This window comes from Pelobates fuscus, chromosome 8 (assembly GCF_036172605.1).
Source record: "Pelobates fuscus isolate aPelFus1 chromosome 8, aPelFus1.pri, whole genome shotgun sequence".
NCBI lineage: Eukaryota > Metazoa > Chordata > Amphibia > Anura > Pelobatidae > Pelobates > Pelobates fuscus.
The window spans coordinates 66,506,848-66,567,795 of NC_086324.1; the positions used below are offsets into that span (position 1 = coordinate 66,506,848).

At 44.4% G+C, this 60,948-nt stretch overlaps 1 protein-coding gene across 1 annotated transcript; it reads left to right on the forward strand.

Annotated features, from left to right (window-relative positions):
* The first annotated feature begins 24,985 nt into the window (after positions 1-24,985).
* ATIC (5-aminoimidazole-4-carboxamide ribonucleotide formyltransferase/IMP cyclohydrolase) lies at positions 24,986-51,492 on the forward strand. Its single transcript, XM_063428724.1, has 16 exons — positions 24,986-25,134; positions 29,071-29,197; positions 30,604-30,680; positions 35,430-35,496; positions 37,214-37,302; positions 39,581-39,732; positions 42,077-42,233; positions 42,955-43,080; positions 43,675-43,782; positions 47,086-47,171; positions 47,516-47,605; positions 49,673-49,801; positions 49,915-50,007; positions 50,362-50,544; positions 50,802-50,954; positions 51,305-51,492. Exons 1-16 carry the CDS (start codon positions 25,122-25,124, stop codon positions 51,422-51,424), a joined length of 1,770 nt encoding a protein of 589 aa, XP_063284794.1. The 5' UTR covers positions 24,986-25,121; the 3' UTR covers positions 51,425-51,492.
* Positions 51,493-60,948: the final 9,456 nt, after the last annotated feature.

The window sequence follows — 60,948 nt, forward strand, 5'->3', positions numbered from 1 at the left end:
GCGACGCGCCCATACTTATCAATGGAACGTCGTTGACAACGAATACTATGCACGCGTACTATTCAACAGTCACACCCGTTTCCTCTGGCAACAGCACCACGTGGTACAGTTACCAAGTGAAACGTACACAATAACACAATAAACACTCAGGGAATTCCCGTACACACACAGCTGTTACACCAGTCACTAGATAATCAATATTATGCCCTTTGGCGAAATTATACAGTCACCCACGCTATAATTCTCTATATACGAATTACCCGTCTATAACACACCCCAGTAACATCGTCTTTTACAAATAGCGGTTACAGTACGGTTAGCATAGGTCAAAGCACAAGTTAAGGTCACAATACAATTATTAGTGGTTATGGTGTTAAACATGCAATGGACGACAATGATTAGTACTTATATACAGTGTCAGTAAATATACAGGGTTATGGTACCGTGCACTATAATACAGCAACACACTATTAACACTCTCGCTAGACGGCTGAGCTCGCGCTATCTAACAAGATATACACTTTACTAACAATCTTTATCACATTTACAATTCCCAACTAAACTATTGGCCAGTACCTTGAATGGACTACCAAAAACAATCTACATACGTTTTTGTTAGCCACACTGCCCAAGCACCACATATAGCGAGCTAGAGGACCGAATTTACACAGACGCCTCTTAGTCGATTACTATCAAAAATCTAGTGGGTTCCAAATTTACACGCCTTCCCACTTAGCCAAGATAGGTTGAGAGCTAGCGAACCGAATTTACACAGACGCCGCTTAGTCTCCCGGTCCCTCCGACCTAGCGAACAAAATATACACCCTAGAACGCTAGTCTAGATAAGACACCGGTGTCCGGCTAGGGCTATTTACACCAGATCCCCGCCTGACTAACAAAATCAAACGGTCTGACTAAAGAGCGTTCGATCGAGCGGTGCGCCTTCGCTCCTTCCCTCCGACAGAGGGGGCAGATTCCATACACAATTCAAACCCCTGATGGGCCTACCGCACAATCGGTATACCCCTAGTGGGTCTGCCGTCTAAAACAGCAGTTGTCTTACCTCCTCGTTCCTGAACCTGAGTTCACACTCATCGACGGGGACACCCCAGCACTTCTCACGTAGAGGCCGATGATCTCCTGGACAACAGACCAGTGGCGCCGAGACGAAGGGAGGTCCACGCAGAAGTTCAGGGGTGCAGCCGTAGAGAACGTGGGCAAAGATAGACCGTCTCACGCCTCTGCCTCTCAGCTACCGTTGAACGATGAGCTTCCCGGCCAATGCACCAAATGATACCGGAGAAACTGACGGAAGCGAAGCACAGAGAGATGGACACAGGTTTCTTCAGGAAGGAAGAGATTCTTTATTGGATCACCGATCGGGACTCAGAGGGACTAGCGTCACCAAAATACCACAAGTTCTGAGCCCCGGACAATAGTGCAGGCTCCTTATATAGGCACATAACTCCTCCCATATTAAGCTCCACCCGCACATTCTCTTGACCAATCAATACAAATAAGAATTAACTTCCTGCTTGACCGCATGGCCTGTCCAGCACAATGGAGGAGGGGAATACTACATCCTGTATTCTTGCACATGCTCCGTACACTACTGATCGTATCTTGCCTCGTGCAACCAACTGATCGATACGTCAGCATATGCACGTACACATGCCACGTGGTAATCTCGGCCTACTAAATTTATTTTTACCGAGATTCCACCACAGTAGCAGGGGCTAGGGGCCCTGGAGGAGAACAGAGCAGAGCAGAGTAGGTGGCAGCAGAGGTGGAGCAGAAGGGCTGGGATATGCAGGGCTGGAAACAGCAGGCAAGGCGTGGAACACAGGAGAGCCTGCAGAAATGCTGGGATATGCAGGGCTGGAAACAGCAGGCAAAGCCTAAAACACAGGGGAGCCTGCCCAGAAACCAGTAGGTGACAATTTTCAATTAGAATAGTTTATCACCTAAAATGGCCACTATATATATTACCCCTAAGCCCCCATTGACTAGCTGACAAGACTAAAATTTTCCTATGCCTGCCTCCTAGCTAGCACTGTCATGCCGATCTTACCTTTCTTTAATCAATTGCTTTTCTCTTCCTCTGTCAGGACCTGTTCTTCATTTCTTCCTATCTGCTCTAGTTTTCTTTAAAACATAAGACAAAGTAGGGACTACTGTTAGGACGCAATTCGGGACATTGTTCTGATCGAAATTTCATTTGAAGGAAGGAAACTCTGATCCGATTCGTGCCACGGCTGCATCTTGCAGCCGCTTAGTAGATAATTCCTTAATTACCACGGTATCAGGGAGCTATCTACCAAAAGGCTGAAAGACCTAAATTGGTCTTTCAACCAACTTCACTAATACTAAGTAAAAATTACTTAGTATTAGTAAATTCTGTCCCTACTCGCTATATTGCGAGTAAGGGCATGTCTAGTAAACAGTGAGTAGACTGTGGCTGCTCACCGTTAAAACAACAAGCAAAAAAACCCATAGTATACCCCTCCCGAGCCCCTCCCAAGTGGGGGCTCTTAAACTGAACGGGGAACCCATTGCCCCCCGGTCCCCACCCCTAAGCGGTGGGTGAGGACCCTAAATGACAATGAGGAGGAATTATCTTCCTCTCCCCCCCGGTCCCCATCCCTGAGCAGCGGGTGGGGGCCCTTAATAAAAAGGGGGCGGGACCTATTGTCCTTCCCCCCGGCCTCCACCCATAAGCGGCAGATGGGGGCCCTAAATTATAATAAGGGGAACCTATTGTCCTCCTGCCCGGTGGCGGGTGGGGGCCCTAAATGAAAATGTGGGGGGAGGACCTAATGTCCTCCCCCTCCCGGCCCCCACCCCTGAGCGGCGGATGGGGGCCCTAAATAACAATAAGGGGGGACCTAATGTCCTCCCCCCCAGCCACCAACCCTGAGCAGCGGATGGGGGCCCTAAATAACAAAAAGGGGGTGACCTATTGTCCTCCCCGCTGGCCCCCACACATGAGCGGTGGGTGGCAGCCCTAAATGAAAAGGAGTGGACCTAGTGTCCCCCCTCTGGCAGCCACCCATGAGCGGCGGGTGAGGGCCCTAAATAACAATGACGGGGGGTGGACCTAGTGTCCTCTCCCCGGCCCCCACCCATGAGCGGCGGGTGGGGGCCCTAAATGAAAATTTGGGGGACCTATTGTCCCTCCCCCTGCCGCCACCCATGGAGACGGGTGGGGGCAAAGTGTAAATACCCCCCCCCAGGTGACTAGGGGTCCCACCCAAAAAATTTTTATAAAGACCTACCTCTCTCACCCTAAAAATAGTGAGGGGGGGGACAATAAAACTAAATCCCTGTGAATAAAAAAAAACACCATTTGATGTCTCCTTTTTTCTAAAATCCATAATACCCATCGAACTTTGAAAATAAAATAAAAATCGAGCGCCAAAAAAAATTAGAAGAAAAAAAAACAACGCTAAAAAAGTAATCCATCTTCACCCAACGAGTGCACTGCACAGACTGAGCTCTGCAGGGCGGGGAGAGGCTTATAAAGCCTTCCCATGCCCTGTGTGGTGGAACCAACCTCGCCACTGGCCACTGGCCACTGGAGGAGCCTGGTCGCCCGCCTCCTGCCACTGGACTATAGCCCCATGTTTAACACTGTTCTTTTTCCCTGCAGAAAGGCTGGTTCGTGCCTTTCTGCGGACTGTTATAGCCATGCTACCCCAGATAGCTATGCCATGGAGCCCAGACGTATACTAAATGACTGTATAAAAGACTTTGTCTCCATGGCGATTGAACTGTATGTATTTGACCTGAGCGCCATCCGGTAATAATGTGCGCTCAGATCTAAGCTATCTAGGGATAGGTAGAATGTGTATGTTCTATGTGATAAATGTAACAGTATGTATTTTTATGTCTTTTATTGTCCTTTGTCTGCCATGTGGTAAATGGAGTTTTGCCTCTGTCCTTGGAGATAATTGGATTACTTCCCAATTATCTCCAGGATAGAGAGGAGGGATTGTGATGCATTGTGGGATTGTATACATAGAGAGGAGAGTGGCCAAATAATAGGTCCCGAAGGACAGACCAGGGGGTAACCCTACGTAGTTTGGAGAAAAACAGGAAGAGAGCGGAGTCTGTCCTATAGTATATGGAGAAATACACCATATGTTCATGAAAAAACAGTTAAAAAGTCATATCTTTATTAAGTAACATAAACTGATTTATGTACACGGGGGAAGGGGGGGAGATGGGAGAGAATGAGGTGCTAAGCACCTAAATAACATAAAATAATAAGGTAACAATTGAGTAAACACTACCCAACCCTGAGTCTATGTGCCGTAAATACTCAGTGCAATACAGAACCACTGCTTTCTCTAAATACTGGCAGTAGCCGCCTGTATGGAGAAATAATTATTGGTCGTGATTAAGATGAGGGCACGCCAGGTCTTGGTCAACCCGTGAGCCACCGCTTGTCAGAGTCAGTAATTAGTAACAGAGTTCGTACGTGCAGAGCTATATGTAGTACTCTAACCCGCAGTCTTGTGGTCAGCTGGGACTGTCAGTCTTGAACTGTCAGGGGTGTTGCTAACCAGTAACACTTGTTGCAAAACGGGGTCAGTTAGTCTTAAGGCAGATAATAAGTGCACGGCTACAGTGACGAGAAGGTGTTGCTGATAGAATCGGTGCGTAATGAGCACTGTCCAAGGTGCAAACACGTTCCCGTATAAGGTTTAGTTGTGCTGCTAAAGAGAAAGATCCCCACGATGGATAGAGTGATAATCGTGGAGTAAATATTGGCCCCTGCTAAGGTGTAGCAGGTTAGGGAGTACTGTAATCACCTCGGGGCTAAAGTGTTTGTATCAGGGGGTGTTACTAATAGGATCAGTGTAGTGATCACTGTCCTAAGATGCAACCCAATTCCCGTATACACATTAACAAAGCTCTTGGAGAAATATCCCCCTAGTGAGAGCCTAAAGTGGGGAGAATGTTGCAGTACTCGCCTGCCGATGCCAACTGTTGCAAAACGTGACGGAGTCCGTCTGTAGCAGACCCAATGCTTTGTGCCCGTCTATAGTGACGAGATGGTATTGCTAGTGGAGTCAGTGTGAAGCACTGTCCAGAATGCAAAAGGTTCCCGTATGGTATTAAGCTATGCTGCTGTATGGTATTAAGCTATGCTGCTGGAGATAAAAATCCCCAGGATGCGTAGAAGGGTTGCCCCAGAGATAATAATCCAGGTCCCTTGCAATAAAACAGGTATAAGAGTGACCAGGTTCCCTCCTCCTAGGGAAAGGTACAGCGGTATGTGGATAGTATAATGCAGTATATTGTGGCCCCCAGTCTATGCCTGTACAAGTGTCTAGGGTTAGATATCCCGGCCCGTGTAAATGAGCCAAGTAGAGGGTGAAAAGGAATGGTGCCTTCGTGGGTACCGGGTATAGAAAAGAAAGATATAAGGAGGGTTAGGAGAGGGTACAGTGCTGAATATAGTTGTAACCTGTTCGAGTGATGAGTGCACTAAGTATTATAGAAGTCTGACGGGAAGTCACAAAAAGGGGTCATCGATATGGATGTTAGGTAGTGAAAGCCCAGCTGTACGGTCCAGTGGGACGGGTGAAGGTCTCACCCGGAGTAAGTGCTAGGTCGACTTGGATGTCGACAAAGTAGGTATGGTCTCCCAGTAGTCTTAGCCCGACGCGCGTTTCGCCTGAGTGTCACAGGCTCGTCAGGGGAAAAAAGACTTCCCGGGTTGAGAAGTCTTAAATATCCCTCTCCGAGGCCTCATTGGTTATACGAGGCCTAAGGGGGAGGGGTTAGGGAACGGTGGCCGGAAAGGCTCAAAGTTAATTGCCGGAGCCCATTCGAAAGTTACAGAACGAGGTTTGAATACAATGATATTAAATCAGGAAAAGAGGCTCCACTCCAAGAGTGGGGTGGAGGGGATACAGAAGACATCGGGTACATATGTCTGCCCGATGCCAATATCCATGTTTGGAAAGAAAAACAATTCCAATATAGAGGGGGCATATTAGTGAAAATACTCCTCATGACATCAATGCTAGTAGCCTATAGTAGTGACCTGTGGTGATGTCATCCATTGGGGATTAGGAGTAACAGTAAGTCACTAAATTGGGGTGAGTGTCTGGCTCATAGGTGGTTAGGTCATTTAATTAGACAGAAAATAATAATAATAATGTAGGGGTATCATAATGAGAGGGGTACCCTAGTGGGAAGGGTGCAAGTGGGTGCATACGTTAATAGAAGTCTCAGAGGATAAGAGACGTTCAGATCTGTGTGGGCACCAATATTGCACACAGGGTGCCAGGTGCAGGGTACTGTCATCGAGGAAGGTTCCCCTCAGGAAGATTAATAAGTGTCTGATGGCTAGCTCAAATGGTTCTTCAATGGATAAAAGGGGTATAGTTGAATTCTTCGTTCAAGCCCAGTGGGGATAGGGTCTTGAACGAGAAGATCCATTGCGATTCTTTGCGTAGCAATACTTTGTTAAAATCTCCTTTTCTCGGATTCGGAAGTAATTTCTCGATGGCTTGGAAAGTTAGATTCTCCGGATTGCCTCCATGAAACTTCTGGATGTGTCGCGCTACAGGGGTGGGTGTGATCGTATTCTTAACTGACGTAATATGTTGAAGAATTCTACGTTTAAATTGTTGGAACGTCTTTCCTATGTACTGTGTCCCACAACTGCAGGTGATCAAATAAATAATTCTTGTAGTGCTGCAGTTCACCAGTGCATTAGTCTCAACAGAGATATGGGTTTGTGTAGATGTAGCGTGTTTAGATGGTCGGATGTAGCGGCAGGCTTTACAGTGTCCGCACCTGTATGTCCCTTTTGTCCCTGTTAGCCAATTGGTGGCAGATGGGGTGGTTGCCAGATAACTGCGGACCAGTTGGTCTTGGAGATTCCTGGGCCTCCGAGCTGTCAATGGTGGGTAATCAGGTAGTACCTTAGAGAGTACTGGATTGTGTAAAAGAATCGGCCAATTGTTTTTAAGTATCTTTGACATGGGTGACCAGCCTTGGTCAAATGTGGCTATACAGCGAGGGGCCTTTTGTTCTTGTAATGGACTGTGGGATAGCAATGTGGATTTCCTGTCCAATAGGCACACACGATGGAAGGCATTCTTCAAAACTCTATTTGGGTATCCAAGTTCCTTGAAGCGTAATCTTAGCGTCTGACATTCATCAAGGAAACTCTGGTCCACCGAGCAGTTCCGTCTAGCGCGTAGGTACTGACCGTACGGGATGGAGGCTTTTAAATTGAACGGATGATGGCTGTCCCAGTGAAGTAAGTTGTTCATTGAGGTAGACTTTCTGAATAGCTCTGTTTGTATTGTGCCATCTAATAATAACAGGATTTTAAGGTCTAGAAAGACCAGTTCATGTTCGTCAATTACGTACGTCAGTTTCAAGTTTATGTCATTGTCATTAAGTAGCTCAACAAACTCCTGGAACCGGGGGACGGATCCTGACCACATTAGTAGCATGTCATCAATATACCTATGCCAACTGATAATATAATCATGGAAGTGGCGGAACTGTGGTGTCATGACAACACACTGCTCCCACCACCCCAAGAATAGGTTGGCATAGGTAGGTGCACAGGCCGTCCCCATCGCAGTTCCAGAGACCTGTAGGAAGAATTGCCCGTTGAAGATGAAATAATTATGAGTTAGGACGAATTCGAGGATATTAATGATAAAGTTGATCTGCCGGTCAGTGTATGCCGTGTTCTCCAAAAAATGCCTACAAGCCCTTAGGCCTTTGTCGTGAGGGATATTAGTGTATAGTGCCACAACATCTAGGCTTGCTAACTGTGTATAGGGTGGGACTGTTAGATCCTGAAGTTTCAACAGAGTGGATTTAGTGTCCTGTAGGTAAGATGGTAGTGTTACCACTAACGGATGGAGAATCTTTTCAATGAACCTGCTGGGTGATTCTGTCAAGCAATTGTTGCCAGAGACAATTGGTCTGCCTGGGGGGGGGGGCGAATGCCCTTGTGGATCTTTGGCAGGCAGTAAAAGGTTGCAATGGTTGGGTTTCTGTGTGGTAAAAGGAAACGAAACTCATCTTTAGTTATTATTTGGTCATTCAAGGCGTCATTCAAGAGTTTGTCCAGCTCCTTTGTAAAAGTCTTAGTGGGGTCAGAAGGTAGGGCCCTATAGTGGAGTGAGTCGTCAAGGTGTGCCATACACATCTCAACGTACTCTGGTCTGTTCATGAGGACTATGTTGCCCCCTTTGTCTGCGGGTTTAATAACCACCGTGGTGAGTTGTTTGAGGTCTTTTAATGCTTTACGTTCCATGAAGTTCAGGTTATAGAGAGCTGGAGCTTGGTGTGGTGTAGCTTCTAATTCTTTTAATGACATTTGGATGAACAGATCCACGTGGGGTGTATCCCCGAAATTGGGGGTGAAATAACTTGAGGGTTTGAAGTCCGTCAGGGGTCTTGAAAGATCATTCTCAACTAGGAGAGAGTCTAAAGTTTTTGAGAGTTCGAAATCCTCCAGGGTGAGGCCCATTTCATTGGCCAGCATTTGATCCTTTTTAGCATGGAGGATGTTAAGAGCTAATTTGCGACCAAATAAATTCACATCCTTTGACCAGTTAAATTTATCGCAGCTAGGGGTGGGTACAAAAGACAGCCCTCTATTGAGTAGTGTGAGGTGATGTTGTTCAAGGTGGAAGTCAGATAGATTAATTACTTTATTAGGCATTACTGTCTTTGGGACCGATTCTGGTTCTTGTATCCCCACCGATCCCTGTCTCTCAGGCGGCCCCGTTGTTGGCGGTACTGATCCTGATCTAAAAAAGGATTGAGTGAGGGGTTCGTAGCTGTCTGAGGGTTGCTAGTGTCTGTAGATATGGGGATATCCAGAAAGGACACCAACTTGTCTGTAGTCTTGAGGATACTTTTATTAGTGGGGTTCTTGTGAGCACTTGTATCTCTGGGACGGTCCGTATTCCAATTAAACGGAGACTTCCGTCTTTGTTGAGGTTGCTGGTCCTGGTCGGACCAGTCAGTTTCACCTGAGGAGGAACCGCGTTGATTATATTGGCGTCTCTGATACTTTGTGGACTGTCTAAAAATTCTGCCGTTCTTAAAGTCCTTGAAATCCCTCTGGAATGTATTGTGTTTTTTCACTTTCAGGTGGTGTCGAAAGTTATTGATATTCTGTTGTAACTTATTTTCCATCTGAGTGTATAGATTGTCAGTCTTGTAGTTTTTGATTACTACAATGTCATTTTTAAGTTTGGAATTAATTGTTTCGAAATTTATGGATTCAAGTCTAACCAGAAAGTCCATCAATCTGGAGGAACAGTCAAGTAAAATGGAATTCCATTCACTCAACTGTTCCTCCGTCTGGATCTTATCAGGTCGTAGAATCTCAGGGCGAAGACCTCTGGGAACCAGTTTCTGTTCCAGATATTGTTTTAGACTGGTAATTTCCCAGAGGCTTCTAATCTGATCCTGATATGTTTTTTGGATACTGAAAAATGCAGTATTAATGTTGTCGCTGGTGACCTCATTGGATGTTAATGGGTTAGTTGAGAAGACATTAGTGATCTCTTCATGACCTAGGTTATGGTCACCTAATTGGTCCAAGAGGTCAGTCATTCAGGAATGTGTGGCAACACCGTAATGTCAGTAGATGTTGATAAACTGTTGAAAAGTTGGAATGGTATCCGGGAAGTTAGTAGTGGCCAAATGGTATTAAAACCTTGAGATAATATACATAGAGAGGAGAGTGGCCAAATAATAGGTCCCGAAGGACAGACCAGGGGGTAACCCTACGTAGTTTGGAGAAAAACAGGAAGAGAGCGGAGTCTGTCCTATAGTATATGGAGAAATACACCATATGTTCATGAAAAAACAGTTAAAAAGTCATATCTTTATTAAGTAACATAAACTGATTTATGTACACGGGGGAAGGGGGGGAGATGGGAGAGAATGAGGTGCTAAGCACCTAAATAACATAAAATAATAAGGTAACAATTGAGTAAACACTACCCAACCCTGAGTCTATGTGCCGTAAATACTCAGTGCAATACAGAACCACTGCTTTCTCTAAATACTGGCAGTAGCCGCCTGTATGGAGAAATAATTATTGGTCGTGATTAAGATGAGGGCACGCCAGGTCTTGGTCAACCCGTGAGCCACCGCTTGTCAGAGTCAGTAATTAGTAACAGAGTTCGTACGTGCAGAGCTATATGTAGTACTCTAACCCGCAGTCTTGTGGTCAGCTGGGACTGTCAGTCTTGAACTGTCAGGGGTGTTGCTAACCAGTAACACTTGTTGCAAAACGGGGTCAGTTAGTCTTAAGGCAGATAATAAGTGCACGGCTACAGTGACGAGAAGGTGTTGCTGATAGAATCGGTGCGTAATGAGCACTGTCCAAGGTGCAAACACGTTCCCGTATAAGGTTTAGCTGTGCTGCTAAAGAGAAAGATCCCCACGATGGATAGAGTGATAATCGTGGAGTAAATATTGGCCCCTGCTAAGGTGTAGCAGGTTAGGGAGTACTGTAATCACCTCGGGGCTAAAGTGTTTGTATCAGGGGGTGTTACTAATAGGATCAGTGTAGTGATCACTGTCCTAAGATGCAACCCAATTCCCGTATACACATTAACAAAGCTCTTGGAGAAATATCCCCCTAGTGAGAGCCTAAAGTGGGGAGAATGTTGCAGTACTCGCCTGCCGATGCCAACTGTTGCAAAACGTGACGGAGTCCGTCTGTAGCAGACCCAATGCTTTGTGCCCGTCTATAGTGACGAGATGGTATTGCTAGTGGAGTCAGTGTGAAGCACTGTCCAGAATGCAAAAGGTTCCCGTATGGTATTAAGCTATGCTGCTGTATGGTATTAAGCTATGCTGCTGGAGATAAAAATCCCCAGGATGCGTAGAAGGGTTGCCCCAGAGATAATAATCCAGGTCCCTTGCAATAAAACAGGTATAAGAGTGACCAGGTTCCCTCCTCCTAGGGAAAGGTACAGCGGTATGTGGATAGTATAATGCAGTATATTGTGGCCCCCAGTCTATGCCTGTACAAGTGTCTAGGGTTAGATATCCCGGCCCGTGTAAATGAGCCAAGTAGAGGGTGAAAAGGAATGGTGCCTTCGTGGGTACCGGGTATAGAAAAGAAAGATATAAGGAGGGTTAGGAGAGGGTACAGTGCTGAATATAGTTGTAACCTGTTCGAGTGATGAGTGCACTAAGTATTATAGAAGTCTGACGGGAAGTCACAAAAAGGGGTCATCGATATGGATGTTAGGTAGTGAAAGCCCAGCTGTACGGTCCAGTGGGACGGGTGAAGGTCTCACCCGGAGTAAGTGCTAGGTCGACTTGGATGTCGACAAAGTAGGTATGGTCTCCCAGTAGTCTTAGCCCGACGCGCGTTTCGCCTGAGTGTCACAGGCTCGTCAGGGGAAAAAAGACTTCCCGGGTTGAGAAGTCTTAAATATCCCTCTCCGAGGCCTCATTGGTTATACGAGGCCTAAGGGGGAGGGGTTAGGGAACGGTGGCCGGAAAGGCTCAAAGTTAATTGCCGGAGCCCATTCGAAAGTTACAGAACGAGGTTTGAATACAATGATATTAAATCAGGAAAAGAGGCTCCACTCCAAGAGTGGGGTGGAGGGGATACAGAAGACATCGGGTACATATGTCTGCCCGATGCCAATATCCATGTTTGGAAAGAAAAACAATTCCAATATAGAGGGGGCATATTAGTGAAAATACTCCTCATGACATCAATGCTAGTAGCCTATAGTAGTGACCTGTGGTGATGTTATCCATTGGGGATTAGGAGTAACAGTAAGTCACTAAATTGGGGTGAGTGTCTGGCTCATAGGTGGTTAGGTCATTTAATTAGACAGAAAATAATAATAATAATGTAGGGGTATCATAATGAGAGGGGTACCCTAGTGGGAAGGGTGCAAGTGGGTGCATACGTTAATAGAAGTCTCAGAGGATAAGAGACGTTCAGATCTGTGTGGGCACCAATATTGCACACAGGGTGCCAGGTGCAGGGTACTGTCATCGAGGAAGGTTCCCCTCAGGAAGATTAATAAGTGTCTGATGGCTAGCTCAAATGGTTCTTCAATGGATAAAAGGGGTATAGTTGAATTCTTCGTTCAAGCCCAGTGGGGATAGGGTCTTGAACGAGAAGATCCATTGCGATTCTTTGCGTAGCAATACTTTGTTAAAATCTCCTTTTCTCGGATTCGGAAGTAATTTCTCGATGGCTTGGAAAGTTAGATTCTCCGGATTGCCTCCATGAAACTTCTGGATGTGTCGCGCTACAGGGGTGGGTGTGATCGTATTCTTAACTGACGTAATATGTTGAAGAATTCTACGTTTAAATTGTTGGAACGTCTTTCCTATGTACTGTGTCCCACAACTGCAGGTGATCAAATAAATAATTCTTGTAGTGCTGCAGTTCACCAGTGCATTAGTCTCAACAGAGATATGGGTTTGTGTAGATGTAGCGTGTATAGATGGTCGGATGTAGCGGCAGGCTTTACAGTGTCCGCACCTGTATGTCCCTTTTGTCCCTGTTAGCCAATTGGTGGCAGATGGGGTGGTTGCCAGATAACTGCGGACCAGTTGGTCTTGGAGATTCCTGGGCCTCCGAGCTGTCAATGGTGGGTAATCAGGTAGTACCTTAGAGAGTACTGGATTGTGTAAAAGAATCGGCCAATTGTTTTTAAGTATCTTTGACATGGGTGACCAGCCTTGGTCAAATGTGGCTATACAGCGAGGGGCCTTTTGTTCTTGTAATGGACTGTGGGATAGCAATGTGGATTTCCTGTCCAATAGGCACACACGATGGAAGGCATTCTTCAAAACTCTATTTGGGTATCCAAGTTCCCTGAAGCGTAATCTTAGCGTCTGACATTCATCAAGGAAACTCTGGTCCACCGAGCAGTTCCGTCTAGCGCGTAGGTACTGACCGTACGGGATGGAGGCTTTTAAATTGAACGGATGATGGCTGTCCCAGTGAAGTAAGTTGTTCGTTGAGGTAGACTTTCTGAATAGCTCTGTTTGTATTGTGCCATCTAATAATAACAGGATTTTAAGGTCTAGAAAGACCAGTTCATGTTCGTCAATTACGTACGTCAGTTTCAAGTTTATGTCATTGTCATTAAGTAGCTCAACAAACTCCTGGAACCGGGGGACGGATCCTGACCACATTAGTAGCATGTCATCAATATACCTATGCCAACTGATAATATAATCATGGAAGTGGCGGAACTGTGGTGTCATGACAACACACTGCTCCCACCACCCCAAGAATAGGTTGGCATAGGTAGGTGCACAGGCCGTCCCCATCGCAGTTCCAGAGACCTGTAGGAAGAATTGCCCGTTGAAGATGAAATAATTATGAGTTAGGACGAATTCGAGGATATTAATGATAAAGTTGATCTGCCGGTCAGTGTATGCCGTGTTCTCCAAAAAATGCCTACAGGCCCTTAGGCCTTTGTCGTGAGGGATATTAGTGTATAGTGCCACAACATCTAGGCTTGCTAACTGTGTATAGGGTGGGACTGTTAGATCCTGAAGTTTCAACAGAGTGGATTTAGTGTCCTGTAGGTAAGATGGTAGTGTTACCACTAACGGATGGAGAATCTTTTCAATGAACCTGCTGGGTGATTCTGTCAAGCAATTGTTGCCAGAGACAATTGGTCTGCCTGGGGGGGGGCGAATGCCCTTGTGGATCTTTGGCAGACAGTAAAAGGTTGCAATGGTTGGGTTTCTGTGTGGTAAAAGGAAACGAAACTCATCTTTAGTTATTATTTGGTCATTCAAGGCGTCATTCAAGAGTTTGTCCAGCTCCTTTGTAAAAGTCTTAGTGGGGTCAGAAGGTAGGGCCCTATAGTGGAGTGAGTCGTCAAGGTGTGCCATACACATCTCAACGTACTCTGGTCTGTTCATGAGGACTATGTTGCCCCCTTTGTCTGCGGGTTTAATAACCACCGTGGTGAGTTGTTTGAGGTCTTTTAATGCTTTACGTTCCATGAAGTTCAGGTTATAGAGAGCTGGAGCTTGGTGTGGTGTAGCTTCTAATTCTTTTAATGACATTTGGATGAACAGATCCACGTGGGGTGTATCCCCGAAATTGGGGGTGAAATAACTTGAGGGTTTGAAGTCCGTCAGGGGTCTTGAAAGATCATTCTCAACTAGGAGAGAGTCTAAAGTTTTTGAGAGTTCGAAATCCTCCAGGGTGAGGCCCATTTCATTGGCCAGCATTTGATCCTTTTTAGCATGGAGGATGTTAAGAGCTAATTTGCGACCAAATAAATTCACATCCTTTGACCAGTTAAATTTATCGCAGCTAGGGGTGGGTACAAAAGACAGCCCTCTATTGAGTAGTGTGAGGTGATGTTGTTCAAGGTGGAAGTCAGATAGATTAATTACTTTATTAGGCATTACTGTCTTTGGGACCGATTCTGGTTCTTGTATCCCCACCGATCCCTGTCTCTCAGGCGGCCCCGTTGTTGGCGGTACTGATCCTGATCTAAAAAAGGATTGAGTGAGGGGTTCGTAGCTGTCTGAGGGTTGCTAGTGTCTGTAGATATGGGGATATCCAGAAAGGACACCAACTTGTCTGTAGTCTTGAGGATACTTTTATTAGTGGGGTTCTTGTGAGCACTTGTATCTCTGGGACGGTCCGTATTCCGATTAAACGGAGACTTCCGTCTTTGTTGAGGTTGCTGGTCCTGGTCGGACCAGTCAGTTTCACCTGAGGAGGAACCGCGTTGATTATATTGGCGTCTCTGATACTTTGTGGACTGTCTAAAAATTCTGCCGTTCTTAAAGTCCTTGAAATCCCTCTGGAATGTATTGTGTTTTTTCACTTTCAGGTGGTGTCGAAAGTTATTGATATTCTGTTGTAACGTATTTTCCATCTGAGTGTATAGATTGTCAGTCTTGTAGTTTTTGATTACTACAATGTCATTTTTAAGTTTGGAATTAATTGTTTCGAAATTTATGGATTCAAGTCTAACCAGAAAGTCCATCAATCTGGAGGAACAGTCAAGTAAAATGGAATTCCATTCACTCAACTGTTCCTCCGTCTGGATCTTATCAGGTAGTAGAATCTCAGGGCGAAGACCTCTGGGAACCAGTTTCTGTTCCAGATATTGTTTTAGACTGGTAATTTCCCAGAGGCTTCTAATCTGATCCTGATATGTTTTTTGGATACTGAAAAATGCAGTATTAATGTTGTCGCTGGTGACCTCATTGGATGTTAATGGGTTAGTTGAGAAGACATTAGTGATCTCTTCATGACCTAGGTTATGGTCATCTTAATCACGACCAATAATTATTTCTCCATACAGGCGGCTACTGCCAGTATTTAGAGAAAGCAGTGGTTCTGTATTGCACTGAGTATTTACGGCACATAGACTCAGGGTTGGGTAGTGTTTACTCAATTGTTACCTTATTATTTTATGTTATTTAGGTGCTTAGCACCTCATTCTCTCCCATCTCCCCCCCTTCCCCCGTGTACATAAATCAGTTTATGTTACTTAATAAAGATATGACTTTTTAATTGTGGGATTGTAAGCTTGTGATTTTTATCTAATCACCTGCGATGCAACAAGCTTATACACGATAATAGATCACGAAAAAGGCTGTGAAGCGGTGAAATATTTGCTGACAGAATCTCAAAAATTTTTAGAACTACAAGTTGATTTTATTGTGGAGGGGATTAAACTGATTTTAAGCAATAACTATTTTTGGTTCGAGGGTGATTTTTATCTTCAAATGAAAGGGAGCGCTACGGGGACCAAGTTCGCGCCGAGCTACGCTAACCTTTTGGGAAAAGCACTTTGTATATAATAACCATGAATACGGCACGAAATTGGTCCTTTACAAGAGGTACAAAAATACAAATATACAGGCACTCTTTTATCCGTATTGGTGCAAAGTATCAAGGTGGACAAGTTTTTGATTAAATATGTGCCTAAACAAAAGTCTTATATCAAGAATACTAACGACTTCTTAAAATTAATCAATACTCTCGCTATCGGACAATCACCGGAGGTTTGGCTAGTAACCCTAGATGTACAATCACTATATACAGCCATAGATCATTTAGATGGCCTTAAAGCAGTAGAGTGGACAATGGACCAGGACTTAACTTTAATCATACATCCAGACACTAAGACATATATACTGAACTTATTGTGATTTGTCTTGACGGAGAATTACTTTCTCTTTGAAGATAAATATTTCAAACAAGTCAAAGGGATTACAATGGGCTCAAATGTAGCACCTACCTATGCCAACATCTACATGAACAGACTAGAAGAAGTAAACATATACACCGCCCCATTGTTTGAGAAGATTCTTATGTGGAAGAGATTTATAGACGATATATTTGTATGTTGGGGGGGGGCACGAGAGCACAGCTGGACACGTTTTTTGACCAGCTGAACTCTCTGGACCCCAACATTAAATTTACTATGACATGTGATAGGACAACTGTTCCTTTCCTGGATACTCAAGTATATTTGATTGCGGATAAATTATACACGAACATTTACACTAAACCCACGGACAGAAACAATCTCTTAGAATATACTAGCTACCACCCTCAACATTTGAAGGATGATCTACCATACAGTCAACTCTTGAGAGTTAAAAGAATAATCTCACAGGAAGATCAGGTTAATTTAGGGATGGAATTTATGTGTAACAAATTTATACATAGGGGCTACCCACTGGAATCAGTGGAACAACAAAAAAGTAAGGTTTTGAATATGGATAGAGACTTGGCACTTAATCCTACTGGCAAGAGAAATGCGATAGACAGAATTCCTTTTATTTCACCATTTACCCCTTATAGCTATGATATTAAAAAAATCATAATGAAACACTGGAACATTTTTGATGGCGATGTTAACTTACCAAATGAGTTTAAGAATCCACCTCTGTTCTCCTACCAAAGAGCACAGAATCTTAGATATAAACTGGTGCACTCTGACATAGGGAGTAATAGAAAACAAAAAATATTTTTTCAGAACCCAAGAGGGGCACTCACCCATGTTTAAATTGCATACATTGCAACAGCATAATCAGGGGAGAATGTTTTGTTCACCCACGATCAGGCAAGTCATATAAAATACCTGATTACTATACATGCAACTCTGATTATGTGGTTTATATCTTGAAGTGTCCATGTTGGTTTCTCTATGTTGGAGAAACAATTAGACCTGTGAAAGAACGCATTGGAGAGCATAAAAGGGATATAAGAGCAGCTATCCAGAAAGGGACCTGTGAGACAAACCTGTACCAAGACATTTCGTACAACAAGGACATAATGTCAACCAATTACGTTTCCAAGTGATTGATGGTATTAAACCCCTACGGAGAGGGGGAGATAGGCAAAAAAGCGCTGTTGCGTAAGGAAACAAAATGGATTAGTGTTTTGGAGACATTACATCCGGATGGTCTGAATGAGGACTATGACCTCAAACATTTTCTGTAAAGTAATCACCGGGGGGTGTACACTTTTATTTAGGGAGTACATGTATTTGTCCCCTAGACGAAATGTTTTCCTTTTTTTACAGTATACTATTGGGTCTATATATGGTACGTCTGTTTCTATTATCCCTTAAGGATCTCTAAAACAGTTGACCAATTGTGGTCCGCAACCCGACAGACAGCGGGGTCCAACTCAAGGGAACCCATGGGCATCTTTCACACACTACACTGCTGGTGAGTATGCCCTTTTTCAATTTGTCTCATTGTTTCATTTTTTCATTTTTAATTTTTTCATTTTTGGTAGAAGGAATCATTATCCTTCTGATTATCTGTTGCAATATTACCTTTTTCAAACTTCAAATATAATAACCATTTGAGTCTCTCAATTATGAGAAAAGGTACCGAATAGATATTCTTCTGTAACATTAACTTTATGTACACAAAGGACAAAACTCATAAACTTTTCAACAAATTTATTCTCCCGAGAAAGTGCCCTCACCAATATATTAAATGTCCTCTCATGTTTGAAGCAATACCCTTCAGTATATCCTGCAAATAATTTGCAGGTTATTTCATGTATTTTTGTTTTAATATATATGATGTTAAGAGTGAGCATTTATGTGTTCTTTAAGTCCTCTTTATGTACATACTTTCTTTATATCTCGTTGTACAATTTAGAATTGAATGCTAAAGTCTACAGTATTTTGCATTATTAAGCATTTCATAGAATATAAGCATTACTATTTGGTTAATATTGAACATTATTTGACTATACTGCTCTCCGGCATAGCGCATATAAGCGCATTCAGTGGGTAGACGCATGCGCTGGAGAATCCATTACACGCATGCGCACACGGAGAGGAACACGTAATGACGTCATGACGTCAGGATACTCTCTGTCAGACACACTCTCAGGCACATACACAGGTAAACTGTGCATCAATGTGTATATGTGACAATTTTTTGTTAGTGGGGCCTCATGTTTGAGTTATGCCTAAGGCCTCATAAAGTCTAGAGCCGCCTCTGCTCAGCAGTCTGTGTGTGTATGGACTCAGCAGTCTGTGTGTTTGTGTGTGTGTGTGTGTGTGTATGGACTCAGCAGTCTGTGTGTTTGTGTGTGTGTGTGTATGGACTCAGCAGTCTGTGTGTGTGTGTGTGTGTGTATGGACTCAGCAGTCTGTGTGTTTGTGTGTGTATGGACTCAGCAGTCAGTGTGTTTGTGTGTGTGTGTGTGTATATATGGACTCAGCAGTCTGTGTGTGTGTGTGTGTGTATGGACTCAGCAGTCTATGTGTGTGTATGACCTCAGCAGTCTGTGTGTGTGTGTGTGTATGACCTCAGCAGTCTGTGTGTGTGTATGGACTCAGCAGTCTGTGTGTGTGTGTGTGTGTGTGTGTGTGTATGACCTCAGCAGTCTGTGTGTGTGTGTGTATGTGTGTGTGTGTATGGACTCAGCAGTCTGTGTGTTTGTGTGTGTGTGTGTATGGACTCAGCAGTCTGTGTGTTTGTGTGTGTATATATGGACTCAGCAGTGTGTGTGTGTGTGTGTGTTTGTGTGTGTATGGACTCAGCAGTCTATGTGTGTGTGTATGACCTCAGCAGTCTGTGTGTGTGTGTGTGTGTGTGTATGGGCTCAGCAGTCTGTGTGTGTGTGTGTGTGTGTGTATGGACTCAGCAGTCTGTGTGTTTGTGTGTGTATGTGTATGGACTCAGCAGTCTGTGTGTTTGTGTATATATGGACTCAGCAGTCTGTGTGTGTGTATGGACTCAGCAGTCTATGTGTGTGTGTATGACCTCAGCAGTCTGTGTGTGTGTGTGTGTGTGTGTGTGTGGGCTCAGCAGTCTGTGTGGGTGTGTGGACTCAGCAGTAAATGTGTGTGTATGGACTCAGCAGTAAATGTGTGTGTATGGACTCAGCAGTAAATGTGTGTGTATGGACTCAGCAGTAAATGTGTGTGTATGGACTCAGCAGTCTGTGTGTTTGTGTGTGTGTGTGTGTGTATGGACTCAGCAGTCTGTGTGTTTGTGTGTGTGTGTATGGACTCCTCAGTCTGTGTATTTGTGTGTGTATGGACTCAGCACTCTGTGTGTTTGTGTGTGTGTATATATGGACTCAGCAGTCTGTGTGTGTGTGTGTGTGTATGGACTCAGCAGTCTATGTGTGTGTATGACCTCAGCAGTCTGTGTGTGTGTGTGTGTGTATGACCTCAGCAGTCTGTGTGTGTGTGTGTGTGTGTATGACCTCAGCAGTCTGTGTGTGTGTGTGTGTGTGTGTATGGACTCAGCAGTCTGTGTGTGTGTGTGTGTGTGTGTGTGTATGACCTCAGCAGTCTGTGTGTGTGTGTGTGTGTGTATGGACTCAGCAGTCTGTGTGTTTATGTGTGTGTGTGTGTATGGACTCAGCAGTCTGTGTGTTTGTGTGTGTATATATGGACTCATCAGTCTGTGTGTGCGTGTGTGTGTGTGTGTATGGACTCAGCAGTCTATGTGTGTGTGTATGACCTCAGCAGTCTGTGTGTGTGTGTGTGTGTGTGTATGGGCTCAGCAGTCTGTGTGTGTCTGTGTGTGTGTATGGACTCAGCAGTCTGTGTGTTTGTGTGTGTGTGTGTGTATGGACTCAGCAGTCTGTGTGTTTGTGTGTGTGTATATATGGACTCAGCAGTCTGTGTGTGTGTGTATGGACTCAGCAGTCTATGTGTGTGTATGACCTCAGCAGTCTCTGTGTGTGTGTGTGTGTATGGGCTCAGCAGTCTGTGTGTGTGTGGGGGGGGGGGGGTGTGGACTCAGCAGTAAATGTGTGTGTATGGACTCAGCAGTAAATGTGTGTGTATGGACTCAGCAGTCTGTGTGTGTGTGTGTGTGGACTCAGCAGTCTGTGTATGTGTGTGTGTGTATGGACTTAGCAGTCTGTGTATGTGTGTGTATGGACTTAGCAGTCTGTGTGTGTGTGTATGGACTCAGCAGTGTGTGTGTGTGTGTGTGTGTGTATGGACTCATCAGTCTGTGTGTGTATGGACTCAGCAGTCTGTATGTGTGTGTGTATGACCTCAGCAGTCTGTGTGTGTATGGACTCAGCAGTCTGTGTGTTTGTGTGTGTGTGTGTGTGGACTCAGCAGTCTGTGTGTTTGTGTGTGTGTGTGTATGGACTCAGCAGTCTGTGTGTTTGTGTGTGTGTATGGACTCAGCAGTCTGTGTGTTTGTGTGTGTGTGTATATATGGACTCAGCAGTCTGTGTGTGTGTGTGTGTATGGACTCAGCAGTCTATGTGTGTGTGTATAACCTCAGCAGTCTGTGTGTGTGTGTGTGGGGGGGGGCTCAGCAGTCTGTGTGTGTGTGTGGGTGTGTGGACTCAGCAGTAAATGTGTGTGTATGGACTCAGCAGTAAATGTGTGTGTATGGACTCAGCAGTAAATGTGTGTGTATGGACTCAGCAGTCTGTGTGTGTATGGACTCAGCAGTCTGTGTGTGTGTATGGACTCAGCAGTAGTGATGTCGCGAATATAACATTTTCGGTTCGCGAACGGCGGACGCGAACGTCCGCAAATGTTCGCAAACCGGCGAACCGTGCGGACCGCCATAGCCTTCAATAGGCAGGCGAATTTTAAAACCCACAATAATGGTTGAAGGGGGGGGGAGGAGACCTACTCTCCTTCCCCCCCCCGGCCCCCACCCCTGGGTTCGGGTGGATAATGAGGGGGGGGGACCTACTGTCCTCCGCCCCCCGGCCCCCACCCCTGTGCGGCGGGTGGGGGCCATAATGATAATGAGGGGGGGCTACTGCCCCCCCCCCGGCCCCCACCCCTGGGCGGCGGGTGGGGGCCATAAAGATAATGAGGGGGGGACCTACTGTCCTCCCCCTCTCCGGCCCCCACCCCTGTGCGGCGGGTGGGGGCCATAATGACAATGGGGGGGGGCTACTGTCCCCCCCCGGCCCCCACCCCTGGGCGGCGGGTGGGGGCCATAAAGATAATGAGGGGGCGACCTACTGTCCTCCCCCTCTCCGGCCCCCACCCCTGTGCGGCGGGTGGGGGCCCTAAAAATAACAATAAGGGGGGGGGAGACCTATTGTCGTCCCCCCGGCCCCCACCCCTGAGTGGTGGGTGTCGGCCCTAAAATTAACAATAAGGGGTGGGGAGACCTATTGTCCCCCCCGGCTCCCACCCCTGAGCGGTGGGCGGGGGCCCTAAAAATAACAATAAGGGGGGGACCTATTGTCCCCCCCTGGCCCCCACCCCTGAGCGGTGGGTGGGGGCCCTAAAAATAACAATAAGGGGGACCTATTGTCCCCCCCCCGGCCCCCACCCCTGAGCGGTGGGTGGGGGCCCTAAAATTAACAATAAGGGGGGGGACCTATTGTCCCCCCCGGCCCCCACCCCTGAGCGGTGGGTGGGGGCCCTAAAATTAACAATAAGGGGGGGACCTATTGTCCCCCCCGGCCCCCACCCCTGAGTGGTGGGTGGGGGCCCTAAAATTAACAATAAGGGGGGGACCTATTGTCCCCCCCCGGCCCCCACCCCTGAGCGGTGGGTGGGGGCCCTAAAATTAACAATAAGGGGGGGACCTATTGTCCCCCCCAGCCCCCACCCCTGAGCGGTGGGTGGGGGCCCTAAATACAAAGGGGTGCCCTTGTTAACCCTCCCCCCCCAAAAAAAAATGATCTACCTACCTACCCCCCTCACCCTAAAAATAATGAGGGGGGACCTTTAACTAAAACCCTGTGAAAAAAAATAGATAAAAACAACTTACCATTTGATGTTTTCTTTCTTCTACAATCCCAAAAAAAAACCATAATAACCGACGCAATTAAAAAAAAAACAAAAAAAAACGACCGCACAAAAAAATAATACATCTTCACCCATGGAGGGCTCCGCGCAGACTGAGCTCTGCAGGGCGGGGGAAGGCTTATAAAGCCTTGCCACGCCCTGCAATTAGGCTAAGAAAACTCTGATTGGCTGGTTTAAGCCAATCAGAGTGCTCTTTGTCATTTTACACAGTGTGGGAAAATTCCAAAGAACTTTCCCACGCGTGTAAAATGACACAGAGCACTGTTATTGGATGGCTTGAAATCCATCCAATCACAGTGCTCTGTGTCATTTTACACAGCGTGGGAAAATTGATCTGGGGGGGACAATAGGTCCCCTCCTTATTGTTCATTTTAGGGCCCCCACCCGCCGCTCAGGGGTGGGGGCCGGGGGTGACAATAGGGGACATACGGGGATATTGCTGTACTCAGCCGACATAGCTGAGCAACATATTAAGTATTATACAGTCGTAGTAAACATAAGGTTTGCAAAATATACTGCGCAAACTCACTTTGTGTGTCAAAAAGGCAGACAAAATGTTTTTTACCACTACACTTGGTACAAGCTAGCGGAAAAAATATCCCACGCTAAGGTTCAAAATATGCCTTTTGAATTGCCCTGGGATGTCTTCTTTAAGAAATGGTATGCCTTTATGGGGTAATTGGATTATATAGCATTGTAAAATACTCTAAAATGGGACATGGACACATCGTAAAAATTCAAAGTTTGAAAAAAAACTGGAATGGCTGTGTCTCAAATGTGCCCCTTCAATGTCCACATATACCTGTCAAAGGTACATACGGGGATATTGCTGTACTCAGCCGACATAGTTGAGCAACATATGAAGTATTATACAGTCGTAGTACACATAAGGTTTGAAAAATATACTGCGCAAACTCACTTTGTGTGTCAAAAAGGCAGAAAAAAATGTGTATTACCACTACACTTGGTACAAGCTAGCGGAAAAATGATCCCACGCTAAGGTTCAAAAAATGCCTTTTGAATTGCCCTGGGATGTCTTCTTTAAGAAATGGTATGCCTTTATAGTGTAGTTGTAATATGTAGCCTGCTCAAGTGCTCCAAAGTGGGACACGGACGCATCAAAACCCTCCATGAAAATTCACACTTAAAAAACTTGTTATGTCTCTTTTACAGCAGTGTAACTTCACAAAATAGTGTCTAGGTCATACATTGGGCATATTGTTTTACTCAGAAGGCTTAGCTGAGCATAATTTGGGGGGTTTGAACTTAGTGGCACATATGAAATGTACAAAATGCCCAGCAAAAATGTAATCCATATGTAAAAAATGCCCAAAATTATATTTTACCACATACTTTGGCATATATTGGTGAAAAAATGGGGGCATGTTAAAGCACAATATGCACCATATGAGATACCCTGAGGTGTCTGTCTACTTTTACAAATAGTAGGCCTTTGTGAGGTTTTTTTGAACCGTCAAACTGCCATAATACCCCAAATTGAAGCATAGGCCCATTAAATCCGCCTCTCAAAATTCTACTGTAAATGTTGAAACGGACAGGTCTCCTATATGGCACTGTAGCTTCATGAAATAGTGCCAAAGACATACAATGGGGGTACCGTTGTACTCAGCAGAAGTAACTGAACACATAATAACACCTTGTACAGGAATAGCACACACCAACTTTACAAAATACACATGAGAAGTTCTTTGTTATAAGTTTGTGTGCCAAAAACCCCCAAATACTAAATTTTACTCCAATATTTAGCAGAGATTGGCGATGAAATGGCTACTTAGAAAGTGTCAAAACAACCTTAGGACAATAGCCTGTGATGTCTACTTTATATAAATATACACGTTTGTGTGGCAATTTTGTTTTCTTTTATGGCTATTAAGCTTACAAGACAAACATACCAAATTCTAAAATCGCTCCATATTAAAAGTTTATTTTACTCCTTGTGCTTTGTGACCTGTAACTACCAAAAAAAACCCTGAAAATCACAGACTTTATATATTCTGTAAATCAGAACAACTAAATGAATTTATTTTTAATTACTTTCTTTAACCTGCACTAATTAGGCACACATTAATATTGCAAAAACTGTACAAAAAACACAAAATTTTTTGTTTTGCATTTTTCTGTATTTTTTTTACAGCATTTATATATATATATATATATATATATATATATATATATATATATATATATATATATATATATATATATATATGTGTGTGTGTGTTACATCAAATTAAAGCCCTTTCTGTCCTCTAAAAAACAGTATATAATATGCGTCGGTGCAATAAACGAGAGAGATGCAAATTGAAGTTGAACGCATACAGCAAGAAAATGCAAAAATTGCTTGTGTCATTAAGCGTAAGACAAGCTTCTGAAGCTGGGTCCTTAAGGGGTTAAGGGTGGGTGGGCTTGGTAAGTTATCCATCTAGCTATGCTCAAAATTTGGCAATTTTCCTCCACCATGAATATTGTTTATTGAGGGTTTTTACAGTACATTAAGTTAAAAAAAAAAATGCACAGAGCAGTACAAGGAGCAGGGCGTTCATAACACGTCACATATTAGTGCAAAAATTACAAATCTAAACAAAAAATATTTAAGATAACTTTCATTTTTTTCAATCACAGCCCTGCCATCTTACAGCCTGGCTCATGCTCTGACACTAAGCTCCGCCCACCAGCTGTCAGTCTCTGCCAGCGCCGCTCTCTATTGGTCCTCTGGTTGTGACTCCCCTTCTCACCTCCTGTACACAAAACCTGGCCCCGCCTGCCGTGTCTAGAAACCCAGCCTGCTGGCTCCCACGTGAAGTTCCTCTAGCGGCCTGTCTAACACAGGGAGTCATGGCGGAGTTAGGTAAGGATCTATACATCATTTTCTGTGCAGCATGTTTGCTTTACCTCACTGCATCCCAGTCATATTCCTGTTGCCTAGGGCAGACCCCTGGCTCCGTTGCCCTGCACAGTCCCCTACCCATCTGGGGCAGACCCCTGGCTCCTGTTGCACTGCACAGCCCCCTCACCCCCTGGGGCAGACCCCTGGCTCCTGTTGCACTGCACAGCCCCCTCACCCCCTGGGGCAGACCCCTGACTCCTGTTGCCCTGCACAGCCCCCCCACCCCCTGGGGCAGATCCCTGGCTCCTGTTGCCCTGCACAGCCCCCCACCCCCTGGGGCAGACCCCTGGCTCCTGTTGCCCTGCACAGGCCCCCCCCACCCCCTGGGGCAGACCCCTGGCTCCTGTTGCCCTGCACAGGCCCCCCACCCCCTGGGGCAGACCCCTGGCTCCTGTTGCTCTGCACAGGCCCCCCACCCCCTGGGGCAGACCCCTGGCTCCTGTTGCTCTGCACAGGCCCCCCACCCCCTGGGGCAGACCCCTGGCTCCTGTTGCCCTGCACAGGCCCCCCACCCCCTGGGGCAGACCCCTGGCTCCTGTTGCCCTGCACAGCCCCCCCACCCCCTGGGGCAGACCCCTGGCTCCTGTTGCCCTGCACAGCCCCCCCCACCCCCTGGGCAGACCCCTGGCTCCTGTTGCCCTGCACAGCCCCCCACCCCCTGGGGCAGACCCCTGGCTCCTGTTGCCCTGCACAGCCCCCCCCCCACCCCCTGGGGCAGACCCCTGGCTCCTGTTGCCCTGCACAGCCCCCCACCCCCTGGGGCAGACCCCTGGCTCCTGTTGCCCTGCACAGCCCCCCCACCCCCTGGGGCAGACCCCTGGCTCCTGTTGCCCTGCACAGCCCCCCCACCCCCTGGGGCAGACCCCTGGCTCCTGTTGCCCTGCACAGCCCCCCCACCCCCTGGGGCAGACCCCTGGCTCCTGTTGCCCTGCACAGCCCCCCCACCCCCTGGGGCAGACCCCTGGCTCCTGTTGCCCTGCACAGCCCCCCCACCCCCTGGGGCAGACCCCTGGCTCCTGTTGCCCTGCACAGCCCCCCCCCCCACCCCCTGGGGCAGACCCCTGGCTCCTGTTGCCCTGCACAGCCCCCCCCCCCCACCCCCTGGGGCAGACCCCTGGCTCCTGTTGCCCTGCACAGCCCCCCCCCCCAATCCCCTGGGGCAGACCCCTGGCTCCTGTTGCCCTGCACAGCCCCCCCCACCCCCTGGGGCAGACCCCTGGCTCCTGTTGCCCTGCACAGCCCCCCACCCCCTGGGGCAGACCCCTGGCTCCTGTTGCCCTGCACAGCCCCCCACCCCCCCACCCCCTGGGGCAGACCCCTGGCTCCTGTTGGCCTGCACAGCCCCCCCACCCCCTGGGGCAGACCCCTGGCTCCTGTTGCCCTGCACAGCCCCCCACCCCCTGGGGCAGACCCCTGGCTCCTGTTGCCCTGCACAGCCTCCCCCCCCCAATCCCCTGGGGCAGACCCCTGGCTCCTGTTGCCCTGCACAGCCCCCCCACCCCCTGGGGCAGACCCCTGGCTCCTGTTGCCCTGCACAGCCCCCCACCCCCTGGGGCAGACCCCTGGCTCCTGTTGCCCTGCACAGCCCCCCACCCCCTGGGGCAGACCCCTGGCTCCTGTTGCCCTGCACAGCCCCCCACCCCCTGGGGCAGACCCCTGGCTCCTGTTGCCCTGCACAGCCCCCCACCCCCTGGGGCAGACCCCTGGCTCCTGTTGCCCTGCACAGCCCCCCACCCCCTGGGGCAGACCCCTGGCTCCTGTTGCCCTGCACAGCCCCCCCACCCCACCCCCTGGGGCAGACCCCTGGCTCCTGTTGCCCTGCACAGCCCCCCCACCCCACCCCCTGGGGCAGACCCCTGGCTCCTGTTGCCCTGCACAGCCCCCCCACCCCACCCCCTGGGGCAGACCCCTGGCTCCTGTTGCCCTGCACAGCCCCCCCACCCCACCCCCTGGGGCAGACCCCTGGCTCCTGTTGCCCTGCACAGCCCCCCCACCCCACCCCCTGGGGCAGACCCCTGGCTCCTGTTGCCCTGCACAGCCCCCCCCACCCCCTGGGGCAGACCCCTGGCTCCTGTTGCCCTGCACAGCCCCCCACCCCCTGGGGCAGACCCCTGGCTCCTGTTGCCCTGCACAGCCCCCCACCCCCTGGGGCAGACCCCTGGCTCCTGTTGGCCTGCACAGCCCCCCCACCCCCTGGGGCAGACCCCTGGCTCCTGTTGCCCTGCACAGCCCCCCCCCCCCCCAATCCCCTGGGGCAGACCCCTGGCTCCTGTTGCCCTGCACAGCCCCCCCCCCCCCCCCCAATCCCCAATCCCCTGGGGCAGACCCCTGGCTCCTGTTGCCCTGCACAGCCCCCCCCACCCCCTGGGGCAGACCCCTGGCTCCTGTTGCCCTGCACAGCCCCCCACCCCCTGGGGCAGACCCCTGGCTCCTGTTGCCCTGCACAGCCCCCCCACCCCCTGGGGCAGACCCCTGGCTCCTGTTGCCCTGCACAGCCCCCCCACCCCCTGGGGCAGACCCCTGGCTCCTGTTGCCCTGCACAGCCCCCCCACCCCCTGGGGCAGACCCCTGGCTCCTGTTGCCCTGCACAGCCCCCCCACCCCACCCCCTGGGGCAGACCCCTGGCTCCTGTTGCCCTGCACAGCCTCCCCCACCCTCCCCCTGGGGCAGACCCCTGGCTCCTGTTGCCCTGCACAGCCTCCCCCACCCACCCCCTGGGGCAGACCCCTGGCTCCTGTTGCCCTGCACAGCCTCCCCCACCCCCTGGGGCAGACCCCTGGCTCCTGTTGCCCTGCACAGCCTCCCCCACCCCCTGGGGCAGACCCCTGGCTCCTGTTGCCCTGCACAGCCTCCCCCACCCCCTGGGGCAGACCCCTGGCTCCTGTTGCCCTGCACAGTCTCCCCCTTGCTCTATTGCAAATTCTAAAAAAATCCACTTCTTTCCTGTATGTAAAATCGTATGTGCTTCTTGCAATGACATTTGTGATAATATTCTGTTCTAGCCTGTGTGGAATGCCACTTCCTCCTTACACGCTCCTCTAGGCAAATGGAAACAAATCAAATAATTATAGGCACATGCCTTTTAATTGAATTATATCAGGCGACCATGACCGGATACAGCAAATCATGTGATGACTGATTGCATCTTGGTGTCAGCAGAGGACAATGGGAAGACCCTGAAACACCACATCCACTCATGTTCATTATGGTGGTTCCGGTGCAATTCGGGAGTCTTCAGTTTATTATTCTTATTATTTTTCGCAGTTGGGTGGAGTCAACTTATTCTGCAGCACTTATAACAATACAGGAAAAATTGGGAAATTTTAATAATGAGACTATTACAAAAATGTTACAAGTACAATAGATTGATGAGGACCCAGCTCAAATGAGTTTTTAAGGTCTAGAGCAGGGGTGCCCAAAAGGTTGATCTCAAGATTTTTGTAAAACTACAACTCCCACTTAGAATGCTTTAGAACGTCAACGCATCATGGGTGCTGTAGTTCTACAAAATCTGGGGCTCTACCTTTTGGGCACTTCTGGTCTAGAGGATGATCATTACAATTAGCTCACTGGCTGTGGTGGTTAAAAATTGGGAGTAGAGCTCAGTTTGAAGGAACAGTCAGCTGGGTTTAATGGTGATTGAATTTGGCCCCAATTTATTAGTGACTCGTCAGAGACAGCCAAAGTATATTAAATATACCATTTACATCTTAATTAAAATCTTATGTTTAATTCTGAAAATGCATCTCTATTTTATATATTTTTTTTTTTATTAATTTCCAAATATTTGCATGGTTTTTTTTTGTTTTGTTTTTTATTGCTAATTGTATATGTACATTATATTTACAAATAACACACACGTTTTTAAACTCTGATATTGATGCTTTTTTGTAACAGCTCTCTTCAGTGTTTCTGATAAATCTGGGCTTGTTGAGTTTGCACAGCGCTTGAGTGCCATTGGTCTGTCACTGGTCGCCTCCGGTGGTACTGCAAAATGCCTGCGTGATTCAGGACTTACTGTCAGGTATGAACAAGAGGAATGGTTTATCATTTCAAAAATATATCCCATAGCGTAAATAAAAAGAAAACAGATGTTGAATTGTGTATCCCTATTAGGTCAGATCTGGTTCATAAATGATTTCTCCTTAATAAATTATCTCAAATAATTTTTAGCTTTGCTTTAGGGCTTGACAAATCCAGGTTATCCTGTATACCAGCACAGTTTTGATGGTTTGCTCTTGTAACTTCTTATAGCCATGCTGAGTTAATCTCTTCCTCTCCCTGTGGCTATAAGAAGTTACAAGAACAAACCATCAAAATTGACTGTGCTGGTATACAGGATAACCTGTAAAAATGTGAGCACTCACTGAATTCAAAAATCAATATTATGTGTTGTAAGAAAAAAATGAACTGAATGCTATCTTGATAAAGACAGGTCGAAACGTTGATAGATATATATATATATATATTTTTTTATTTTTTTTTGTGCAACACATTATACTATTTTGATTTTGGAATCCAGGGAGTGCTCTTATTGTGTAGACTGTAAACTCTACAGCTTAAAGGAACCCTCCAAGCACCATAACTTCCGTAGTCAGCTGTAGTGTTTATGGTGCCAGCTGTGTTCTGACACCATCCCAAAGTAGCCAAACCAATCTAGGATCTATGTTGTGCTTGCCACCACCTTATGGAAGCTCATGCGAGTGTTAAGGTAAAATCAGTGCTCACATCCAAACAATGTAAAGGTGCTATTCACAAAATACCAGATTTTGTCCGAATGGAGAATATCTGGTGAAAATAACAGAATGCCAACCACATTGGCAATTCTCATGCCGCCTTGGCATCCTCCAACCCAAGACAGATTTATTGTCTCCCATGTGAGCTTTTTAAAATTTGCTTGGTAGATTGGAACATAAGAATATACAATCTATTCTATAGGAATAAAAACACAAATAGTATAACACCAGAAAAGAGAGGGTAATTACTGCACTTACAAAGTTACAATTGATTGTAGGCACGTAGAAAGCATTTAGCGTATATGACCTTATTTTCTTTTCTCTCATTCAGTGCATAGATGGAAAGGAAAAGAGACCAGCACATAGTGTAACAATATAAACCTTTTTAAACAGTTTTATATGCCTACAATCAATTGTAACTTTTGTAAGTGCAATAATTACCCTCTCTTTTCTGGTGTTATACAGTTTTATACTATTTGCATTCTTTTATTCATATAGATTGTATATTTTTATGGAAGATAAGAGGAATCTTCTTACAATCTACTACTAAAACCAAAGGGTAAATTACCAATTTTATGTTGTAAACCTTGTTATATAGTATATTTTCTTGCATTATCTTTCAACATCACTAGGTGAACCTAAAGATTATTATTTTTGTGTGTTCCACCATTTGAACTCTGCCACTTTGTTTCAGAGATGTATCTGAGCTTACAGGATTCCCTGAGATGTTGGGTGGGCGTGTGAAGACTCTGCACCCAGCAGTTCATGCAGGTAAGACCATTTATTTCATTTCTTATTTCTTTTTATAGATTTTGGCCTCAAGTCATGTGTTGTTGTGTTTTTTTTTTTTTTTGCCTGCTCAAATACTTGGTTTACAAAGTATTCTACCATAAGCCTGCTTGCTTGGCCATGCCCCCTCAAATCAGAGAGACGTCCTTATCAAATGTATGAACGCAGCTCAAACGCTTCTGAGGCAGCATTGTCTTATGAATAACCTCCAATAAGAGCTTCTGAATTCTCATCTACAGGATTATCCATTAAAGTGATTCAAGGTGAATTTGAACTTCAGACCAAAGAAGCCAAACTGAATCATGGCTGACTTAGAGAATATTAACATTTTGGTTACGTTAACCTTGAATTTGAAATTTACTTAGAATTTTCACTTTAGTGAATGACCCTACTAATCTCACATGGTTATCAACTAAAGTGAGAATTTTGGGGAATTCAAAGAAAATGTCAAACTTAAAAGTGAATTTTCCAAGTAAACTATGCTTTCAGTTTGGCTACTCTGGCACAAAATTTGTAATTCACTTTAAATTCTCAAATATTTTCACTTCAGTAAATAATCCTGAATTTATTGGATTTAGAACCAATTGAGTTAACAAAACAAATCCAGAAAAACGCATATCAAAGTTATAAATTGATTTGCATGTCAATAAGTGAAAAGGGTATTTATTTAACCCCTTCAATTTAGTACTTGGTGGCAAAACCCTTGTTGGCAATCAGAGGTCAGACATTTCTTCTAGTTGGCCACCAGGTTTGTACACATCTCAAGAGGGATTTTGTCTCACTCTTCTTTGCAGATCCTCTCCAAGTCATTAAGGTTTTGAGGCAAAAGTTTGGCAAAACTTTTTCCATTAAATCTTTATTTTATGTTGGTACTTTTAAGATCAATAAACTGGTTTCCTGTATAATGTTGGGCACTGATGCCCAAAAAATGCTCAGTCACTTTGTTAGGGTTGTGTTTGGCTTAATAGGAGGAGCAGATCAGCAGAGAGTTTAAATTAGCCAGTACCCTACTGTTCAACCCTTACAGTGCTAGAAAGGCAGGAAGCCTATATACATTCAAGGGCAGAAAAAAAAAATCACATCTGACCCTGCAGGGGGTGATTTCCCAAGAGTACGGATGCATAGCTGTGCGTGAACTGTGCCTGACACTGTACAGCAAGCATGCGGCCCACAATGGGTATCTTTGCGGCCCAGGGATGAAATGGGTTACCAGAGTGTTGGAGGGCTGGTTTGTGTTGAAGCCCTCTCACAGGCCGTTGCCGACCGTGTGCTCCTGGGACACGTTGGCAGCTGCAAGAGCACAAAGCACTCTTCCACGCTGGCTGCCTGATATGCACATCCAGGGTACGGAATCATATCTGGCGACGGCGCTACGCTGTGCATTGTGGCTGGCTGCGTGCAGAGCAGGCTTACCACTCCCCCTTCCCTGCTGCTCTCAGTGCCAGAGGAGTGTGTGGCTTGCTTGAGACGATAGTGCAGGGCTAGACTAGAAGTCCGCTTAAGATGGGGAAGAGGGGCTTCCTGTAGTATAGTGTATCAAATTGGGGGTGGGGGAAGGGCAGGGCAGTGTGTTAAATTAGAGTGGGGGTATTGTATTAGATTGGGCAGCATAATGTGTAACTTGAAGTGAAGCCTTTGAGTAAAAAAAGTCTCTGTCTCTCTCGTTTTGTGTTGGGCTTTTTTAAGCTCTAGAGTTGTTGAGATATTTGAAGAAGCAATGAGATGCCAATTCCCATTTCTTGGTCATCATGTGACTCCTCACACTTGTCAAACCCTTTCTCAGCACTAAATTGTAGTGAATTCAAAACAAAAAAACTGCAATCTGTGATTATAACTTAGTGATCAAATCTTTCAAAATAATCTTTTTGCCTTAAAGGGACACTCTAGTCACCTGGACAACTTTAGCTTAATGAAGCAGTTTTGCTGTATAAAACATGCCCCTGCAGCCTCACTGCTCAATCCTCTGCCATTTAGGAGTTAAATCCCTTTGTTTATGAACCCTAGTCACACCTCCCTGCATGTGACTTGCACAGCCTTCCATAAACACTTCCTGTAAAGAGAGCCCTATTTAGGCTTTCTTTATTGCAAGTTCTGTTTAATTAAGACTTTCTTATCCCCCTGCTATGTTAAAGGGACACTCCAGGCACCCAGACCACTTCTGCTCATTGGAGTGGTCTGGGTGCCAACTCCCACTACTCCTAACCCTACAAGTGTAATTATTGCAGTTTATTATAAACTGCAATAATTACCTTGCAGGGTTAACTCCACCTCTAGTGGCTGTCTACTAGACAGCCACTAGAGGTCACTTCCTGGTTTGTAGCAAGGATTTTCCTTGCTAGAGTGTTGCTGGACGTCCTCTCGCTGTGTGAGGACCTCCAGCGTCACTCAAATCCCCATAGGAAAGCATTGAAATTAGTTGTCAATGCTTTCCTTTGGGGAGTGCTAATGCGCATGCGCGGAATTGCTGCGCATGCGCATTAGGTCTCCTCGGCCGGTGGGACCCTCCAGTGCCAGGAAAACAGATTGTCTTCCAGGCACTGGAGTTTCCCTTTAATAGCTTGCTAGACCCTGCAATAGCCTCCTGTATGTGATTAAAGTTCAATTTAGAGATTGAGATAAAATTATTTAAGGTAAATTACCGTATATACTCGAGTATAAGCCGAGTTTTTCAGCACATTTTTTGTGCTGAAAAACCCCAACTCGGCTTATACTCGAGTCAGAGTCTGTATTATGGCAATTTGCATTGCCATAATACAGACTGGGGGGAGATGGGTGCTGGCAGAGCTGTACTTACCTTTCCTGCAGCTCCTGTCAGCTCTCTCATCCTCCGCGCCGTCCATTCAGCACCTCGGTCAGCTCCCAGTGTAAGTCTTGCGAGAGCCGCGGCTCTCGCGAGACTTACACTGGGAGCTGACAGAGGGAGCTGCACAGACCGCGCGGAGGAGGAGGGAGCTGACAGGAGCTGCAGGAAATGTAAGTACAGCTCTGCCAGCACCCCTCTCCCCCCACTGAACTACCAATGACACTGGACCACCAGGGAAGGAGCCCCCCTCCCTGGCCAGCTAGCAAGCAGGGAGGGGGGACGAAAAAAAAAAGATAATAAAAAAAAAATAATAATAATAATTAAATAAATAATAATAATAAAAAAATAATATAAAAAAAATAATAATTAATATATCAAATGCCCACCCCCACCAACACACACTGCATCACACACTGCATCACACACTCACACTTCATTCATATACACACACTGCACGCACTCGCACTCACACTGCACGCACTCGCACTCACACTGCACGCACTCGCACTCGCACTCACACTGCACGCACTCGCACTCACACTGCACGCACTCGCACTCACACTGCACGCACTCGCACTCACACTGCACGCACTCGCACGCACACTGCACTCGCACTCACACTGCACTCGCACTCACACTGCACTCGCACTCGCATTCACACTGCACTCGCACTCGCGCACACACACTGCACTCGCACTCGCGCACACACACTGCACTCGCACACACACTGCACTCGCACTCGCACACACACTGCACTCGCACTCGCACACACACTGCACTCGCACTCGCACACACACTGCACTCGCACTCGCACACACACTGCACTCGCACTCGCACACACACTGCACTCGCACTCGCACACACACTGCACTCGCACTCGCACACACACTGCACTCGCACTCGCACACACACTGCACTCGCACTCGCACACACACTGCACTCGCACTCGCACACACACTGCACTCGCACTCGCACACACACACACACACTGCACTCATTATATACACACACTGGAAATAAATATTCAATTAATATATACGCACACACACTGCACTCATACACACACACACACTGCACTCATACACACACACACACACACACACACACACACACACACACACACACTGCACTCATACACACACACTGCACTCATACACACACACACACACACACACACACACTGCACTCGCACTCGTCCGCGCACTGCACTCGTCCGCACACTGTAAATAAATATTCAATTAATATAATTTTTTTAGGATCTAATTTTATTTAGAAATTTACCAGTAGCTGCTGCATTTCCCACCCTAGTCTTATACTCGAGTCAATACGTTTTCCCAGTTTTTTTGGGGTAAAATTAGGGGCCTTGGCTTATATTCGGGTCGGCTTATACTCGAGTATATACGGTACATCTGTTTGAAAGTGAAACCAGTTTTTTTTTTTTCTCTCCATGCAGGCTCTGTCAATCATGGCTAGGGCTGCATAAACAGAAACAAAGTGATTTAACTCCTAAATGACAGTGAATTGAGCAGTGAAATTGCAGGGGAATTATCTATACACTAAAACTGCTTCATTAAGCTAAAGTAATTTAGGTGACTATAGTGTCCCTTTATCTTGCAATCTTGTTTTGTAAGTCACTATTTTATATTTTTGTGTATAAATTCCTATGACAGAATGAATGCATGGGCCAGCAATATCACGATAAAAAAAAAAAAAAAGCATGTGTACAATGTATCTGGAGATACAAAGTGATGGAACTTGAGATTTCAAAAAAAAATAATTATAATTCTGAACTGTGGCAGCTTCGCTTCAACAACCAAGTGTTTGCCTTATCTTCTCCTTCTTTCTGTGTTGTAAGTGTTCCAATATTCTTACAGTTTTGGTAATTCTAAATTTATTGCAGAAATTTATCCTTTTTTCTCTTTGTTCAGGGATCCTTGCGAGAAGCAGCACTGAAGACCAGGCTGACCTCACCAGGCTGGGTTTCAGCCATGTAAGGTATTGAAAGAATTTGGTTAATTTAGTTGGAAGGGTGATGGCATGCTGTTTTATTGCCTCAACTTTTAATGCGCAGTAGCCAAGTTCAGAAGGGGTGTGTGTGTGCTTGCTTTCTGCGTTGACTGACAAATTGTAACGGCACCCCCAGGCATAAAAGGGTTAAACTGCCGCTTAGAAGATCTTCCCCCTTCCAGAGATACAGGCACACCTACTGCAGAACACCAAACTCCTGAACTGAATACCAGGGAATGCTCCAAACTCCCGAACTGCATACAAAATAGCACTCCAAACTCCCGAACTGGAACCTCACGAATAGCTGCTAGCAGACGAATAGGAAAAGCACCCAAGCAGCTTACATTCCTAGCAATCCGTCTCTATCCGTATACAGTAAGTCCCCCTTCCCCCCCCCAAGAACGAGACAAAGCAGGGTTAAGCAGTGGTCTGGTTTAATGTGGGCTACCTGCCCGGTATTTTTGCAGGTCTTCCACCTGGTGCACACTCCCCTAGTGGACCAGATGGAAGACTGGGACACAAATGGTAAAATGACCAATCACAGGCATACAGGGTTAAAACACTCCCACAGTACATTACAATCCCTCCCCTCTGTTCTGGAGATAATTGGGAAGTAATTAAATTATCTCCAAGGACAGAGGCAAAACTCCATTGAGCACATGTTAGTAAAAAGACACACAAAAATATACAATGTTGCAAATAATTAATAAAACATATACATTCTACCTATCCCCAGATAGCTTAGATCTGAGCGCACATTATTTACCGAATTGCACTCAGATCACATACATACAGTTCAATCGCCATGGAGCCAAAGTCTTTCCCATAGTCTTTCGATATGCGAATAGGCTCCATGGCATGGCTATCTGGGGTGATGCTGTTCATACGGTTAAACTACCGAATGAACAGGCATTCGGTTAAATGACCGAATGCAGAAGCAAGGAGGCTGACTGCTCAGCGGTGTTCGCGGAAATAAGTGTCCGTTTCCAGTTCCATAGTTTGGGCGCTTAACACCGCTGGCCGTTCGGGACTTTAAAACGAACAAAGGCCACCCAGCATTCGTCAATTAAGCTGCGGTTAACCACAGCTTCTGGGAGGTCAATTGATGGCACACTCCAGCTCCCAGGTGGTCCAGTCATTCGTGCGTTTGTTCGGTACATTGAATTTACCGAACACCTTGGCAGAAAGGCACCAACAAGATTTTCTGCAGGGGAAAATATGTTTAACATGGGGCCATAGTCCAGAGGCAACAGGCGGGCAACCAGGCTCCTCCAATGCAATGTGGCAAGATTGGTCTCATCACACAAATCATATCCATCTTGTACACCTGCTAGCGGCTGAAATTAGATTTATTTGCTTACAAACCATCAGTAGGCAGATTTAATTAAACCATGTGATTTAATCCTCTTAGACCACTCAACACATTAACACAGCCTTAAACAATTCATAATTGGGTTAATACACATCTTGGTGCCCCTGCCCACCAATTTGTAGTTTAAATTTAGAAAAAGGAAAAAAGTACAGTGACACTTTTTTAATCCCAAGATTTTGGTAGCAATTCCGTTAGTACAATGTGTATTTAAAATGTTAATCTCTATAAAGAAACGCCTGTTCATGTTGTTCATGACGACTGTACAATAAGGAGAATTCTCATCTATCATGTGCTGTAACTAAAACTTTATTTTTGTGTACATATTTCTTCCAGGGTTGTAGTTTGCAATCTATACCCATTTGTGAAGACTGTGTCTGCACCTGGTGTCACATTGGAGGAAGCTGTAGAACAGATTGATATTGGTAAATATATTTGTCACTTTAGGTTATTGTACATTATTATTTTTGGCATTTAGAATGCCAACTTATTCAGCAATATTATAAGGACATTTTAACAAAAAATTAGACAAATTCAAAATGTTAGAGGAACAATAGGTTGAGGACTAGAGTCAACAAGCTTTCGGACTGGAAAGAATATCCTCCTGCCAGTGGGTCTTTAACCCTTTAAGACTGGAGGGTGTACTATTACGCCCTATTTTAAGCGTCTCTAAACGCCGCCGGGCGTAATAGTACGTCCTCCGTTTTTTTTTTAACTTACCCGGTCGCTGGCGATCGTGGTTGGGAGAACTCCAAGGGAGCCCCCCGCGGCACGTCCGTCCTCCTGGGGGCCCCCCCGGTCATGTGAGAGTGAGGTCCTTGCGAGAATTAACCCTCAGGGGTTAAAAAAAAAAAATCAGATCATAGTAAAATGTAATCCCTGCCAATTGATCACTGTAGTCAGTGATCAATTGGCAGGGAAGGGGTTCATTTTTTTTATTAAAATTGGTAAAGGGGGGGTGGGATTTTAATGTAACTTTATTTTTTTTTCAACAGGGGGCAGGATCACTGATGATCCGTCTCCCTGCACTTCACAGTGAACCCGGAAGTGCAGGGAGGCGGAAGGTAAGTATACACAGCACATGTGCTCGCTCTGACATGCTGTCAGAGCGGGCACATGTGCTGGGACAGCCCGATCCGGTGCTCCCGGTCTGCCTCTAATACAGAGGCAGACCGGAGCACCATTAACCCCGCGATTGCGGCGATCTGGGCTTAATTTTAACGGGTGACAGACGAGGTCTGTCACTCGTCGTTAAGGCAATCCCCTGAGTGACGGACCTCGTCCGTTACTCGTCGTTAAGGGGTTAACACTGGTGTAACTCAATGGGACTTGTTTGCTGTAAACCAAATTCAACGTTTTAGACAACTTGCTGCTTTGGGAAAAGTCTACTGCTTTGCTCTAGTTACAGAAATTGGCTATTTTTAGCTTGAATTTTTAAGTTTGCTGTATTGTGAATATACCCAAAGATCTTCAAATGGTGTCCAGATGTGATATATATATATATATATATATATATATATATATATATATATATATATATATATATATATATATATTGAAAAGTGGAAAAGATCTGTGTGGATGTAAAGCAACACATGACTTTGCTACTTTACATATTTTGCAAAGACCCCAATTGCTCTGCATGCAATGGCCATGGGGTGCAGGGAAAGGTGTGTTTTACTTACCTGAACCTGTTCTTTGTCTGCTGCCATCCTCATCTAAGGGGTCCTCTTAAGCGCCTGGTGCTTCATCTGTCATGAGTCTACACCAGTGTGGTTCTCTTGCGCATGTGCCAGAGTACAACACTGAGGTTTAGGGAGCATCCCACAGGATCCTTCATAGATAAAGCCTTTTTCATGGTAACAGCTAGGTGAAATGACAACCAGATGGTGGCAGTTCTTCTGCTGACTAGTTTTGTCTGGCGTAGGGAATATAAGTGAAGTAAACTAGTACCTGTTTTGTCTTCATATAGCTTTTGTCTGAATATTTTATTTAAAACATTTTCCTTAACAAATATTTTTTTTTTTTTATTTATTACCCACATTAAAGAGGTCAAGATGCTGTATGTGTTCTGTTCGTAAAAATTAAATCACTATATATTTAAAATTTATCTCCCGTGTGTTTTTTTTTTTTTTTTTATTTATTTATTTTTTATTTAATTTATTTACTGAACATATTGGAACTGAAAGAACTGTATGGTAAATGGAAACCATTGATTTTAAACTAAACTCCACACCTCAAAGCTAGTGGATTTTTGTGTTGGGACATCAGATGGCAGATTAGGAAAATCGTATGGTTCTGAATGACAGGAAGAGGTGCAGTGCTTCATGTTGGTGTTGTCACTACTGGTGATGATGGGATGATTCCGCTAAATACCACTTTCCACAGCAACTGGCCTTCGTAAAAACGTCACTAAACCTAATACACTAACATTTTATTTTTGCTCATTTATGGATGTCATATATATATATATATATATCTTTTAGTTTATAACCTGGCAATCTAATTCAGGAGACCCTTGGGTAGGGTAATATGACTAGTAATCTCATGAACATACACTAAGCTGAAACTCTATCCAACAATTAAAAAGTATAGGGGTGTGTGTATACCTCTTAATACTAACGGTCACCATGTAGCGTTAGAGAATGTGTGGCTCCTGACTTTCTTCATCTGCGCCTTTTTTTTTTTTTTCTTCTCCTGCAGGTGGTGTCACTCTGTTGCGTGCAGCTGCCAAGAACCATTCTCGCGTCACGGTTCTGTGTGACCCCAGTGACTACGATAGTGTGGCTGGTGAAATGGAGAAATCTGAAAACAAAGACACAACTCTTGAGAATCGCTGCCAGCTGGCTCTGAAGGTTTGTGTCTTCACTAGTTAAATGATTACACTCAGCCCGTGTAGTGTGACAATAGGATACTGGTGATCTTTTGGAATAAAGGAATTATTGACCCACTGACAATCATGCATTTGGCACAAATATTGATCTTTATAAAAGTACACTAGAAGGTAAAATGTCATGTTTGGTGCATTTTAAACTCGAACTGGTCATCTATACCATGCATCAGGGCTTGAGAAATTTATTCGGAACCTAGGAGCCATTTTTTTTTAAAAAAGTGTTTTTCATTTTTCAACGACAAAAATATAATTTGTAAAGGGACACTAGTCACCAGAACCACTACAACTTAATGTAGTGGTCCTGGTGTCTAAATCCTGTCCCTGTAGGGTTTTGAATGTGACCACTGCCTTTGCAGAGAATAAGCAGTGTATACATTGCTGTCTTGTGCAACAATGTGGAGCATCTATGTTCACCTACTCTGCATGGAGGCGCTGTTGTTCTTTAGAGATGCATTGAGTCAATGTATCTATGCTGTTGATAGGCACATGCGCAGTAGCCTCACAATGCTTTCCAATGGATTTCCTCTACGCTCCCTCGGTCTGACAAACACTCGGGTGCCAGGATGAAATTCTTTGTCGCTATGACAACCTGGTGCCTTGGATTTGGCAAGCTCTGCCATGCATGAACAATCTCATTTTTTTAATGTATAAATTGTGAATTGCACCTGTGAATTTTATTTTGTAGAGCAGTGTTTGGTATATCTGTTTTAAGTAAGCAATGATACATGCAGTTGTAATCTGATGTAGGCATAACGTTTTGCTGTCACTTGTGGGGATCTTCTACTAAAATGGCACAGACAGGCCCACTGATGGCTTGGATTAAAAAAAAAAAAAAAATACAAAATTAAAATAACTTTATATATTTGGATATATATAAAGAACATAGCGCGCGTCCGCCCATATCTGACGCAGCAAAGGTACTGGTTCATGCTGTTGTTCTCTCTCGCCTTGACTATTGCAATCCCCTTCTCACCGGTCATACATGTTCCCAGCTTGCATCGCTGCAATCTATAATGAATGCGGCTGCGAGGCTTATTTTCCTGTCTGGTCGCACCTCCCACGCCTCCGCTCTGTCAGTCCCTGCATTGGCTTCCAGTTAGATATAGGGCCCAATTCAAAATTCTGGCGCTTGCTTACAAATCCCTACAGAATGCTGCTCCAACATACCTATCCTCCCTCATACACAAGTATGTCCCGTCGAGACCCCTGCGCTCAGCCCAAGACCTACACCTATCCTCTGCCCGGATCCCGACCTCTGATGCTCGCCTTCAAGACTTCTTCAGGGCTGCACCTCCTCTGTGGAGCTCCCTTCCCTCCTCAATCAGACTTTCACCCAGCCTCCACTCCTTCAAAAAATATCTCTGAAAACTCACTTCTTCATTAAAGTGTATCAATTACACTGTCAGCAGGTTTCTCATCCCCCACCCCATGACTCCTTTCCTGCAACTGTCAAAAATGACATACCAAGCACTCAATAAACCCTTCTCTAACAACTATTTTATTCCCCTACTTTAACCCTTTGTGTCACTATACCCCACTCCCTCTAGCATGTAAGCTCATCGAGCAGGGCCCTCAACCCCCTCTGTTCCTGTACGTCCAGTTGTCTGATCTCAATTATGTGTCTGTTAGTCCACCCATTGTACAGCGCTACGGAATTTGTTGGCGCTATATAAATAATCAAATAATAATTTGGATGCTCTTAATCATATGTTCGATAAGTAAGCTGCTTGAGTGCATTTAAGTGATACTGTGGGGTGCTATCTACACTGATCTGAAATTTGTATTTTAAATTTATTGACTATTGCAATGAGCACTGACTGTTGTAAACCCCAGACATTAACAAGTAAATCAGGAACCCAGTTGCAAGCGACCTCTTGGTCTGTGGAAGATCCTACAAGACCTTGGGATCCTCTATATATAATTCTGCACTTGCGGCATAGGCATCTATATGAAGTATAATACTTGTCCCCTTCAGCCGTGACTAGTTGCTGCTACACACTGCTGTTTCTATTTTGCCAAAAAATGTACATGAGACGAAGTGGTTTCCCATTTTTGTCTCATTTAGATCTATATAGGTATCTCTAAATATCAAGTTGTGCAAATGTCTTGTATATTAATTGGACTTTAAAATAACTATTGTTATGTTACAGGATGTTGCTTACATAGTGGAATAACAAGTTTTTATTTTTAATGTTGGTAATGTTAATATAATCTTCTATTTTCGGTGTAAGCCATTTCTGTGGAGAGTGAAGTCTATTTGATTTTTATTTTATATATTTTATTCCTCTCCCCATGTTCCTCCACAGGCTTTTACTCATACAGCTCAATATGACGATGCCATCTCTGATTACTTCCGAAAGCAATATGGTAAAGGGTTGTCTCAGCTCCCTCTCCGTTATGGGATAAACCCCCATCAAGTCCCTGCTCAGGTCTACACCCGAGAGTCACATTTACCGTTTACAGGTGTGTAAGATTGCTCAATGCACAGCCCTGAATTATATGTTTCTGAATTCAAACTTACAATATTTTCTATGGACATTTTTGAACTTTACAGTAACTAGTAAGGATTAATGAGGAATCCTAAAACATTTGATAGAGTTGGGATTCGAACATGAGTTTTGTGTTTTTTTGTTTTTTTTTAATTATTTTTTTTCTTGGGTGATGAAGTCCAACTAGAGCAACCAAAATCTTAGCGGCTGTGTTTGTACTTTGTTCCATCACTGCATTCTTCCAGACTCTGGCTTGTATTTAACAAAACTTGCCCCACTCAAATTTATTTCATTTAATTATGTTGTAGAACTCTTACCACAGAATATCTGTGTATGTAATACCAGTGGACATTATAATGCATTCACAGTGTCCTCTGCATCTTGAACACTATGCAAACCTGAATGTCTAAGTTTTGGTGAAATCAAGCTGTGCATGCAGTCAACAGAACTATATAGCTAGGACATTTATATTCAGGTCTATATTGTGCTTTGACTGCAACTGGAGTTCCATTACTTACACTAATTTTGTGCGACAGTGGCTCTGTGACAAAAGTGGCACAATCTGGGTTAGACAGTCACAATGTGATGGTCCTTTAGATTTACAATTTAGCCTTAGCTGCTGTGAAGATCAAATTAAAATGCTTGCCATATGTAAGTAAAATGTTTGTTTCCACTTAATCTGGCTCTCTTTGCAGTGTTGAATGGATCCCCTGGTTTCATTAACCTCTGCGATGCACTAAATGCCTGGCAACTGGTGAAGGAATTGAAAAATGCCCTGGGGCTACCTGCAGCAACGTCTTTTAAGCATGTTAGTCCTGCAGGTAAAGATATCACTGGAGTGGGATGGAGGTGAAGTCTATTTGTTGTATTCTGTATCTTTCCCTTCCCTTCCGCCCCCTCCCACAAATGTGCTTGTGATTAACTGAGCAATTCACTAAAGTGAGAATTCAAAGTGGATTTGAAATTTTCAGTCTAATCTCTAATTCTATGTATACAGTTCAGTAATTGTGCCTGTTAGACTGTGTACCCAATGGATTATTGCCTTTATGTATTTAAGCGAAGGACAAACTACCATAACAAGAGGACATAGTCTTAAATTAGAGGGATAAAGGTTTAAAAATATCAGGTAGTATTACTTTACTGAGAGGGTGGTGGATTCATGGAATAGCCTTCCAGCTGAAGTGGTAGTGGTTAACACAGTGAGGGAGTTTAAGCATGCATGGGATAGGCATAAGGCTATCCTAACTATAAGATAAGGCCAGGGACTAATGAAAGTATGAAAAAAAAAAATTGGGCAGACTAGATGGGCTGAATGGCTCTTATCTGCCGTCACATTCTATGTTTCTAAGTGCCGGTACGGAGTGTGACTGCAGGTGTTTTTTTTTGTTTTGTTTTTTCCCTCTTTCTTCCAATAGGTGCTGCTGTTGGAGTTACCTTGACAGAGGAGGAGGCTCAAGTCTGCATGGTGCAGGACCTCTACGCATCGCTTACCCCTTTGGCAACAGCATATGCCAGAGCTAGAGGTATTGACACTTTTACAATGAAACATCAATGGTTGCTGTATTATACTGTGCATTGCTAGCTATATATTATTGCCATTTATATAGTGCCAGCAGATTCCGTAGCGCTTTACAATATTATGAGAGGGGGGATTGAACTATAAATAGGACAATTACAAGAAAACTTACAGGAACGATGGGTTGAAGAGGACCCTGCTCAAACAAGCTTACAATCTATAGGAGGTGGAGTATAAAACACATTTAGGACAGGAAATGGCAATCCAATAAGGTGGGAGTGAAGCAGAGCTGGAGGAGAGGGTAAAGTGCTGCCCTTTAGGAGAGAGCAAGAGACAGGTATGTGAAGTAGAGGTTACTCTGGGAGGCCATAAGCTTTCCTAAAGAGATGAGTTTTAAGGCTTTTCTTAAACGATTGAAGACTAGGGGAGAGTCTGATGGCGGTACGCAGGCTATACCATAGGAAGGGAGCTGCCCGCGAAAAGTCCTGCAAGTGTGAATTGGCCGTACCGGTTCCAGCAGTGGACAGGAGACTGTCACGGGCAGAGCAGAGAGACCGAGAAGGGGCATACCTATGGATCTGTGAAGAGATCTGAGGGGCTAAAAATTTTCATTGCTTTATTGGTATGGCTTGGCACTTTGATTTGACTCCTATAGGATACAGGAAGCCAACGTAAGGACTGACTAGAGAGGAAAACCAGTCTGGCGGCAGCATTAATTACAGACTGTAGCGGGGCAATATGGCTTTTGGGAAGACCAATTAGGAGAGGGGTGAATGCGGGCTATGTTTTTAAGATGGAATCTACAGGATTTTGCAACATACTGGATGTGAGGCCAGAATGGAGTATGACGCAAAGACCTTGTGCTTGCAAGGATGGACTTATGTGGATACCACTAACATGAGGGGAGGATCAGTATTAGGAGGAGGAAAGACCAGGAGCTCAGTTTTAGAGAGATTGAGTTTCAGAAATCGGGAGGACTTCCAGTAAGAGATGGAAGAATGGCAAGCAGTGACACTATGCAAATTGGCAGGGGAGAGGTCCGGGGAGGAGAGAGAGATATATATATCATCAGCGTACAGGTGGTAGTGGAATCCAAATGAGGTAATAAGTTTGCCAAGAGAGGCAGTATAAAGAGATGATGGAAGGGGACCAAGGACAGCGCTTTGGGACTCCAACCAAGACAGGATGTGGGGAGAAGGTATCATTAGAAAAGTAGATGCTGAATGAGCGAGATGAGAGGAAAACCACGAGAGGAGAGAGTCACAGAGACCGAGTGATTGAAGAGTTTGAAGAAGGAGAGCATGATCAACGGTGTCAAAGGTAGCAGAGCGGTCAAGAAGAATTAATATAGAGTAGTGACCTTTGGATTTGACTGTGATTAGGTAGTTGGTAACTTTGATAACAGTAGTCTCAGGAGAGTGGAGAGGGCGGAAGCCAGATTGAAGAGGGTCAAGGAGAGTTGAAAGTGGACATACAGGTAAAGACAAGTCTTTCCAGAAGCTTTTGAGGAAAAAGCATTAGGGATATGGGACGATAGTTAGAGGGGGAGGATGGGTCAAGAGATTTTTTTTTTTTTTTTTTTTTTTTTAAGGATGGGTACTACCGTGGCATGTTTAAGGTTAGTAGGAACAATGCCAGAAGTGAGAGAGCAGTTGGAGATGTGTTAAGGATGGCACAAGATAAGGGGCAAGAGATCGGATAAGGTGAGATGGGACAGAATCGAGCGGGCAAATGGTGGGACGAGAGGAAAGGAGAAGCACAGCCACCTCTTGATCAGTAGGCAGGGAGAAAGTCTGAAGGGAAGGAAAGGCATGATCTACGTGTGGTTGAGAAAGAGGGGTAATGTGGGGAGAATTATTTCCTTAGCTGTTCAATCTCGTCTGTAAAGTAGCATGCAAAGCTATCAGCTGTAAAGTTAGTTTGGGGGGTGGCCACAGCAGGGCAGAGAAGGGAATTAAAGGTGTCAAAGAGACGTCTGGGATTGCGGGAGCATGAACTAATGAAAGAGGAAGGGTGTGACTGTTTGGTGAGGGCAAGAGCTGCACTGTATGAACATAGTATGAATCTATAATGGAGAAAGTCTGCTTGGGTGCGAGACTTCCTCCAAGAGCATTCAACACAACGGGAGCATCTTTGCCAGTAGCGTGTTGATTTAGAATGCCACAGTTGGGGGCGTGTCCTCCTTGAGGTGCATGTTTAGAGTGTGGCTGCACTGTTCAAGTGTTATATGTGGAGATTGCCAGTGAGGGACAGGAGAGAGAGAGAAGTAATGGATAGCAGTTGTGAATTATTATCAACTGACAGCTGCTGGAGGTCAGTAGAATTAAGGTTCTTCCTGAGTTGAGGAGGGTTAGGCTGAGGTTGTTGGGTGAGGGGGTACTCGAGAGCAAACAGTAAGAGGTGGTGATCAGAGAGAGGGAATTGTGTTGCAGAAATTCAGTGCTGTACATGCAACTGAAAATGAGGTTGAGGGTGAGGGGAACTGGGGGGGGGGGGGGGGGGGAGAAACCCTACACCACATTTACATTCAGAGTGTCCTGGGTTGTGGGTAAGTTGAAGACCACCAAACGACAAAGATGCAGGGGTAGCAGTGTCAGAGGGGGAGAGCCATGTTTCTGTTAAGGCTAGTAAATCTAGGGAATGAGAGATGAAGAGGTTGTGGACAGCAGTGAATTTTGTAATATTGCAAACAGAGGGTGCATTCCAGAGGGCAGTATTGAAGGAGGATTTAGAGGAAGAGTAACATGAGATTGGTGTGGTTCCTTGAGTTAGTACGTGGTGGGTTTGCTGAGATGGGACCGGGGTTTGGAGAGAGATCACCAGCTACTAGGAGCAGGAGGATAGACAGGAAGTGAAGGTGGTAGTAGGATTTGAAAGTTTTGTAGGAGGGTATGTATGTAGAGGATTTGGGAGCAGTTAGAGATATGCTGGAAAGGTATATGTAGAGTGCATGGGATGAATAGGGAGGGGAGTAAAGTGGAAGTAATGAAGATGGTGTTGCCAGGGACAGGTTTTTAGGAATAAGAGAAGTTGGCGTGAAAGTGGAAAATAGAAGGGAGAACATTATTTAGAGAAAATGTGTTTTGTTATATAGATATGAAGTGTGTGTATATTTCAGGTGAAGAGAGGTTTAGTGACTTAATTGTGTTGTGAAAATCAGCTGATCTGCACTATCTAGAAGTATGGTAATGACAGTGGGGTGGTGCGGGGAGGGTGGGCAGCCTTCCAGAGATGATACCTCTGTTTAGGCTTATCTGCAGTGCTTGGTTGCTTGGGAGTACTGGGTGTTGCTAATATATAATAATTCCAGGTGCTGACAGGATGTCCTCTTTTGGTGATTTTATTGCGCTTTCGGATGTGTGTGATGTCATTACAGCGAAAATAATCTCCCGAGAGGTAGGTACCTTGTGTCAGGGGTTTCTGTATTTTGTTTGTGGTTTACGTCATTCACAACTCCTCCAAATAGAAAATGAATAACTTTATATTGGCAAGTTAGTAATATGACTTGCATTCTAATTGCGAATTCAGGAGGCTTGTGTTTGTATGTCCCATCTTCTTGCTGACACTTGCCTTTCTGGCTCAGGTTAAGGTTAAAGATACATTATAGTGTTATATATATAAAACATGTGAAGTAAAAGAGCCCACCTTTTGAACCACTTTGGAACCATTCAGCATGCAATCTTCATCTTTGTTAACCTGTATAATGGTTCGGTTTTAATGTGTGTATGGTTTTCAATCAGGTCTCAGACGGTATTGTGGCTCCTGGCTATGATGAGGAAGCTCTCAAAATTTTGTCCAAAAAAAAGAATGGGAGTTACTGTGTCCTTCAGGTAAGGGAGCTCTTTACTTTCAGCCGAGGATGTTTTTATTATGTGGAAACCGCTAAATCTTATACATTGACCTAGAGACCATTTCATAAATAAGAGGTGACAAAATTACACTCAATCAAAAACAAGTGGAATATTGGAAAGAATTATGAAAAGAAACTAACTAGTAGAGCCACATTAGATGCACACAAAAGTGGGGGGTAACCCCAAATAGAAAATGAAAAGAGCAAGAAATTATGTATCTAATGTATGGTGTAGAGTATATACATCCAGGGGATATCAAGATGGCCAACGGCAACCCTGCTAAATAGACCAATTGTTGTCAAGTAAGCAAAAATAATAAAGTTTTATTAAATATAACTCAATACTAAAGAAACCCCAATAAGTGCTATTAAATGAACACCTAAAGACTGTGAATTAAAAATCTGGTGCAAGATCAGTAATTGATAGATGCAGACCAATATAGGCAGCAAGTTACTATCAGTAGTGGCAAATGGGTAGTAATGTCAGACTAGAGGGAAGAGCACCGAGCTAGTGGTTTAATGGTTGATTTACACAGTCTGTCTCATCAGATGTCAGTGGTTTGCTGCAATAAATCCTCTAAAGACCGGCAGCATTAATCCCTTGATAAGTTGTTGTTATGATAAATATCGACATCAGACCGGAGAGGAATAAAATAGTTCCTAAACTCGCATTTGAGACAGTCGGAGATAATAGCTTAAATGAATATCACCGGCGTTTGCCTGTGAATAGCTATACCGACTGTTGCATAGAGAGAAACTGTCGGTAATGTTTACAGTAGAACACTAGTCTAATGACTTAGTAATTTGTTAAGTAGTCTGTCTTAATTACATAGCAGTGTGGTATTTTGTACACTCTGTGAAGCCTCCATTTTCCTTCCTAAAATCCGTATAGCCTGTAACTGCCTGCAAACAGCTGAACTAACAGTTACAAAGAAAGGGAAGGAAACTGTTACTTTCAGTGATACATAGTAGGTAATATTTGAACAGACGTACAGAGCGCTAGATAAATGTACCCAGCATCTGCCAGCAGTGAAGAACTGATAGTTTGGTAAACGATGTGAAACTAGACGATACAAGGGGAGGGGGACGAGGGAACAAATATAAGTAGGGTCTCGGTAGACAGGGCTATAAAGTGTCCATAGAAGGTAACACACTGTGTGTTGGCAAATTGCAAAATCTATCGACCCTCGTAATAATGAGTCCCGTGCCTTCAAGGGCACCTAATGCCAGCCCCCCAAGTATCTATCCTGGAACCAGGCAAAACGAAAATAAAATAAAAAATTCCTAGGCTACAAATAAGTTAAATCAAGCAGCGCGGTCGCCGATCTGTGCACTACACCATGGATCCAAAAGTGCAGTGCACCCTAATCCTCTGACGCGCGCGTTTCGCTACTCCTAGCTCGTCAGAGAGGAAACGATTGGTGCATTAGCACCGAGTTTAAAAATGCAACGAAATCACTTGATTGGTCCGATCAGGGCAGTTCCTGATTGGTTGTCCACATATGACGTAACGGAGATTGTGAACGGAAGACGAAAAGGACCTTTATGTGGGTTCATTAACCCTTGGTGACCGGGTTTAAATTCCCATGTTTCGTAAGGGGATAGAGCTAGATTGCTGGAACAATATTATTCATAACGGCACATTAAGTATTGTGTTGTTTAGACCCAAATCACAGGGTCCAAACAGATTTTAAGGCAGTCTATTGGGATGAAAACTCCGTTCTTATTAAAGAGGTTCTTTATCAAGAAGAGAAAGTCTTGTTAGATATTGAAGACGCACCATAGATAGGATCATGTTAGACAAATTTCAAATAGGACCTGTTGGATCTAGGGACCACATAATAAAAGCTCAGATTGATACTAGACCAGATTATTAAGTCTAGTTGTAGGTACACATAGTCGAAATGAAATGGTCACCTTAAGTGATCAATGGGATGGATGAAATATTAATGTTGCACTAATATATAATTGGAAAGAATTAACTTTATTGGTCTGTAATGACGCAGATAAAAAAAAAAAATTGTGTATAATCTTTTCACTATTCTAGATGGACCCTGCGTTTGAACCGGTTGGGCCAGAAGTCCGTAGCATCTTTGGCTTACAGCTGGAGCAGAAGAGGAATGATGCAGTTATCGATAAGTCTTTGTTTAATAACGTGGTGACCTCCAGAAAAGAGGTATGGTGCCAAGAGTGTACTGAGAGCAATGCCAACTTCATACCATAACAATCATCTGAACTCTCCATAAATTGCGTGTTGTTCTCTAATTGCTATTATTTTTACTTGTATAGGTCCCAGAATCCGCAATTAGAGATCTGATTGTAGCTACAATTGCGCTGAAGTACACCCAATCTAATTCTGTCTGTTATGCAAAGGATGGCCAGGTGAGAAGGCAGGAAATGTATATTATATAATATGTAAGTAAAAAAAGGTTTATTTCCTCCAAATAATGTAATGAAACTGCATTTTATAGTCTTAATAAAACACGTTTTACATAAAACCGTGAAATTTTGGGAAGGAGAATTGTCCATGGCCATAAAATGCAATGTTTAAGCTCACTACTATATTCTAGAATAGTTCTCTACAAAGTGGCATTCATATTTTTAGCTCTAATTGCAAACCTCTATAGACCTGTTTTGCTATTTTTCACATATTTAAGCGCACATATGTTGGTTAAAAGGGATTTCCTGATGGTTTTTGTATTTTATTTTTTTTCCTCTCACTACTTTAACTGTTAGGTGATAGGCATGGGCGCAGGGCAGCAGTCCCGTATACACTGCACAAGGTTAGCTGGGGACAAAGCTGATAACTGGTGGTTGCGACATCACCCACGTGTCCTAAGCATGAAGTTCAAGACTGGAGTGAAGAGGGCAGAGATCTCGAATGCAATTGATCAGTATGTGAGCGGAACCCTGGAGCAGGTGAGAAAAAGGATATTGGTGAATGTGTGTATAGTTCATTGGCAAATAGATCTGTTATCTTCCATTGCTTCTTACATGTGTTTTAGTATTTATAAACTATAGTTCCTTGTTTCTTTTTTTTTTTTCTAATACAGTCTTGTAGATAAATCCTAGAGTGCTCATATTTTTAAAGCTAATGCTATGCTTTGACTAATAAATACCTATTTGGAATGTCTATTTTCTGTACATTTTGTATAATGCATGTTTTCTGCCACCAGGAGGAGCTGGTGCAGTGGCAGGCTCTGTTTGAGCATCCACCAGAACTGCTGACTGGAGATGAGAAAAAGCAATGGATCTCTACATTAAATGGGGTCTGCCTCAGTTCAGACGCCTTCTTCCCATTCAGAGATAATGTGGAACGAGCAAAAAAGGTTGGTTCTGTGTATGATGCGTGAATCATCATAAGCATTATCCTTACCTAGCAGACCAAACATGACCTTCTTATAAAATGTATATTTTCATTCAGTGGCATATATAATCTCCTATAGCATTATAACATTTCAGTATAACCAAAAATAAAAGCTGGTTAATTTATGTATACTACCATGGAAACATGAGTCACTTTAAGCACCATAACCACTATGTTCCACTATACATAAAGTGTATTGCTTTTTAGAAAAAAGTTTATTTTTGTAGACTTTGTACCAAACAAATTCATAGTTTTGCTGTAATTAAGCCACTGGAATTGTAAGTATCTCACATTATTTACTTTCTGTTACAGAGTGGGGTTCAATTCATCGCTTCGCCAGCAGGTTCTGCAGCTGACAAGATCGTAATTGATGCTTGTGACGAGTTGGGCATTGTTCTAGCACACACAAATCTCCGTCTGTTCCACCACTAACCTTTTGAAATGTTTGGGGTTTTTTTGTCCAGTACTTGCTAATGAAAATCCTTTGTACAGTTGCAATTCACATTGTACAATAAACTTTAGAAGGTCAACTGTTCATTTTTTTTTTTGTGTGTGTGTGTGTGTGTGTGTGTATAGAAGATCTTCAATAAGAGAAACTGCTATGTTTACATATGGGTTAATCCAGCCTCTAGTGGCTGTCTCATTGACAGTCGCTAGAGGCGCTTCCGCACTTCTCACTGATTTTATTTATTTTTTTACAGTGAAATTACGCCAGCGTCCATAGGAAAGCATTGACACTTTTTTCCTGTGGACTGACTGAATGCGTGCGCAGCTCTTGCTGCGCATGCACATTCAGCCGCTGGCGTCCGGAGGAGGAGGGAGCCCAGCGCTGGAGAAGGGTAAGTGATTTAACCCCTTCAGCCTGGCGGGAGGGGTGCCATGAGGGTGGGGAGGACCTATTAATACTATAGTGCCAGGAAAACGAGTTTGGTTTCTTGGCACTATAGTGGTCCTTTTTTAATCAAGAAAAGCTAGCTATCTTGATGCCCTGATCCTGGGGCACAAATGGCAAGATTGTGTGGGATCATCATTTATCAGCTGATTATAGTATTTATAACTAAATTTTTTTTGTAACCATAGCATGTGGCACAATGTGTTTAAACACGCAGAGGTTTCCTCCAAACGCTGACAAGTGGCTGAAACAGAAGCTCAACATCAGCTCCACACCAGGATGAGGTGCTGGCACTTCAGTGCAATGATTTATATTTAAAAATAAAAACTAGGATGTGTACATGCGGTCTACAGTCAATGAAGAAAGTACAGTCCCAGTTAAAGGAACTGAGCAGCTGGAAAAACTGAAGTTCATTGTAGAGTATCCAAGTATGGGGCATTAGATTTGGCTAGCCAATGTATACCACCTTATCTGGTCAACATATTAGGTACTGGTACAAAACATTGCTGTCTACTTAAAGGAACACTATGGGGGGAGGGGGTGGTCTTACTCTTGAGTCATCTCTGAACACAAATTAGTGTTTTAGAGCAGTAAAACCTACTGATCATCTACAACATTAAAGGATCACTGTAGGGTCAGGAACACAAACATGCATTCCTGACCCTATAGTGTTAAAACCACCATCTAGCCACCCTGAGCCCCTCATGCCTCCCTAAATATAGAAATCTTGAGGTATTCAAGCCTGAAGCTGTAACTCTGCATGCTGTTTGCCTCAGAAAAAAAAAAAAAACAAGCCATCCCAATGCTTCCCCATAGGATTGGCTGAGACTGACAAAGAGGCAGAGCCAGCATGATTCAAACACAGCCCTGGCCAATCAGCATCTCCTCATAGAGATTAATTTAATCAATGAATCTCTATGAATAAAGTTCAGTGTCTGCATGCAGAGGGAGGAGATACTGAATGTTTGGATGCATTTTAGGCAGCCATGACCCAGGAAGGATCTCTAGCAGCCATCTGAGGAGTGGCCAGTGAAGTTATCACTAGGCTGTAATGTAAACACTGCATTTTCTCTAAAAAGACAGTGTTTACAGTAAAAAGCCTGAAGGTAATTATTCTGCTCACCAGAACAAATTCAATAAGCTGTAGTTCTGGTGACTATAGTGTCCCTTTTAAAACCACCTGCCTAAGTAAAATCCACAAATGCCAGGACACAAGGTTTCCAGGCAGCATATTGCACAGAGCATCCTAAATTCTGCTACCATCATTTTCCCATTGGTGAAAAAGCTTCAATCTCCCCATTGTACAATTCTGATGCTCATGTCAAAATAAATCCAAAAGTGTGAAAGAAATATATTACCAAACACTAGAGGGTGCTGAAATGGATTAAAAATAAAAGGCACACTATAGTCACCTAAACAAGTTCAGCTAACGGGGGTTGTTTAGGTGAGTACAATAGCTCTTTGCAGCCTTTTTTCATGAAAATACAGTGTTTACCTTGAAAGCTAGGAACACCTCTAGTTGCAGTCACTCAGATGGCCACCAGAGGGACTTCCTAGTAAAGTGCTGCCTAATTCGCATTCATCACGTTTGACGTCTTCACGCTTGGCTGAAGACATTAAACGTGCTATCAGTATCAGGAGGCAGTGTGAATGTGCCTCCTGTGTCCTGTAGTAACCCTGAGTCTGTCATCCCTCAGAGCCGACAGTGTGTGAGATCAGGATCTCCTGCACAGTGTTGGCTCCAGGCTGAAGGCAGGAGCAGGAAGATGCAGAGATCTACTGACTTCAAACAGTAAGTACACTTATTTTCAAAATGAGTGAGTGTGTTTGTGTGTGGTGAGAGTGAGTTAATGAGTGAGAGAAATAGATTGTGTGTGTGTGTGTGTGTATGTATATATGTTTACAATATATTTAAAATGTCTGTTTTTATATAAACTATACAGAGATATCTTTATAGTGTTTGTATACACAAACTTTGGGCTGAAGGGTTGCGGTAAGAGGGGGGTGGGCATAGACAGAGAGCTGAGCTGTCAGTCAGCTCGCGAATGTGCACAAAGCGCACATGCGTGGTAGAGCACTCAGTGCCGCTCTATGAAGAACCCGACTGGTGCAGCGCAAAGCCTCACGCGCATCACAGAGCAATGACGCTTCTCCAAGAGAAGCGTCTGATTAAGCCCTGCTATTTCGTCATTTTGACGAAAAAGGAGGCGTGGCCTGCCAAGTAGCTCGGTGTTGGAAGGAGTTAAGTTTATATGATAAAAAGCACTCTGGATTTTTTTTTATTTTTATTATGGCAAACTAATCTAAAGGCTAGGGGACCTGTCTTTCTTGCTTTTATATGTTGACTATAGTGCTCCTTTAATACAACAGGATAAAATGCAGTTACTGATCTAGCAATTTTCTTGGTCAATTTCTGCAGTGTCTAGGAACACTGATTACTATTTATAATTCTAATACCTGAAATATGTTCCAATATTCTCTCATTCCAAAGGCCATTTGAATCAGGAAGCCCTCTAGTGGCTATCTGGTAGACAGCCACTGTGAGCAGACAGTGCTGCAATGTAAACCTTTACATTGCAGTACTAGGTGAAAAAGGAACACTGCACTCAGACTACTTCAATTAGCTGAAGTGTTCTGGCTGCCTACAGTGTCCCTTTAAGTAAATGAAAGACCGAAGGGATTTTCCTCATGTATAGTGGTAGTACTGCAAAAAAGTGTGTTGTACCTACTGTTGTGGACAAGAATTTTTGAGATCCTGCCTGCTGGAGGGTTTCCCAATTCATTAAAGGTTCCCCAGTCATTAAAAAGAACCAAACTGAGACCATAGACTGCTATATAATTTAATCCATGTAAAAAAAGAGGGACACAGCAGTACTGCCACTATACTAAGTAAAAAATGATTTTACGGTAAGTAAAATTACTGTTTTTCCTCACGTATAGTGGCAGTACTGCAAACAAGTGGGATATAGCAAGATCCCTTAAACAAAATAGGGTGGGAATTCAGTATGCTACTGCCTGGAGTACCTTTTGCCCAAAAGCAGAGGAAGAGAATATGTCCAGCCTATAATGCTTTATGAAGACCAAGTAGCTACCTTACAGATGTCTTCTGGAGAAGCTGCAGATCTTTCTTGCCATTGCCCTTGTGGAGTGTGCTTTTAATGAAAATTGGAGGGGGACATGACGAGTTTCATAAGCCAACTTAATAGTTTCTGTTGACCACCTGGTGATTGTAGGTTTGGAGGCTTCTCTACCTTTACAAGACCCTTGAAATGTGACCTAAGAGGTGATCTAAGATTTGAAAGTCCTGTGATCTCCGAAGATAGATTTCCAAAACTCTTTTAACATCTATAAGATGCCACTTTCTTTCCACCTCCGAAGATTGAGACTGGCAGAAAGAAGGCAAAACAATAGGCTGGCCCATAGATTTCCTTGAAAAAACTTTAGGTAAAAATGAAGACCTGGGATGCCAGACCACTTTGTCTTAGTGGAAAATGGTAAACTCAGAAGCTGAAAGAACCTGTAGTTCTCCTATCCTCTTTGTGCAAGTGATAGCCACTAAGAAGACCATCTTGAGTGAAAGCATCTTCAAGGAAACATCATGTAATGGTTCAAATGGAGGTTCACAAAGAGCTTGTAGGACTAACGACAAATCCCAGGTAGTAAAAGTTGAAAGCTTAGGAGGTTGTTTCAGCAAGATTGACTTAAAATATCTGCAGATAAGAAGGTTGGAAGCTAGATCACGCACAGGAAAGTGACTCCGCGCTGAAATTTGGACTTTAAGTGTTGATACACCTATACCAGCTAGAAACCCACCCTGCAGGAAAGACAGAATATCAGAGATATAGGGGTCATCTGGACAGCAGCCTTTCAGAACACATCAGTTCAGGAACTTTTTCCAAATCGTAAGATAAATCTTAGATGTTGATGAACATTCTTTATAAAGTTGTCTGAAACTGGAAGAACCCAGCGTGAAATTGTCATATGCTCTATTTCGGCTTCGGTTTGGCCAGAAGGGAACAACGGCTAGAACCCTTGCTTTTTCCTATTGGATCTTTTGAATTATCCTTGGTATCAAGGCTACCGGAGGGAAAACATATCACATTTTGAAGTTCCCGATGAGGGACAAGCTGTTTAGGAAGTCTGGAATAGAAGCAAAGCATTGGACTCTTCTGTTCTTTCTTGTGGCCATTAGATCGATGTCTGGTAAGCCGAATCGGATTATTAGTCTCGAACATCTGGGGTTTTAGAGACCAATCTGCTTGAGACCAACAATGTCTGCTGAGGTAGTCTGCGATGACGTTCTGAGTACCTCTGATATGAGTTGCTGAGAGTGAGTTAACTTTTGACTGTGCCCAAGACATGATATGGGAGCACGGATCCTGTAGAGATTTTACTTTTGTGCCTCCTTGACGCTTTAAGTAAGCAACCGTGGCTGTTGGACTGAATCCTTACGGCTTGTTTTGCAATGACAGGACTGAAAGCTACCAGAGCATTCATAAGTGCCTTCAGCTCTCTGAAGTTTGAGGACTCTTGCTTCTTTCAAGGTCCATTTCCCCTGAATGACCTGTAAATCTAGATGGGCGCCCCAACCAGTTTAGGAGGCGTCTGTTGTGATGGTAATCCATCTTTTATGTTCGAATGAAAGGCCTCTGGAAAGGTTGTTTGCATTTTTCCACCAATTTAGTTGTTTTCTTACTGTGCTTGACAGGCAGATAACTGCATCCAAATCTTCCTTTTTTTCTTGACCATTCTGCAAGAATGTTCCATTTTAAAGGTCTGATTTTTGCTTTTGCCCATCCAACCGCTAGGATTGCAGAGGTGAGAAGTCCCAGGACCCTAATGGCTTGTCTGATGGTGCAAACCTTTTTCTTTTGCAAGCTTAAAACTGCCTTTATACAGTATATATTAGAGTATAAGCCGACCCGAATATAAGCTGAGGCCCCTAATTTTACCACAAAAAAATGGGAAAACTTATTGACTCGAGTATAAGCCTAGGGTGGGAAATGCAGCAGCTACTGGTAAATTTCTAAATAAAATTAGATCCCCCCAAAAATTATATCAATTGAATATTTATTTACAGTGTGTGTATATAATGAATGCAGTGTGTGTTTGTGTGTGTGTGTATATAATGAATGCAGAATGTGTGTTTGTGTGAATGCAGTGTGTATATAATGCAGAGTGTGTTTGTATGAATGCAGAATGTGTGTATATAATGCAGTGTGTGTGTGTTTGCATTATATACACACTGCATTCATACAAACACACACTCTGCATTATATACACACACTGCATTCATACAGAGTGTGTGTGTGTGTGTGTGTTTGGGTAGTGTGTGTAAACTGGGTGGCGTGGCATTTTTATTTTAATATGGTTATTATTTTAATTATTTTAAGATTGTTAATATTTTATTTTAATATTTATTTTTCTTTTTTTTCGTCTCCCATCCCTGATTGTTTCCTGGCCAGGGAGGGGGGCTATATCAATCCCTGGTGGTCCAGTGGCATGGGCTGTGCAGGAGGGAGGCCGGAAGAAAGCTGTTACTTACCTGTGCAGCAGCTCCGTTCTCCTCTTGCTCCCAGCCCCCAACAGGACCGTCGGGCTTGTAATGAGTTGCCATAATACAGACCTTGACTCGAGTATAAGCCGAGGGGGGCTTTTTCAGTACAAAAAATGTGCCGAAAAACTCTGCTTATACTTGAGTATATACGGTAATTCTTTTTTGCTTTGACATAGAAAGAAAAAGAGATAGGGACCTTGAATCCACCAGAGGTCCCAAGAATTCCTTGTTGAAGGGACCAGCTGAGATTTTTGTAGGTTTAAAGCCAACCGTGATCTCTTAAAAACATCTTGGTTATCTTAAAGGTCTAACCGCAGAAGATGTTCTGATTTTGCATTTAAGAACCAGTCGTCCAGGTAGGAACGATTGTCACACACACAAAAGTCTATATTATAGGTTGTTTCCTTCTCGTTTAGTTGTTTTATTTTGTAGCACTGTATTTTTCCGTGTATGACACAATGTTTTTTTTCTAATTTTTTTTTTAGTCTAAAATTGGGGGTCGTCTTATACACGGGAACGTCACTGCAGGGGTTTAAAAAAAAAAACTAGAAAAAAACTTGTGCGCAGCTTCCCAACAGAAACAATAACTCAACCAACCTGTCTCCATTCAAACAAGCCTGCCTTGCCCATACTACACCCAAAAAAACATTTTCACTAAGCTACCACCTACACTAGATCAGCACATAAAGGCCTGGCAGATAGAACTCAACAAGACTTTTTCCACACTTCAGAGTTCAAAGCACATAGAGGCAGGTCATTATGCACTTAGCACCTTGAGCTAATGCGGAAGCTGCAGTATAGGTGGTACATGGTACAGAAATTATATCCAAAGACCTCGGGCAGGTGCTGGAGATGTGCAACAAATAGGGGCACCATGCTTCACACATGGTGGTCGTGCGATAAAATACAACCCTACTGGGAGAAGGTGGGGAGATCGCCCTCACACTCACTTAGCCTTCTAATTTTAAACCTGTATGATTTTGACAAATTGGACTCAATTCTGATTTTCCACATCCTGATAGCAGCAAACACGCTAATAGCTAGCTCATGGAAGACTGTTGAGCCCCAATCTCATTGAACATTACTACACCAAATTTCCACAAATTTGGATTACGAATGTCTGACTAGACAACGCCTAACCACAGGCACTAAGATTAAGTTTGCATGGGACAGATACATTAACAGCCAATTTATGGTGTCACACCTCGCATAAGCAGGGGCTACTTTATGCATAGCCTACGATTAAAGTACCATGATCAGGTCTAGGTACATACTCACATATTAAACCCTACACTGCTGAACAGTGAACAATCGAAATGATCACACCTTGAAATAACTGACCGGAAGGAACCACCCCACAGCACCAACACAACCGAGGATTCAGGGGATAACCCTATAAACACCTTAGCTCCCCAAATATCGATTGCTGACACACACTAATCCACCCTTTTCCCTTTCTACCTGGTTCACCATATCAGTTACGAAATACTCTGACACGAGCAGACATGACAACTCAGAGACAGGTACCCAATGGACAACATTAAGGTCTCCAGAAACTCACAGTAAGCATTCCTGAACCATACCAGTTGCAACGAGACAAGACGGAAATACAACATTTATAGATACCCACATAAAATACACAGAGACACCTGGGGAGACTTAAATGCGCCACCTACCATAGTCCACAGACCGCAAAACAGGGCGTAATGTAAACAATAACACAGTACAATGTGTGGTACGGTAGCACCTAGACACCACACAAACTGACCCGAGCGATAGATGTTAGTCCACCAACATGGAAGCTTGCTTGAAATTCGACAGCAAGTAGGTTGGTCTAGACCCTCACCAAACCATACCGTGGGCTAGAACAAGCCCGCTTACCTGTAATTCAGGTACGCATCCACCTCGGGATAAGGGAAATCATGATAAGGGGCTGTAACAATCCCCATTTTACTTACCCCTGCCCCCAATGGTTACCACCTGAAAACCACTAACTCAAACCGGAACGAAACCTATCAACAGTGCTAAGCCTCACCCACCCTCACCCGGAGCTCCAGAGAAATGCCATCTCAGGTAAGAATATATAGAAAATGTACTATAGCGTAACCCCAAAAGTAGAAACGTGCTATCACCAAGAGTGTACCTCACTCACTCAACATAAAATACAAGAAAGAAACAAATTAGCTAATATAGCTTAAAAAAGCAACATGAGCTAAAAATGTGGGATAGCACATACAATATAAAAAGTACAGAATAGAGGATACAACCTGTATAACAGGACGTGATCTTGAACAAATTTACAAGAGGTATTGATGGTCTGTGCTTATCTCCCCTTAAGGGTGTCTGTTTGTAGAAACTAAATTCTCTTCAAATATGAGATCCTCAAATGGATAAAAAGAGAAATATACATAGAATAGTACTGTTAAAAAATTATAAATTTATTGCACTGATTGCACTTACATTCAGGTCGCAATCAGCAGGCATATCTCCACTAACAAGTGGAACAAGATGACAAATGGGTCTATGCAGAAGATGGAACAATAGCTGATCACAACACACTAAGAGCTAAAAAAAATAATAATAATACAATCATAAAATAAAATGAAAAATAAAAGTCCTTCCAAATACTCAATCCAACGCGTTTCGTCAATGCTGACTTCTTCAGGGATATGAGTACAGTCCAAAATCATTCCTTTATATATCTTTAGATGCAGGTATTTCTCATTAATCAAATTTTCCCGTGGTGTTGGGTACTTCCGGGGTCTGACGTCAGTCGTCTTTCATTAGACAGGTCCAAACAAACGTCATGTGACATACGGCCGTCTTTGTAACTTCCGCGTTCCACGGTGGAACGCACACCGGAACTTCCACTACAGCGCTCCACAATGGAACGCATATCAAGAATAGAAACCGGGGAGCGGGGCCTAACTGCAGAGCCGAGCAGACGTGCCTGTCTGTGGCTCTGACAAAACCAAGCTTTCTAATCGTTATATGTCCTAGTAAACCCGGAGAACCAACTCATCTTGCTGCCCAATCGAAGGAGGACCAGTAGACCTATCCATAGATACCACAATGAGGGGTTACTCACCAGCCTCACCGACTCAGCTCACGCGGCCTACCAGCATGGACGGCGTATGGGAGACGGCCGCTCCCCGACCGCTGAATCCTGCTGCACCCATCTATGTGGATCCCCCCCCCCCCCTATGGACCGGTGGGGGTCATCCCGGTCCCCACCAACCCAACGCATCTCGCTACTCTGCCTCGTACCACCCAAAAAGACGCTGGCCCGAAACGTACTAGGCCTGGCAGCGTGACAGAGGCACCCAAGCTGCCCGAGCCCACATCACAGCCAGTGAGAAGCGACTATGTGGACACTGCAATTAGACAGCTGGATATGATATTCCAGCGTTTCTGGAAGACTCTACACCGGCGCCTGGCACAACCTCCACTACCACCCACCCACGAGCTGAAGGATGGGGGACTAGGTGAAATGGCAGCCCTGAGCAC

Coding starts and splice junctions, on each gene's coding strand:
- ATIC (XM_063428724.1), top strand. Junction 50,545..50,801: donor TGAGCGGAACCCTGGAGCAG/GTGAGAAAAAGG, acceptor TTCTGCCACCAG/GAGGAGCTGGTGCAGTGGCA. Junction 50,955..51,304: donor ATGTGGAACGAGCAAAAAAG/GTTGGTTCTGTG, acceptor TTTCTGTTACAG/AGTGGGGTTCAATTCATCGC.